The 61,024-nt window shown below is 47.5% G+C and overlaps 2 long non-coding RNA genes across 2 annotated transcripts; both read left to right on the top strand.

The window, feature by feature from the left end:
* Positions 1 to 3,691: 3,691 nt before the first annotated feature.
* LOC135322835 (uncharacterized) lies at positions 3,692 to 28,994 on the top strand. Its single transcript, XR_010383737.1, has 3 exons — positions 3,692 to 4,043; positions 17,809 to 18,066; positions 27,801 to 28,994. It is a non-coding gene; the product is annotated as an uncharacterized LOC135322835 (long non-coding RNA).
* A 21,633-nt stretch (positions 28,995 to 50,627) lies between these two features.
* On the top strand, positions 50,628 to 58,066 carry LOC135322894 (uncharacterized). The gene is made up of 3 exons (XR_010383908.1): positions 50,628 to 52,404; positions 55,267 to 55,312; positions 56,300 to 58,066. It is a non-coding gene; the product is annotated as an uncharacterized LOC135322894 (long non-coding RNA).
* Positions 58,067 to 61,024: the final 2,958 nt, after the last annotated feature.

Here is a 61,024-nt window from a genome sequence, read left to right as displayed (position 1 = left end):
AAGATTAGATAGAATGACTGATCTACTGGATAGAATGATCGATCCTAATTAGCAAGGAGAAATCAGGTTGCTGCTACATGATGGGGGCACAGAGGACCAAGTATGGAACTCAGAGGTTTCTCTGGGGCACTTCTTGTTACTCCCCTGATCAACTGTAACATTACTGAAAACTTCAGCAACCCCCAAAAGCAGAATAATTGAGGACTCATACCATTCAGGAATGCAGTTTTGCTTCACTCTTCCCGGTAAAAAACTCAAACCAGCCAAGTTTCTAGTTGAGGATGGAGGAAATGTGACATCGGTTAGGGAAGAAGGAAGCCATAGATAAAATGATGGCTTGGACCAATCACAGAAATCAGGACTATAGTAGTTTTGCTTGTTGTGTTTATAAATTTATGTCTATATGTTAACCATTTTCTTCTCTCCCCTTCTGGTTATTATCTACGTATAAGTTATTGGAGGTTAACTTTACAATTTAGTCTTTAGGAAACAGAGTATTTACACTATCAAATTTGAGAACTATAACTTTATCGAATTTAAGAAGTCATTCATATAGCCAGCAAATGGGTACAATGACATTGGAACTATATATCTCCTCATTTTGAGGCAAGGGCCAGATCTTCTGGATTTGTACAAAAGATGACTGCATCTTGTTAGGTGGAAACAGAGTTGCTGTGTTGTGAATGGAAGTTCAAAAGTGGATAGAAAGTGTATGTGGAACCCAATTAGCCCAAGGTAAGGACTGTGACAGCTGTTGCTTTATTGTGTCTCAGCTTCCTACCCTTCTTTGCCCTGCTTTGTGATACTGGAGCTGGACCCTGTAGACGTTTCTCCTTTGCCAGCTAATGCAATGTTAATGTCTGTCAATAGAGGACACTGGAGGGATATTGCGAAGTGTTGGCACCAAAAGGCCCTTTTTTTCTGGTGTTGGATCTCCTTCAGCGTGGGAGCTTCCCAGTGGCACTCACCTCTGCAGCCACCAGGGACAAGCTTCATGGCCCCTTCCAGCTATGCTCTCCTCACCTCCCAGCCACTGTTACAGGCCAGCTTCAGCCACACCCTCAGCCATTGCTGGAGGTAGTGACATTTCCCTAAATGTGCTATTCCTGTGTTCTTTTGTATCCCTTTTTACTCATTTCCCTAGTTAACCCCCTTTTACTAATTAACACTTGCTTACAGTAAATTTTCCATGTTCAAATTACTGATTGCTCTTTGTCTCCTGAATAGACCCTGAGTCAAATACTCTCTACCCCATCATCTGATCTCCTTTGCTGTCTCCATGTCAGTCCTTGGAAGATTTGGGCTCCGTCTCCTGGCCTCTTATCATCTTGTTTTTTCTCCTCACCTCTGTCTTTTTCAGATCCCTCTTGGGAACATCCAGTTGATGTGTAAGGACAAGGATGTGGTATCCTCCAAGGGTGGCTTGTAAAAAGGTGGAATTTCACAAAGCTGGTAGTATAGAAAGATCCTGGACCTGGAAGCAGGGTGCCTGGATTCTAGATCCAGCTCAGCCTCTGAACCATGTATTTTAAAGGTAGAAAATGGAGCAGAAGTTGTGATAAATAACCAATCATACAAGCCTCTCTAATCAGCTGTCAAACTTTTTCTCCCAGCCTCAGCCCCCATTATTTTATGTGTTCCTCGTGAGAACCCCTTTTCACATGGTTTGGCTGGATAGGTCTTCTTCTTCTTCCAATTATTACAGTGGTCCTCAGTTGGGGCAATTTTGCTTCTTAGAGGACACCTGGTTGCAACAATGGGTGTGTGTTTGTGCTACTGGCATTTAGTGGACAGAGGCCAGGGATGCTGATAAACATCCTATAATGCACAGGACAGCTCCCCACAGCAAGGAATTATCTGGCCTAAAATGTCCATAGTGCTGAGGTTGAGAAGTCTTCAAAGAATAGATATGGAAATGGAGGTCCACAGAGGGGAAAAGTCTTGCCTATGGTCACACAGAAAGTGTGGGTGGCTGAATTTAAATGATGGTCCAGATCCCCTAACTCCCAGCTGGGGTCTTTTCAACCCACCCCATCACCCATTCTTCTTCTTGATGGAGGGATAGAAAAGGAGATTGGAAGCCAGTGAGTCCTGCCTCCAGGGATACCACACCTGCAGAAGGCTGGCATTCTCCTCTTCTCTCCTCTGCCAAACCCTGGGCATTTCCCAATGCCACCATCTGCTTTCTCAACTCCTGCTCTGAGCTGCCAGGAAAGCTGTACTCCACGAAGACTGGCAACATGGCCAGGGAGTAAGTGCCAATGATGCTGGTCGCCCATCCTTCTCCTGGCCTTCCTGTAGTCTGCTCCACTCCCTTACCTCCAAGGACTGTTTAAGTCCTCCACTTTCCTAAGTCCTTTCCCATCCCCAACCATCAATTCCTTCACACCCAACAGGTAACTGACTTTCTTGAATCCAGCCCTCTCTCTTACAGCTAACCCTACTCTTAGCCAGCTCAGAAACAGAATTTTTGTGCTCCTGGTAGAAAGCCAATCTCTTCCTGTCCTCTGGATCCATTCCTTTCTGCCTTTGCATGGGGGTTGTCCTTACTGAATATTCTCTGCCTCTCACTTGCCCATTTGTCAACTCTCCCAACTCTACTACCTAAAGCTTTCTTGCATAAAGGCTGCTCAGGTCTCCCCCATAGTTAGTTTGAACGTAAGTTATTTTCTTGAACTCCTCTGGCCCTTTGAGCTACTTTGATTTCTTCCCCTCTCATCCATATACTGTTCCAGCCGCCTGAATTAGCCACTCCCCATGCCTGCTCCAGCTGCAAAACTCCTACTCATGTTTCAACCAGCTCAAATGTCAGCTTTTTAAGATGTGATAGCAGATGCTGCGGATTCCTCCCTTATCCCCCCTCAACTTTCTGAGTTCTCCTGCGGTGACAGAAAGTTTCAGGCCTGCTGACAGCTTCCCATCTCAAGTGCCTGCATTTCTTTTCTTCTTTCCTCAGAAGGTCCCCAGCAGGACTGAGCCCAGTGGCCCATCACTGTAACCCACTCAGGAATCCATGCTTGGCTGGCTTTCCTCCTCGCCCTGCTCAGTCTCTTCGTGTCCTCATCCCTGAGCTCACCTTCCAGATGAACTGCCAGCACCAGAACCCTTGTCTCAGGGTCTGCTTTTGGGGCTCCACTCCAAGACTCACACCTGCCCCACTTGCCCCACGATGGAGTTCCCTGCTCCCTCTTTCTACTTCTTGGGGTCTCTTATCACACTTTTTGAGGTAGGGCTTGTGTCTCTTGTGCCAGACTGTGAGCCCCTCAAGGATAAAGCTAAGCCCTTCATCACCCCTGTGCCCCCCTTGCCTGGCCCATCACTGGCCAAGAAGTGTTGCTGAGTGAGGGAGTGAGGCAGTGAGCAGACAAATGATGAAACAGATCTCCAGGGGCACCGACACTGGGTGACAGACTCCGTGAAGTGAATTATCCCATCAATGTGGCCCTGTCAGTCCCAGCCTCTCCTCTCCCATCAGAGGTCCTATCCCTGCCCCTAGACCCCACCGGGTCCTGAGGCCCCTCACTCTGTCATTGACACCCATTCTGTCCTTTTTGATGCAGTCAGCTCCCAGGATGCCACCTGTCAGGAAAAGCCCCAAGACAAGGAAGGAAGTCTCTTGGCAGGAGATTCCGATTTCAGTTAAATAAAGGTTACAGAAAACCGGTGAGATGCTATTACAATGTGACATAATTCAATGTCACATCCAGCAGATGTCGCTTTGGAGGGATGGACTTGTCCCAGCTGGACTCTGGGACTCATTCAGAAGCACTCAGAACAACCACCTGCTTCTTCTGATGTGAGAAGCCCCAGGAAATGATAATTTCTCCAAATCAACTTATTCAGCCCAAGTACACGGGGCCGAGTTTCCAGCAGGAGGAAATAAAATCATTGCTCGGGGGAGTGGAGCAGCTGCTGTCAAGCCAAGAAGTCATGGAGACCACATCCAGTTTTGAAACCCCTGGGGAAATGGGACTCTCTGAGCACGTCCAGAATGCTGGGGGACTCGAACTCAGTGACCTGGTCCTGTGAAAGGACATTTACAGGTAAGAAAACTGAGGTGTGTGTGGAGGCAAAGGAGAAGCTGCCCAAGTTCACATACAGTGAGTCAGTGGCAGACCTGGGACTGAATCCAAACAGATCTGCCCCCCACCTTCCGCAACTTCTCAGAAGAGCAGATAGGGTGTTACAGACACTGGCCTGAGAATTAGGGACCCTGGGATCTGATGCTGGTTCTTCTCCTAACTTGCTGGGTGACCATAATCTGGGTTTCAGTTCATTTATCTGTAAAACAGAAGATTAATGATCCCTAGAGTTCTACAGCTTCAAAAATCACTCTGAGCTTCAGTTTCCCCATTCAATGAGTATGTAAGATTCTTCTTAGGACGTGAGGTCCAGAAGAAGCTCCTTGGCACAATTGTGTGGAAGTAATCCCAGGAACAGTGCTATCATCACTCACATGTCTGCAGCAAGGTGATGCGGAGGGCAGAGCTAGTTTCACATCTGAGCTGCTAGGAGTAAAGGGAAACCAATGTGTCATCTCCCAGCCAAGTGGCTCTGGAGCCAGAGGAGGGGTTTCAGGATGAGCTCAAGTCTGGAGTTCCTCCCATAGGGTGAGGGTGTCTATGAAGCCATTTCCCTCTTGCTGTCCCAGCAAGTGACATGGAATGTCAGATCTCAGGCTGTCTGTCCAAAGTGGCCTTGGCAGTGCTGGGCTGTGGGCAAGAGCTGAGGAAAGGAAACGGCAAAAGAGGTGATTTACAAGGGAACAGGAGGAAAGGAGAGCGAGGACAAAGAACAGGAGAAGAAACATCTGGAGGGGGTTGACTATCTCCATTCAGTGGTGCGGAATGCAAGCAGAAAGTACAGGCTGTAGGATTAGAGAGACCTGAGATCAAAGGTTGGCTCATTCACTCATCACATGGGGAACTTTAGGCTAATCATTCACCTGTTCTAAACCTGTTTCCATATCAGTAAAGTGGGGCTAAGAATGGTTTCTCTTTCTTAGAGATAATCTTGGAGAAGCACTATGCCTGGCCCAGAGTAAGTTCTCAATACACAGTAACAGAGTGACCATATAAACAGAGAAAACTGTGGTAAAGCTAAAAATTAGTGTATTCTTCAGGAAGGGGATGCAGAATCCATCCCACTAAGTGTGGATACAGGAAGGCAAGAGGGCTTGTCCATGTGGAGGAGCAGGTGGGTTGTCTAAGTTGACAGAAGCGTGAAGAGGCCCAGAAACCCAGATCACACATGCAAAGAAATCCACATCACATTTTTATTGCATCGATTATAGCAGGAATTATTCTTATCAAGCTAAAGCAGTTATATTAGTGAGGATAACAATTCATGTGCCAGTGGTGTCTAAATTGATTAAAATCATAAGAAGGCAAATTTCATGTCATTAGATCAATCAGGAAGAAATGCTAATGCCAGCCATGACCACATGACTGTCACATGTATAAACAATGGGTGTGACATTAGAGAGATGAGATGGGGCACTTACCTTAGGCACTCACCTTGGCACTCACTGGGTTTGGTATTGATATCAAACCAGGTGCAGCAGGTAAAACGCCATCCTCTAAATCCCATGGTGAGTGAGTGGAGTCCAGACTCCAACCAAGTGTCTGAAGCCAAGGCTCTGACTGCCCTTCAACGTTGGCTAGCACCACATCTTCAGACTGGAGCTTCTCAGGGTTTGCAGCCAGATCAGGGGACAGAGCAGCCAGAGACTGGGATATAGAAGGCTGGGGTGAGGGGACATTCCCTGCAGTCCTGATGGGCTGGACAGAAAGTATAACCAGGGACTACGTTTGCAAGGCCAGAAGGACCAAGCCATGGCCTTTTCAGCTCCCTGGATTGTGTAATCCTTGGAGGCTTTCCCCTCAGCATCCACCAAGAGAGGAATGCTAGAGATTTCTCTTCTTAACAGATCTCCTGGTAGTTATGATCACAAAGCTATGGGTAGAGTTGAAAAAAACTCAGGATGTATACATTTTTATAATTAATTAATTAATTTTAATTATTTTTTTCTTCCAGTATTGAAATATAATTGACATACAGCACTGTAGAAGTTTAAGATGTACAGCATAATGACTTGACGTATATACATCATGAAATGATTGTCACAATAAGCTTAAGGAACATTCATCATCCCTTATAGATACAAAATTAAAGAAGTGGAAAAAAGTTTCCTTGTGATGAGAACTCTTAGGAGTTACTCTCTTAATAACTTTCTTTTTTAAAAAAATTCTTAACGACTTTCAAATGTAACCTACAGCAGTATTACTTATATTTAGCATGTTGTACATTACATCCCTAGTACTTATTCTTCTTATAGCTGGATGTTTGTACCTTTTGACTACTTCATCCAATTTCCTCTAACCCTACCCCCTTCCTTTGGTAGCACAAATTTGATCTCTTTTTCTATATGTCTGTTTGTTCTGTTTGTTTTTGAAGTATAATTGATGTACAACACTATGCTAGCTCCTATTTACTGCACAGTGGTTTGTTATTTCTCTACATTTCAAAATGATCATAGAATACACACGTTTAAATTGGGATAAAATGCCAGCTAAATATTTGTCCTAGATTTTCTTTCTTAACTGAATTATGAGATGCCAATTGTTTAATATGAGAGATGTATCATCACATAGAGAATCTATTATCTGCAGTCTGTCAGATACATACCATGTGTTCACACACACAACACACACACACAAGTCTTTGGGTGTTTTCCTTATTCAAGAAACCTGCATGGCTATTAGGAAGTGAAAAAAGTCTCCAATTTCAAGAAAATATTTTCCCTGGAATCTGTGAATACCATACATAATAACTGCCCTAATGTTGTTCCTCCAACTTTCCTCCTTAACCTCCATCCCTATCTTGCCCTGAGGATTCTGTCCTCTGAACTGAAGGGTAAGTAGTAAGGAATATTCACTCCCTGGCCTTCAAGTTTGCTCAACTTCTTGAAGGTCTTCTCTGAGCCTGCCCTCTTCATCCCTTTCTGAAAGATGGAGATAGACCAGAAACTTTAAGGTCTGAACTCACCTGTTGAAACGATTTAATCTTATGTCAGCACCATGGACAGAGTCCTTCACTCTAGAAGGAGGCTGAGATTCGATTTTGACAAGTTTAGGAAGGAGAAACTGGGAGTTTTTGGCTAATGGTATCAGGACATGGGAACACTCAGGTTACCAAAAGGTCTGCATGTAGACAGTTCTTCATCTAGACACCAAGCCACAAGCTCACAGGTTCCCTGAATTCTCCAATTTAATGTTTCGAATCTATGCATATTTTGCCTTCTATGTTATATCCATGATTGTTTTTTTAAACAACTTTATTAGGGTGTAATTCTTGTACAGTAAACTACACCTATTTCAGATGTACAATTTGATGAATTTAATAGATGTATACATTTATGAAACCACCACCACAATCAGGATACCTAACACATGATTATTTCAATATAAAATACAAAACGGTGGCTATTTTCCATATTAGAGTAAAATTGACACAGAGGAAGGACTTCCCATGCCTATTTTATGGAGTCTTGTGCTGCTGGGCACACTGCCAAAATTCCTACAGCAAGTGTGTGTGTGTGTGTGTGTATGTGTGATGCAGTACAGTGCTCACAGGGTGAAGTTCAAGATCCCCACCTTGGAATTCATATCATCATCCACTGCATCCTCCTTTTCTTCCACCACTTCCACTGCTGTCCCACCCTCACATCTCATGCATGAGCTACACAAGCAACACACCCCACACACACATAGGATCCCATTGAGCCTCTGACTCACTCTTTGCTGCTCTTTTCTTCATGGGAGAAGGTGGGACCTTCCACCCCTGCCTTCTCTGCTCCTGTCTGTGAATATAGACACATGTTCTGCATGCTGAGATGCAACCCATGCCACTGAGCAGATCAGAGCAGAACAGAGCTGTGGCTCTGCTGTTTTCAAGGAATAAACCTAGGCTGATCCCCATTGATATATTTCACTCTTTGAGTCTTGTCCCCAGTCATGGGCTCCTCATCATTGCCTGCAGTGAGCAGACCGAGGACAGAGTCTTAGAGCTTGACTGCCCAGGTTAGCTGCAGCTGGAAAATAAAGGGCTGAGCTTCTGAGGGATTTTTTTTTTTTTCCTCACCCTACAGACTAATTGTGGTTCGGTGAGCCTTCAGTAGCACTATAGATTCTGTGTGAGCTGAACCATGCAGCCTTCATGCTAAGTCTCTTCCTGTGAAATGTCTTCCTGCTGCTCTAACATGGGGCTGGGGTCTCCAGGAGGCATTCTGGGTAAATAGAGGAAGAGTAGCTGCTCCCTGACCATAGGAGGTTAGAGCTGGAAGGTGCAGCTCCCACAATGGTCAGGAATCCAATTGACACCTATTCTGTGCCAGGGCTGCCCTGAGCTCTGAGGCTACTTGGACACTGCCCCTGCTCTGGGAGAGCTCAGTCTGGGGGCTGACGGGTGAATCACAAATGGAGGCCCAGAGAGGGGGTGTGACTCACCCCGACCCCCACAGTCAGGCAGCAGGCTGGGTTAGGATAGAACCCAGGACTCCTGACGCCTGGGCTGCCTAAGCAGGACTTACCATCCAGGAGCCAGAGCAGTGTTAGGGGGCCAAATGGATGATTTCTGGGGAAAGAACTTGTCTCATAATAACATGGAGATGAAACCAAAAGAAAGGGCTTGGCCAACCCTACCTCACACCAGGTCCAGGCATCCCTGGCTGCTGCTCTTCCGGCTCTATCCAATTCTGTCCTTCAGAAATGCCCTGCCCTAGTTAGGAACTTTTCACTTAAAAGTAACAAAGAACAGGTTAAACAATGTGGAATTTGCTGGCTCAGAGAAATTAGGCCTGCATAGGTAGGTCCAGCCAGGCTCCGTTTCTCTGACATCCTCTCTTCCAGTGTTGCCTTCATCCCCTGCCCTCACTCCCTCACTCCATGGAGCCAGAAGGAAAGTGCGAGTCCCTTCCCAGGAGCTCCCTTGGAGGAGAGGGGAGGATCCTTTCCCCAGAAACCCAGGCAAACATCTCGTCTCATTGGCCTGAGCTGGGTCATGCACCCTTCCCTGAACCAATCATGAACCAGCAGGATGGGGTAGCTGATGTCTTAGGCCAATCAGGTCCCACCTCTGGAGCAAAGGACTCATACCACATGACTAACAGTAAGACGACCAGGCAGTTCCCCAGAGGAGAGTCTGGGGAACTTGGTGAGAGGAGGTGAGATGGAAGCTGGGGAGGCAGCAAAGTCTGGGACAGATGCCACCACCTGAGATGGGCAGTAACATTCTATCAGTGGGAAGCCTTCCCTGCTGCTCCAGCCGCCCCTCACAGGTCGTGCCTTGTGTCCAAGGCTGCTGAGAGGCATGGAGTCCCATGCCCCTACAGTGGCTCATGACACCATTCACTCGTCCTGGCTGTGCCCCCAGCTGGATTCTCCATCCCTATCCCAAGCCCCTTCACCCATTAGATCGCAGCTCAGGGTTCACCTTTTGCAACTATGAAATGAGTCACTTCTGCTGGGGGCTCCCACAGCACCTGCCTCCCACAGCCACCATCTACTGCACCTTTATGGTCAGGTTTCCTATTGTCCCCTGCCCACCTCCATACACATAGAGCTTGCCAGTTCCTTGAAGGCATTGAAATAAATCTTCTAGGCCCAAGATGGAGCTGCTCCTGCCCTGGACGCCACATCAGCATAACTAAACTTAGATAACTTTTGTGTCCCCGTAAATGCTCCACTTGACCAGGAATTCAGAGTATCTAGTCAGCCAATCCCCAAACGCCAAGCCAGCTTTGGGCTCTATGCTTTTTCGTTGTTCCTTATTTATTTTCTCTTTTTCTCTTCCTTGTTCTATATTCATTTTCTGTTTTTCTCTTCCTTGTTGCTTTTTTTTTTATCTTATAAATGCTTCCTGCCTTCTGCCCCATTGTGCAGTTTTCTGGACCCTTGGGAACAGAGACTTCTTGCTTCATGAAGTGTTAAATAAAGTTTGTATCATCTAAAATGTCTTTAATCATTTTAAAACAAAGGTATGGACCTGGACAAGTCTTAATTAATCTCTTTATTCCCAGCCTCTAGGTACTGCCTGGTTCAGAGCAAGAAGTTGATAAATATTTGTTGAATTAATGAAATTAAGTCTGTGTTGAAGGCACAACTTCTGTGAAGTTTGCATTTTAACAAAGGACAAAGCCTCAAGCTTTAGGAATCAAGCTCCAAGGGTAGAATTTCAGGCACCAGTAGACTCGGGACAGAAGCTTCCTCTGTTGTTTAGCGCCTGGAGGAGGAACTGTCTGTCTCAGCAGGTGGAATTTTCCATTCGTGGCTTTCCAGTGCAAAAACAATCACATGCTCTCTTGAAAACATGTGTCATGGAAACAAATGTATTTCCCTTTGGCTTTCTTGTGGAAGGAAACTTCTTTAGTCCTGTCAAGTTTCCTGCTCTGGTTCTGGCTGACAGAATGTCCCTTCCTGATGTCCTGTGAATTGTGAAGATAAGGCCCCGAATGACCCTCCTGAGTTCTCTGACCCTTCAGCCACCCAGCCCTACGTGTCAACCCAGCTTTGCCTGACGGGGGAGACCCATTCTTCAGCTCAGACACTTCCACGTCAAGCCCATGGGCCTGTCTACTTCTCCAGAGCTGACCTGGGGTAGTCCTCACCCCTGGGCCCCCTCCCTGGTCCTCTGACCGAGCCCCGCTCATACCCCAGCTCTATGCACTGACAGTCTCTCTGCACTCAAGCACATTCCCTCCAGCCCATTCTCAGCTCTTCCCCAGAGTGGTCCTCTGCAGCACAAAGTTGACTGGGTCCCTCCTGCTGAATCCGTGGTGTCCTTGGATCATGATCCAAACTCTTTGACCCTGCACTGGCCACGCAGAGGCAGGGACACTAGCCAGGTACACACCAGGCAAACACCCGCCCCTTCTTTTGCACCCACCCTTTACTCTGCCTGGTGCCTTCCCCTCCCTGTTGGCCTTGCAAGCTCTTACTCACTCCTCAAGACCCAGCCCCAACTCTCCTTTCTCTGTGAAGCCCTCCCCACAGAGCCTATTTCTGTCTCTGCTCATGACCCCGCAATACCGATGCCCAGATCTGTCTCCCCCACTAAACCGAGAGCACTAGTAGGTCAGAAGCCAAGCCTGATTTTCCATGTCCAGCAGAAAAGGTGTCTGTATGTGTTCGTGAAAGGAATGAATGAATGAATGGACTTTCTACCGTCAAGATAACAGCAACCATTCATCTCTTATTTCTGGAGCAAATATCATGTGTCACGCACTGCACTAGGCGATTTGCCTACATTAATCCACTATGAAGTCACACCCACTTCTGAGCTGGGCACAATTAGTAGGTCCTTTTTACAGAGGAGACACATTGGGCTCAGAGTTGTCAAGGACCCAGTCCAAGGTTACAACATAAGGGAATGAAGAGGCTAGAACTTGAACTCAGGGTTGTCTGGTTCCAACTTCTTCACTTACTGAGGACCTACTATGTGCCAGGTGCTGTCTTGTGGGCTGAAGAAACAAAACAGGCCAAGTCCGTGCCCTCATGGATCTCCTGTTGTATGGTGGGGGAAAGGACAAAAATAAACGAAAACATATGTAAATAATGTCAGACTTGATAAGAGCTATAGAGAAAAGTAAAATAGGGTAGGGGCTGCATTAGTTTGCTGGGGCTAACTTAACAGAACACCACTGATGGGGTGGCTTAAACAGGAATCTGTTTTCTCACAGGCCGGAAGGCCAAAATCAAGGTGTTAGCAGGTCTGGTTTCTTTGAGACCTCGCTCCTTGGCTTGCAGGCAGTCACTTTCTTGCTGTGTTTTCACATGCTCTTTCCTCTGTGTACACACATCCCTGGTGTCTCTCTGTGTGTCCTAATCTCTTCTTCCTACAAGGACATGAGTCAGATTGGCTTAGGGCCCATCCTAACGGCCTCATTTTCAATCACCTCTTTAGAGGCGTTTTCTCTAAACACAGTCACATTCTGAGGTACTGGGGGTTAGGGCTGAACACGTGAATTAGGAGGTGAGGGGGTGATAGGCTGGGGTGGGTGATGATTTAGGAAATGTCTGAGCTGAGACCTGATTGAGAGGAAGGGACAAATCTGGTTACATCTGAGGGAAGCAGAAGCAGAGGGGACAGCAAATGCAGAGGCCCTGAGGCTGGAACAGGCATTGCCTGTTTGAGGAATGGTAGGAGATTCTGGTGGCTGCTGCTTCATGAGCTGGGGAGAGGGGAGGGGAGTGAGGTCGGAGGGGTCAATGCTCACACAACCCCTGAACATCCTCAGAACTTAGTGGTCCAATGAGACGGACTCTCCCCACCTCTCTAAGCGTCTAGTTCAATGCATGTTTTGTGCAGATGGGAAAAATGAGAAAGGTCCCGTGCAGAGTACACGGTGTGTTGGCATTGGATGTCCTGCCCTAAGATTGCCTTCAGTGCCCCTCTCTCTGGGGCGGTGGGTGGAGTGCGGGGTGAAGTGCTGCTGGGAGGGAGGATCTGAGAGTCGGGACTAGTGTAATGATCGTTACTGTTACCTCTTTGGAGAAGTGACAGTGGCTCCTGCCAAGGCCGAGTGGGAGAAGGCAAGTTCTAGTGTGGGGGGAATCAGGGCAGCTGCTCCCCAGGAGGGGAGAGTGGGTCTCCCAGGCAGTGTCACTGTCCCTCCCAGATGCTCTTCCCTTTGGCCAGTTGAAGCAGCTTCTCCCCAGTCCCAGCCTCTACACCTGAGGTGGCCTTGGTCAGTCTGAGCCTCTGCCATGCTGGGGAAGAGGTGACTGAGGCCCCTAGGGGTTGGGCCACCTGACCAGGGTACCCAACCAGTGATGAGAGATGGGATTTGAACTCACGTCCATCAGGCTCCAGAGAACAAACTAACTGACTACCATCCCCAGCCTCTGTCTCCAGGGCGCTGCCTACCACCTGCCAACCGCCACCCTTGGGTGAGTCACTTTCCCTCCCTGGATCTTGATTTTCTCATCTGGAAAATGGGAGTGACATCCCTGGCCCTTCTGCCTCCCAAGGGTGTTGTGATGCCCCCTCCCCAGGGTGGAGATGGACTTGTGATGTGACACGGATGAAAGCACCGAGGACTGAGTCACACACATGAACTTGTCAGGCCCTCAGGGAAGCCCTAAGGAGTGAGGAGTCTCCGTTCCTGTTTCCTGAGGAAGGCGATGAGACTCAGAGAGGTTCAGGAGCTCACCCAAGGCCACACAGCAGAGAAGGACAGAGCCAGGGCCCTACCCAAATCTCTAGCCTCATCTAAGCATCTCCCTCTCCTTCCATGCTCCCACCTGCTCCTGGCAGTTCCTGGATCAAGTCCTGCTCTTTTAGGCCTGACCAGCCTGCGAGCTGCACCCTCTTCCTGGAACGCTCCTCTCTCTTCCCTTCCCTCCCGGAGTCCACTCTCTACAGTGCAGACAAAAGAGCTTTAAAAACAGGAGCCTGGTGGCATCATAACCCAGCCTAAAGCTCTCCTATGACCCCTAATAGACCTTGGCGCGGTGCACGTAGTCCCACCCGACCTTGGTCCTTGTCGGTTTCCAGCCTTGTTCTAACCACACCGGTGGCCTCTGTTCCCGGGATGCTCCAAGCCCCTTCCTGCCTCAGGGCTTTTGCATAGGCAGTTCCCGCCACCAGAAAAGCTCCTCCCTTTCCTGTTTGTCTGACTCCTGACCCTTCTGGTCTCAGTTCAAATGTTCCCTCAGGGACACCCTCCTAAATCCCCTAAATTAAGCCCTCATTTTCTTCTCTCTTATGTTGTTTTATTTTCTCCTGTCACAAAAAGCATCTCAGTTTCAAATTATATTCATTTGTTTATCTATTTATGTCTCCCTCCTCAGCTAGACTGTATGATCTCTGAGGACAGGGAACATCCTGTGGTGTTCAGAACAAAATATGTGGAATGAGAGAGGGAACCAATGAACAAAGTTGATGGTCCTCAGTCTCCTGAATGAGAAGGAGATTCAGGGGTGATGTCCCCAGAAGGGTCCAACAGGCCCATTCTCTCCCAACACCCGTGTCCGTGTTTGGTGGGTGAGGAGTCAGCAAGGATGCTGTCACCATGACTACACACTCAGCAGCCAGCCTCTCCACTCGGATGCCCATCACTTCTTCCCAGAAAGTCATAACATTTTGACATCATCAGGGTTCTGAGACATGAGTGTTTCAATGCACTGCTGAAGTATCAGGCAGGCGCCCCTGCTCCCTGCATGCCTTGAAAGTCTCCCAGCCAAGGGAAGGCCATTTTGTCCTTTGCCTGTTGGGTAGTATGTGCCCTCTGGTGGGGGAGGTGGAGAGACCCTCGGAGGCCCAAGGTCATTAGGCATCCGGAGGCACCACCAATGCCAGCCCCCCACCCCTTAATAGGAGCTCATGGCAGCACTGAACATGTGATTGGCTGAACAAATGAATTCATCTCATTGGTCCAGCTAGCTGGAGGTCCCTGCTGATTGGTTCCTCTTGTGACTGGCTGCTGATACCTTCTTCCCCAGGCCTGGATTATTCTAAGGCATCCTCCTTCCTATTGCTCATTCATTTGCCCCCAGCTGTGGGAGGCAGCCTGGCCAGGCCCAGAGCCCAGGAGAAGGCCAGGGGCATTACTGCCTCCAGGGCCCCAGAGCACTGTGGTGGGAGGTCAAGTCCTGGCCTCCAGTTCCTCCAATCTTCCTTTCTCTTCCTGTTTTCTATAAGAGAGCCCTGGAGCAGATTCCGGCCTTTCTGAATTTTCCACTGTCTGTCTTCTGAGCCCTTTGATAGAGCCAGCACCCCCGCCCCCCCCCCCCAACACCTGTCTTTGCGGACCTCACAGCTCACCTTCTTGGGCTGGGGGGTGGGAGATACAGTCACATCAGGGAGACAGACCCTCCCTCTCCCCAGGTCCTGTGACGTGAAGGGTACATCAGGTCATCTGCAGGACCTCTGTGGTGTTTGTCCAGGCCCTTCCCTTCTCTTTTATTAACAGAATCCTCTGATGGGAAGCTGGGAGGGAGACGGGCCGTCTTCCTTTGGGGTCACAAACTGTAAGGACCATCAGGGTCTGGAGTTGCTTGTGGCCATCTTCCCCTCTGTTAGGAGAAGGGCATTGACCCTGAGGGAAGCAGAGCGAAGAGAAGGGAGGCGGAGGTAAAGCCTTTGCCTCCAGCGGTCCCTGTGAAGCGGGATCCAGGCCCTGTATGTCTCAGTTATGTGGGTCACTGAGTCCTTATACATTTTGCTTTAATTCTTTGTGCTCTGCCCCTCCCGATAAAAAGTTCTCTGCAATCAGTGAGCAGAACCCAACTCTGGAAGGGAAGCAAGGCCTGGAGGAGAGAAGCCACAGAGCTGAGACGCCGGGAACCCTGGGCCATGTCACCGGTGAGGGCGGCCAGCTGTCAGTGGGGCTGGCGGCAGAGGCCTGGCCGGCAGCCCAGACTGCTCCACTGGGCCCGAGGAACTGTGCCCTCTGTCCTGACGTGCTGGACTATGTAGCTTCTGGGGATAAGAGTTGAGGCCAGGTCATCATTACCTTCATGTTAAAGATCAGGAAACTGAGGCCTAAAGAGGGGAAGTGATTTTTCTGAGGTCACTCAGCTAGTAAGGAGCAGAGTCAGGATTTGAACCTGAATCTATGCTCTGAAATAAAATCACTAGATCACATGGTAGCTCTATTTTCAACTTTTTGAGGAGGCGCCATACTGTTTTCTAAAATGGCTGTACCAGTTGACATTCCCAGCAACAGGGCACGAGGTTTCCCTTTTCTCCACATTCACTAGGCCTTTCAACTTAACGTGTCTGCCCAGCACTGCCCACTGCAGCCCCACACCGCAGCTCGTCTGATCTTCTCTGCCTCTCCCCGTCCCCCCCAGCCTCAGTGTCTAGGTGTGGGCCTCGCCTCCCCCAGCCTGACTGGGAAGTGGGAGCGTGTGAGCTGTTCACAGCCTGGGCATCGACTCCGTGCTTAGTGCCTGGTTTTACCGCTACTGAGAACAGAGTTTACAAACAGTCACCCATGGGGCTGATTCAGCTCACAGATTTATTCCTTTTGGCCCTCCTGGTGTTTTTGTTCCTTTTTAATAAAAATTTTTATTTTAGAATAGATTTAGATTTGCAAAGAAGGTCCAGAGAGTTTCCATAAGCTCCACACCCAATTTCTCCTATTATTATTTTTAAAAACATGGCAGTTAAAAAAATGAGGCTATTCAACAACAACAACAAAAAGAGAGAGAGAGAGAGAGAGAAAAAAATCCAGCTATCTGCCTTGCCCTGAAAAACTGGAAGATCTGGCCACACTGGGCTCACACGGGGCTATAGCCGTGAAGGTACTGGTGTCCCTACACCCTCCCAGCCTGCCCCTCCCACACAGTGTGTGTGTTTGTACTTCCACCTGGCCCATTCCATTCCCTGCCTGGCTCCTGTTGGCATTTGAGACTGGGATCCTTGGTTAAAAGTACTAGCAGTTTAAGATTCTTGAATCATGGAACGGTAGAATCTTAGAGTCAGAGTCAGACACTTAGAATTATATATACTCTTAGAATTTGTTCATTCATTCAATGATTATTTTCTGAATGTTCTCCCCTTTGTGCCAGGCTCTGTGCTGGGTGCTGAGACAATTCTGCAGGTCGAGAAGAGATTCTCTTAAAGCAGGGGTGGGAGAAGGATCCCAAGAGGCAGAGCCGCATTAGAGTCCCCTTCCTGCCCAGGCTTCACCTACCTTCCTCTTAGTGCCAGCAATAGGGTTCCTGCTCAGACAGGGCGACTCACCAGGAGCCGGCAACCACCGGGAGCTGCAGAGTGCCCAGGAGCTGCCGTGGGGAAGGAGTCCCCACCTTGCCTCTTCTTGCTGGAGGGAAAGTGTGTGTGTGTGTGGGGGGGTGTATGCCCAGCAGGGAACTCTTAGCTCTCTGTAGCCACTTGAAGTTCATGCTCTTTTTCCAGTTGATTTCAGCCCCCCCCCCCCATTCTCCCAGCACAGGCAGCCAGGTTGGCTCAGGGGAAAGAAACAAGGTAGGACCAATGCTCAAACGGCAGTGATAATGTGAATAACCAAGGCCACCATTTGCTGAATAATGACTACATACCAGACCCTGACCCACCTGTTCATGGGATCCTCAAAAGAGCCCAGCGAGATTGTCACTCCCCATTTTAGAGATGGGGAAACTTAAGCTCTGAGAGGCTGAATAACTTGCTCAAGTGCTGGAGCTGGAACTCATACCTTTGTCAGTTTGACCACAGAGCCCGTCTTTTCTCCTCTGTGCCGCGGTCTGGCCTTCTACCTGTTCTGTAAATTGAGGCTAATTATAGAGGTTAACTCTCTGTCTTCTTGTGAGACAAAAATAAGATGATATCTGGAAAGAACTTATCATGGTGCCTGGCACACAGTAGGTGCTCAGTAAACAGTCGCTGTTGGTATTAGGGTTGTGGCTGATCCCAGAGAGGAGGCTGGCTTGGGTTCCTCATTCTGGCCCTGCCACCCTGATGGGTGATGTCTGCACTGAGGCCGATGTGTGTATATGGGGGTGGGGGAAGGACGCTGCTGTATATTTATCCCTCACCCCCATATACACACCCCCTGCACCCGCTGCTGGAGGGAGGGAAAGAGTCAGAGAGGAACATCAGTCCAGTGCAGACGGATGAGCCTCTAATACCTCTGAATGAGCTGTGAATTATGTATTAGCTCCCTCGAATATACCATGCGCTGCCCCCCCCCCCAACCCATGCTCGAAATTTCCATATCCAGCCAGGGGAGGACTGACTGGGATGATTCCAAGCAAGCTTCTTCTCCCAGCATGTCTGAGAGGGGTTATTGGGACTGCTTCACAGATGGAGAAACCAGGAGGCTCCGGAGCGGACCTGCCCTCTCCTGGTCTGGGAGAGGCTGCATGTGGAGCTCCCCCGCCCCAACCCAGGTGTGGGTCTCAGAGGAAGGTGCACCAAAAGGGGGCTGCCTGGAGAGGGAGACAGCTCTGGACTCGGCACTGGGCATTCCAGGCTCTACTCTTACTTCTGAGCCCCGAGTGACCTCCCGGGACTCTGTTTCCCCATCGGACAACTGTGGAATTGGACCAGATGGTCTCTAAGGTGAGTGCTGCTTCAGACTGAATAATAAATAGAGAAGAATGAACTTCGGGCTGGAAAAGGGGATTAAATCTTGTTGAGGGAGACTCAGAGTCCAGACAGGGGAGGATTATGAGAACAGGACTGGCTCCCTGAGGATGAGATCCTGGCTCCGATAGAAGATGCAGAGGAGATGGTGGGGAAAAACCTACAAGGATGACGGCACTCACGGGACACGGGGCGGCACAGCACTGGGGGCACAAGACTCCTTTGTGTGTCCGGCTCCCCCAAAAGGCCTGAGACATAGGGGCAATGACTCCATTGCACAATTGGAGGCTGAGACCTGAGGGGGAGGTGGCTCCTGGGGCGTGGTGGGGGTGGGGGCAGGGATGCAGGGCCAGGACTTGAACCTGAGCCTCTGCCCAGTTCCTCGTCCTCCCCATATGCAGGGCAGGGGCTCAGAGGATGCGCAGGGCCTGTCTTGGGGCCTGGAGAACTTGGACTGGTGTGTTGATCTGTTTCCACACAGAACCGCCGTGAGATGTGCTAGTTTGCACAGGGAGGCAGTGAGCGCTCTGTGGAGGAGGCAGTGAGCGCTCTGTGGAACAGGCAGGATCAAGACAGCTGCAGCCACAGTGCTCCTGCCTGTTGGGGCTCAGAACTCCTGGGGCTCGGAACTCCTGGGGCTCTTTGAAGATGGCAATTTGCACATCATCCTCAGGCTTCTCAGCATCCCTAGTCTTCACAACAACTCCTGCGGGTGCACGGTGCATGGTGTACGGTGCTGCCTCCCTTTACACAGGAGCAAGCTGAGGCTCCCAGAGGTAAAGAGATGTACCCAGGCTCCCGCACCCTGCAAATAAAGGGGCCACTGGCCTCAAAGCCCCCAGTCAGCACCCCTGAGGTCTCATTTTGAGAAGGCAGCAAGATTGATGCACGTGTCTGCAGCCAGACTTCGCTGTTTCCAGCTCTCTGACCCGAGTGGCTGGGTCAGCAAATGTTTTATTACTTAAATCACAACCAACAAGTATTACCTCTTTGGCTGGACATTGAGGAATTGTCTCAGCCACCAGTGCAAGGTGAAAGAGGATTTGCTGGAGAAGAGGAGAAAAGATCCACGTGACAGTGGCTGGGGTGGACAGGGATGCAGAGAAAGACCCGAGGCCAAAGAGGCCGGCCAGGGGCTTTGGGTAATGGGCTTCCAGTCCAGTGATCCCATCGCCAACTCCCATGAATCTCTCCAGGCCTGAATCCCTCCTGGGTAAAATGGCTCTGGCCATGCACAACTTTTGGGTGGCTCATTCCTGGAATTTTCAGTGACTCTGCTGGACCCTCTCACCTCCTCTGTCCTCCCAGCCTTTGTTCGGCTGATGGCTCTGCCAGGAGCCTCATCCCCTCCAGTGGCCTGAGTATCCCTGCTCATCCTCCTGACCCCAGGTGACACCACTTCCTCCATGAAGTCTCCTGTCCATCCCGCTCTGCCCACTGCCGGTGCCCCCATTCCTGAGCATTGAATCTGTCCTGCTCAGAACTGTGTCTCCAGTGCCTAGGACAGGGCCTGGCACATAGAAGGTGCTTAATATATGAATGACATTTATTTATGTACTGAGTACCAGCTGTATGCCAGACTTTAATTGGGATCCTGGGAAGGGGTGGGAACAGGACCCCTGCTCCTGGAGAACTTCCCTTCCAGAGTTGGGGAGGAGGGTCGGAAACAAGTAGAGACATTAATGTGATGAGTGACAGAGGGACCCAGAGTGGGAAGTATGTGCTTGGGTGGCTTGTCAGGCCCAGCCTCTCTGAGGAGGTGACATGTGAGCTGCAATCGGATGGACAGACCTGGGACAGCAGGGTGGGGGGTGGTGTACAAATGGCGACGAGGGTGACCAGCCATCCTGGTTTGTGGGGTTCTGAGGGGTTTCCTGGGATACAGGACTTTCAGTGCTGAGACTGGGACAGTTCCAGGTGGAAGGGGATGAGCTGGTCACCTGAATGGAGATACTGGTCCTGCCCTCAGGGATCTTGGGGTTGGGTGAAGCTGACAGGCCCAGAAGCAGCCACTGTGAACATGCTGGGGAGGGTTCAGATGAGGTGCCTGGAGCCAAGTGCATTACATACGTGAATGCACTGAAGCCTCACAACAACCCTGTGAGGAAGGTACCACCCCCTCGCCATTTAGTAGATGCAAAAACTGAGGCCCAACACGGTTAAGTAGCTTACCTGGGTCACACACGGAAAGGGTGGAGTCCAGGAGCACACCGAGCCAGGCTGACTCCTGGCGCCTACCCTGTCACCACCCCACCCTGCTGCTGCCGTAACAGCGACAATGACAACACGTGCTGAGCTCCTCCTACATGCAGGCACGGGGCTCTGTATTTTTGCCCCCAAAACAGGTAAGAAGCTGAGGTCCAGAGTGATCAAGGGCCATGCTCCGGGTCACCCAGGGCACAAGTGATGGAGACAGGACTCTAACTCAGGTCCCTCTGAATCTGGCCCCTGTGCTGTCGGTGACATCAGCCCTTGACCCCAGTGACAATGCCTGACCCCAGGGCTCAGTACCCCAGGTCATGGGTTGGGAGGGAAACTGGAGAACTGGTGTGTTTCCTTTCACGGGGAATCTGCATTTCAGAAGGGGTTCTCTGCTAGTGCAGTGCCTCCCCCGTGGCTCACCGCGATCATGGTGGGAACCCAGGCGTCTGGCAGGTGGTAGCTCTGACCCGCCAGGAACCCCCCTCCTCCCAGAGATGCTGAGTGTGGCCCCTGAGCTGACGGCAACACTCTTCCCGATTTGGGCACAGACAGAGATGGAGTACCCTGTGCTGGGCCCCCAGAGATTGAGCGGGGGCTCTCCCCAGCAGATGCTCTAAAGGATAGCACAAGGCTCGATTCCCAGGTGAGAGCAGAGGCCGCAGACAAACATAGGGACACTGGGGGTGTGTCTGGGGGAGCGCAGAAGATGGAAAGCCCAGGGGGTGATCAGGCAAGGCAGTGTTTGCAGCCTTGGCCTGTGCCCCAGGGCAGGGGCTGGTGGGTAGCTTACGAGTGGTCAGTAAATAGCTGCACAGCCTGAAAAATAATTTCCTTCTACAGTGAAAGTAATAGGACAGAAGTGGCAGTGTTGGGAGGTGGCAGGGGGCACATGTGGCTTTAATGGCCATGGATGTTGGAATGACAAGCCATTGGTGGACTGTAAGCCGGGGAGTGACTCATTCTGACAGTCCTTTAGGAAGATGTGGCTTTAATCTGGACAATAGGCTGGAGGGGTGAGCACCTCAAATAGCCACCCTCGTCCCCGACCCCTGGTGTGACTCGGCTCAGGGCAGTCGGGGACGAGGGGGCTGGGTGAGGCTCAGGGCCGGGCAGATGGAGTCTGAAGGGTCTGTTGAACCTGGATGTGCAGAGCTGGGTCCATAGGAGAGGTCAGGGTGCCAGGGAGGGCAGGCTGCTGGCTCCTGGTAGACCAGGGAAATCACTGGAGTTGGGAAGCTGAACACACAGGTCTCAGCCTTCACTTTCAAAGTGAGTCCACACATTTGACTCCTGTGGGCTGGGAGATTTGTGCAAAGCTGTGACCTTGGATGGACTTCCCAGGGAAGGCTCACCTTGCCTTTCCTGTTATATCTCCCCTTGCTGGTCCTGTCAAATCCCATGTCTCTCTGTGCCCCAGAGATGCTCTGGGCTTCCCCACTTCCTGGCTGCTGCTTCTGCCTAGAACGCCTCTCCCTCGCCTATGACCCACGTCCTATTCCCTCTGTCTGACAGAACCCTTAGCCTCTTTCAAACTCCAGCTCACATGTGACTTCCACTGACCCCGACTCTTGCCCAGATCCCCTAAAATCGAAATTGCTTTCCCCCCCTCTGCTGGGGATGGTGAGAAGAAAGACTACGGAGGGAGAGCCAGGCAGGGGAGGTTTGCATCCAGCTTCCCACTGCTCAGCTGTGTGATCTTGGGCAAGTCTATTCCCCTCTCTGAGCCTATTTCCTCTTCTGTGGGATGAGGGAGGTGACAACCACGGACCAGACTGTCGCCTGACTCTCAATGAGGTGCCCGATAAATGCTGCCTTGATCATCCCCCTAAAGATGCTCTTTTGTTCACTACTTTTATTCCCAAACTCTCTGATTATAAACTCAACTCCTACAAGTGAACTCTTTCTTGTTCTGCTTTTTTCACTGGTTCAGTGCTTGTTAATGAAGTGTCTCCCCTGCCCAGGGCCGGTCCTGGAGAAACGCCTGCATCCTTCACGATGGTGTGACCTGATTCTAACTGGGGTTCTGTGAAGCCCAGTCTGAACTCAGCGTTGTAGCCAAAGAAACAGTCCAGTCATTTAAAAGGAATTCCTATTTTACTTCCACTTCCTGAAGAAAACCAAAAGGCTGCAATTCGTACCCCCTGAAACACCTTCTCAAGGCCCCATTCCTCACCTTCGGGGAACTGCAGGGCCTCTCACAAGTCGAAGCTTCCTGATCTTCCCAGCCCACAGCCGGCAGAGCTGTTCTGTGTCCTCTCTCCTTCCCTCCCCCGTTGCATCGTGTGGAACCCTCACCTCAGTCTTGGTTTCTTCTTTGTTTTTCTCCCCATTGCTGATTCTCCTGGCTCTGCCGCGTAAGCGGGAGCACAAAACCATCTCGCAAAGATAACGTTCTCGTTTAGAGAGCAGGGGAAGGGGAGAAGCTGGATGGGCAAAGATAATTCTCCTGTATGTGTGTGCATGCGTGTGTGTACGCGCGGGTGTGTATAAATGGTTGCAAATACACACACAATAATAAATCCCGCTCCTGCCACAGCAGGTTATCAGTAAGTGCCTGGGAGAGTCCCTGCAGCCCTGAGATGCTGTGATTCCATGACTTTTAAGATGTCAGATCTCAGCGGGTGGGGATGAGTTAGAAGCCATCACTCCACCAGTGCCTCTCAGATACTACCAACTCCACAGCCACGGCAGAGGCCAGACCCCAGACAGCACAGACAGCAGCCTCAGGCATGCCGATGCCTGCTGCTTCTCAGGGGGAGAGGAGGACCCAGCTCACTGACGCTCTTACCCTGACAGCCCCGCTCTCCGCCCCCCAGCTTCAGGGCGCCATCTTGTGTCCTGTATCTCCCCTGGGACCTCTGAGGGCTGCAGCCAAATCTGTGCCATAGATGTGTATGTGAGTGTGTGAGTGTGTGTATGTGTGTGAGTGTGTGTGTGAGTTGGGGAGAATGGGTACCTCAGCTCAGTCTGTAGAGTGCAGGGCCAGAGCCTTTGCCTCTGGGTAGAGCCACTTGCCTCCCTTCTCTTGAGAGCCCCTCCTTCATTCATTCAACAAACGCTCATTGTCCCCACCCTGGTCCTGCCCTGGGGTGGACACTGGGGCCCTAGAGGGGATTTCACCCTCAGAGGCTCTGGTCTGGATGGGAGGCAGGTGAAGACCCAGGACCGTCCACCAAGCACAATGATAAGGGCTCCAGTGAGGGGTGAACTTGGGGTGGGAACCCAGAGGAGGACTTCAGGTTGAGTCTGGGGATGGGAGAAGGTTGATGGGGTGGGACTAGGGGAGGTTCCATGCTGCAGTCACAGGGCTCAGCCCAGATCTCATCTCCTCCATTTGTTCATCCATTCAGTCATCCATTCTGTATTTCTTATGCATAAGCTATGATGCTGGAGAGACAGGTGGTTGCCCTCGTGGAGTCTGCAGCCAGTGGAGGAGAGACACCCTGAATGAGTCACTGCCCACATCATTAATTCATCACACCCGGGGCAGGTGCCAGGAGGAAAGGGCTTTGATGCTCTGAAAGAGACATGATAATAAGGACTTGATGTGCTCAGGGAAGGTGAGGAAGAGCCAGGGGGGCCAGGAGGGTGATCTAGGCAGGGAGAAAGGCACGTGTAGAGGCCCTGTGGTGGGTGAGAGCCTGGTGCATTCTGGGAGACTGAGAGGAGGCCCTAAATGCTCGAAGGCAGAGGGAACAGAGTGGGGAAGCCAGTGACTAAAGGAAGCTGGGGAAGCAGGAGAGACCAGGCTGAGGGAATCTGCGGGAGCCTGCCTACCCTGGTCTCACAGCTGTCACTCCTTCACCATCCTCATGCCTCAAGGGACGCTCTCCCTGTGCCATGCCTGTGCTGGGCCCTAAGGTCCTGAGGGTGGAGACAGGAGTGGCTGAGACCTCCCTCGGCTGTCCCCAGCTCTTGCTCACCCCTAGCTCCTGCTCTGGGCACTTATCTTGACACTCTGATGACTGCTGAATGGGCCCTGGTCTGACAGTTAGAGGGTGGGGGCGCCTAGGCTGACTGTGTGACCTGGGACAGGTGCGTGCCTTCACCTGCAAATGGGAAGGATGATCCTACCCCCTCGCAGGCTAACTGTGAGGAGTAGATGAGACAGTGTGGGGTGATCAAGCCATTAGGGAGAGTGAGACTCATAGACCCCCACACCAAGGCCTTGGACAAAGGTCCTGAGACAGGACCACCAGGCCTGGAGCCACAAGGTGGCATCGACCAGAGAAAGGGCCTGGGCTCAACGGAGCTGTACAGGTGAGAGGGGCCTACTGGCTGGCTTACAGAGCTGACAGACCCCACCAGATCTCTCCCAGCTCCCTGAAGGTCGTGACTAGAAACCGAAGCCATGAGCACCAGTTAGGAGCAGGTGATTCAGGAAGGGCCACAGCAGAACTATTCACCCTGTGCCGTAGTGGCCCGTGGACCTTGCCTGCGTTTACACTTTCTCACTCAGCTGTAGTTTATGCCACAAATGAAGGCTTTTTTAAAGAACCGTATCTTTCCAGCCATCGTGAATTTCCTAGATTCATCTCCCTTAGCGGATCATTCACCAGAATGAATGTCTTAACTCGGCTGCGGTAACAAATGGGGGCTTAAACAGCAGAAATTTATTTCTCATGGCTCTGGAGGCTGGAGATCCGGGATCAGGGTGCCGACGTGGTTGGGCTCTTGTGAGGCTTGCAGAAACCTGCCTTCTGGCTGTGTCCTCACAGGATGTGGGGGGAGAGACAGTTTGTGAGTAAGTGGTCTAGGGTCTCTTCTTACAGGGGCACTAACCCCATCACAGGGGCGCCACCCTCATGACCTTGTCTAACCTTCATCACCTCCGAGAGGCCCCACATCTTCATGCCATCCCACTGGGGTTAGCCTGTCAACATGTGCATTGTGGGCAGGACATAACTCCGTCCATAGTCACGAACAAGGGTTGTTCTCACTTCAAAGAAAATAAAGGGGAAAAGGTAATGTGTAGTGGGGAGGAAACTGCTTTTAGCATAACGTGGCTTAAAAGAAGGAGCCATGTGTCCCTGCGTAGTTTTTACTGAGTCCCTCACACATGGGGACAGCTTGTTGTTCATAGAGACAGACTGCAAGAGAGCCAGTGTGTTTTTGCTCTTGTCATCAATCAGGTAGAAGATAACGTTGTTTCCCTGGAAATTTTCACGTGAACAGAGAATCCTGTTCCACATAGAGCTGGACCGGCTCTGTCAAAGCTAGATGGAGAGGGAGAGAGGGTGTGCCAGGGGCAGGAGAGGGACAGCCACGACCTGCCATGGTCATTCTGGAAAAACACCTGGAGCAGATGGTCCCTGTGGGAACAGCGCCCCTCCTGTGGGTCCGGGGCTTCACCATCTAAAAGGCCCCTGCAGAGCCCCCAGCTCAGGGAGACACCGGCTGCCTTGGATGGAGGGTGACTTCTGTGTGGTCCCGGTGCCAGCCTGTGACGAGGGAGGATCATCTCACTGGGTCTTCACCTCGACTTCGAGGGCAGCGCTATCATTATCCTCATTTTGCAGATGAGGAAACTGAGGCTCAGAGAAGGGGAGGGTCTTACCCAGGGTCTCACAGCCAGGAGGCAGGGGAGCCGACACAAGTCCCAGAAGCGTGAGGGTGGAGCCATGTCCTTGGCTGGGGTATCTTGGGGGCTAGGTGGGAGTGGAGGGAGCCTGTCTGTCAGGAACCATCCACCTGCCAGGCTCTGGGCTGAGCCTGCTGCATATTTCAGGGTCTGTTACTCTGCCCTGCAGTCCTGGGGGTGTTATTATCCCCATTTCCCTGCCCAGAGCAGCGAGGCCACTGGCCCAGGGTCCCAGAGAAGTGCGTGTGGAGCAGGGCGCAGTCCCGTCTGCTCACTCTGCACCCAAGAGCTCGTCCCTGCGGGACAGTGGTCCCTGGGATGCAGCGCCCACCTGGAACCCTGCGCCTCCTCCCTCCTGTGACCAGCTCAGCCCTGGGCACCTCCTCTGGGGCTGCTGCCCAGCCCTCCTCCTCTGCCTCACAGCCGCCTGCTGACCCCGCCATGTCACTCACTGCCTGGTCTGAGAGGGACCCTGCTTCCGGGAGAGGGAGAGGGGCTGCACATCCCTTCCAGGCAGCCCGAGCCTTTAACAGGGGCCTCCCGGGGAGGGCACACCCAGCGGGAGTGTCCAAACACCGTCTCTCAAGAGTGAGACCTGGGCTTTCAAGTCGTCAGAGGCGTGATGCCCTGAGGGGACACAGCTGGTGGAGAACAAGTCCTTTATTCTCTGTGGCTGCCTCGAATTGGCCCAGCTCAGCCCTTGACTTGCTGTGTGGCTGGCTGGCTGTCAGCTTCTACTTCTGCTCCCAATTCCAATGTGTGTGTGTTTTTTCTCTACACCAAGCAATTTACCAACACCAGCCAGGTGCCCTACAGTTCAACTCAATTCTGACACTGTCTACCTAGAGATAGCACCAGATCCCACAGAGTAAAGGCTCTGTCCCACAGGGCTGCACCCCTCCCCAACCACACACCCACACCTCCAACGTCTTGGCAAGTCCAGGTTGTTACCGGTGCCCCTTCTAACCTATTGGCTCAACATCAGAGGTTCTCACGACACCGTCCTCAGGTTCAATTAACTTGCTAAAGCTGCTCACAGAACTCAGAAACCTGTTTACTCGCTAGATCACTAGTTTATTATTAAAGGATACAGCACAGGAACAGCCAGATGGAAGGAATGCTTAGGGCAAGGTATGTGGGAAGGGGCACAGAGCTTCCATGCCCTCTCCAAGCGTGCCACCCTCCCAGCACCCCGACCTGTTCACCAACTTGGAAACTCTCCCAACCCTGTCCTTCTGGGTTTTTTTGGAGGTCTCATTATGTAGGCAGGATTGATTAAATTGATTAAATCATTGACAATTGCTGATTGATTCAATCTCCAGCCTTTCTCCCTCTAGGGAGGTTGGGTGGGGTGGACTCTAACCCTCCAACCACATGTTTGTTTCTGTGGGGCAACCAGTCCCCATCCTTGGGTGGGGTCCAAAACTTGCCTCATTAACATAATAAAAGACCCCCTTATCACTCTGATTACTTATGAAATTCCAAGGATTTTTAGGAGCTCTTTGCCAGAAACAGGTATTTCTCATTAAAAATTACAATCTCACACGGCCACTGCCATCCTAATGCTGTGTAAGCCCCCCGAAGGGTAGACTTACAGCAGTGGGCACTTGCTTTTCTGTTCATGGGTCTGTGGACCGGCTGGGCAGCCTGTCCCAGGTTGTGAGTTGGATACGCTTGGCTCCAGGTCTTGGGCTGGGTTTGTTCTGCTCCATGTGTCTCTCATCCTGTCGTTCTGACGTGATTTCTCATGTGCTATGACTCCTACTCATCTTGTGTGAAATTTATAGGACTTAAACTACGTTAAGCGACATTAAGTAGTTCAAAATGGAGTCGCAGTGGCCAGTGTGAACTTCCGTATTAGTGGTTTTGGAATGTCTGCTGTAGGATTGCGAGTGTCTCAGAGTGATAACTAAGAATATTACTTTAGATAAAGTCTGAGGGGCCGTGTACGTCACTCAAACAGACGGAGCAGCTGACAGAGTCAAGACCCCTTCTCCCAGGGTAACCATTGCTCCTTCAAAGAGAGACCACCAAGCAGAGTGACTTGAAGGCTCTCCGCTGGAGGACCCAACTCCGTGCTGCTGAGAGCTTTTCAAATGGATGCTGCCGGAGGCCCTGTTGGAGCAGAAGGCAGCTCCCACTCACACCTGTCGGGAAACCCCCGGCTATTTTGGCTGAGACACCTCCATCCCGGATGTCTCCTGGGAGTGGCTTGTGACCCTGCTTTGACTAACCTGTGTTGTGTGCTAATTGTGTGCGATGAATGAAGGCTTCGTGAATTGCATATTGGCTCCCGTTTTGTGTATCTCCAGTCCCATGATTCCCACCTGCCCTTACTGCTGGGCCCTGTGACAAACCCCTGTGGATCAGTGACTCCTGAAGACGTGTCCTGCTCATCAAAAATGGCACAAGCGCAAGAGGCTGAGCAGAAACACGGGACCCTCCTTAAGGACTTGGCTCAGAATGGCCACCTGTCACATCCACTGACATTCTCTTGGCCCAAACAAGTCACATGGCCAGTTCTGCTTCAGTAGGGTAGAAAAATTCACTCTGCTTCAAGGGAGAGGGCCCTGAATATTTGCTGAAAAGAATCCAAATGGCTACAGAGACGTTGGGCAAGTGACTCCTCATCCCTAGACCGGGCAGTCTCTCATGTCTGATTATGGGGTTGGGGTATTTCCATGGGCTTTCCCATCCCCAACTTTCTATGAAAGGAAAATCAAAATGGAGTCAGTACTGCTAAGAGAGCTCTCTTAATGGAGCCGGGAGGCCACCGAGGGAGTGAGACTTTACGGCCCAGTTCAGATGGAATCCAACCTTTTGACCACTTACTGTCTTATCGTCGGCATCCGGCACATCTGCCCAAAGTTCCGGAAACTCAAGATACTTATCGGACCCTTACCCTAAAATAACTCATGACAGCCTATCCTTGAAGGACAGATAGTTCCTTTCCTGTTTCAAGGTCAATCATAATTCTTGCCAGACAACTTAACCTTGTGGCTTTGCCTTTATAAACCCCTGACTCCTTCTCTTCCCTGGAAACAGTCTTTTGGTTTTACCTGAATCTGTGTCTCCCGAATTGCAGTTCCTAAGACCCCTAAATAAACTTTTTCATATTTGAGGCCTTCTGTGTTTTCTTGGTTGACACCCTGCAATAACAGGTTGTTTTTCCATTTCCTCAACCCAGGGCTCCCCAGGCTCCCCAGGAGTCGTAGGACCTAACAGTAAGCTGGGGTTGGGTGGGGGTCTAAGAGCCAGGCTCCTGTTCCTTTAATCTCTTGGACCCCTCGTACAGCTGACACCACATCCCACCAACTCCCTGTTCACACTCTTATCCTGAGCCTTGTGCTCCGAGCCTTCCAGCTCTGCTCAGTCCTACCTGCTCCTGCTCCCCGCAACCTGCACCCCCTTCTACTCACAGCCAGGTTCACTCCTTGAACCGTGCCTGGTACAGCCTTCTCAGCCCCAAATTCCTTTCGTCTTTGATTGTGACTCTTTTGATTGTGACTCTGCCCTCTCCCTCACCCCCTAGAAAAATACCAGCCTTATCTGACCTAGGTCCCAGGATCGCCCCATCCCAAGCCCCAAGACCAGCTGTCTTCATTTTAGGCTCCGCACAAAAGGAGATTAAAACTCAGCCCTTGGAGTCTCCGAATCTGGCGGGGTGGGGGTTGTGGTAGGGAGAGGAGGGTTACTTCCCCCTCCCCCTGCTAGAAGCCAAGGCACCTGCATGTGGATCCTTCATTCCCTGTGAACAGAAGCCCGGGTCCCAGGCAGACGTGTTCAGGCTTTGGCTGCATTTGAATTGCTCTTCCACAGTCAGTTCCTCCCTTCCTTTGCGGGGGCTCCTGGCTCTCTCTCTAATGCCTCCTTTTGTGTTGCTGCAAATTGTTTTCGCTTCCAGCAAAGTAGGTCTCGGGCTTTGCATAACGTCCAAACTCTTGGGCCCTGGAGGAAGACGTTCCACCTGCTTTCCCTCCCTCTCGGCCAGGCACCAAGTCCTCACTGTCTGAGCCACAAAGGAAGGTGGCATGACACCTTGGAGGTGACACAAAGGTCTCTCCCTATGGTCTTAAATGTCATTGCCCATGAGGTCCGTGAACCAGCGCAGCGGTGTCCTCCCCCCACGTTCACAGGTGAACTGTATGTGCTCCACATTCACCTGGGAAGGAGCCATGTGATCCTCATGGTAATGACACTGATGGTAACTCGTGATCACAGAGCCCTTCTTGTGGGCTGGATGCTGAGCCAGGTTCTTTCCAAGCACCATCTCTCAGTTCTCCCCGGAACTCTAGATGGGGGGTGCTATGATGGTCCCCATTCCTCAGATGGAGACACTGAGTCTTAGAGAAGAAACTTTGCCAAGTTCATGCAACTAGTTTAGCAGTGGGGCAGATAGTTATCTCCAGGGCTGTCTGAATACGAATGCTTCTACATCACACCATGTGAGCAGTGCTGAACCAGCCCCCCAGTATCCCCACGTGCCTTCACGCCAATGCATACCCCAACATGTACCAGGAAAATACTCATTGCTTTGCTGATGGGCAGCGTTTCTGTGTGCATCCATGAACAGCCTCTTCGTGCACAGGGAGGTGACTGCCCCGTGAGCACCGGTGGTGCCGTCCGTGAACACAGCGGATGCTGCTGCCTGTGTTCCGGATCCAGCCCATCGCTGGGCTCAGTGATGACCCCACTTTCAGGTCAACCAGTCAACAGCTTCCAGGAGTACCGAACTCCAAGCCCTGAGGGCTGAGCAGTGCTCCACTGACTAATGGACCTGCCCTCCAACTGCTCTCCCACGTAGTGCTGACCCTGGAGGGATCCACGAACCTCTGCTCCTTCCTCCCTTCCTTCCTTCCCCTGATCTCATTTGCCCATTTATAAACCCCCTCACGTCCCCCGCCCGGCTGGGGAAGCCCACCTTCCTCAGCGCCAGAAGAAGATAATTAACTGCCATTGTTCTGGCTTAATCAGCTCCAGCGTGGGGAAGGCGGCAGTGATGGAAGTAGCCCGGGTTTTGGGGATGTGAATTATGTGCTCCCAGCGCTTCATCACCTCGGTTACTGTCTTATCTTTATTCATTCTGGCAAATTAAATTAGCACTGTCTTTCCAATCTTGTTCTTCAGGGGGAATTAAACAATAGTGGCAAAGAGAGAACTGGCCATGATGGGGGCTTTTGAACACTTTTAACCACCCTATGTCTTAAAGGCCCACTTGCCCTGGAAAATACCAGGTAACTATCTCTACTTGGAATGGAATTTGGGGCATTTTTGGGGGGGTCAGACATTGGCTTTTCCTTATATCAGACATGGATGTGGGTCAGCAATCCCAGGTCCAGTATGGTATTCTGTGCCTCAGTTATTCCATCAGTAAAATGGGCCCAATCCTAGTGTTGGTAGGAGAGGCACAGGCCCAGGTTCTGGAATTCTGAGTGATGGTTGGCATCAACCTTGGCAGCGGGCTTTGTGATTTCACCCCAGCAGCATGAAGATGTAGAGAGGGGATAGCAAGCCAGTTGGTGTTTTTTCCCAAAGATTCTAACCCAGGACGACCTCTGAGGCAACTCCTAGCCCTGTGATCAGAGGACCTTCCACACCAGGGGTTGCCAAACCTGACCTGCACATTTCCCTGTGAATGTGTTAAAAATACAGATTCCTGGACCTTGGCACATAACTCTCTAAGACCACAGCCTGGGATCTGCATTTCCCCAGTGCTTTCAGGATACTCTCTGATCCAGGTGGTCTATAAATTAGAGTTTGGGACTCACGGCTCTAACCCTGATGTTCCTAACTTTCTGAGGGTCCCCGACATAACTGAAGCTCATCAGTATCCAGTTATCCTCCCCTTCCTGGGTGCGTGGAAGTCTTCCCAGCTTCCCTTGCAGTGAGGTGCACCATGTGACTAGTTGTAGCCAAGGAACAGAGAGTGGAAGTGATGTGTGTCATATCCGGGCTGCAGCAGTAAGAAGCCCCTGGAAGATGTTCTAGCTCTTTCTTCTTGGTTGAAGATCCTGGAAGCAGCATGTTGAGATGGTAAGGTTATAAGCTCAAAGCAGCCTAGATCACAGCCCAAACACCTCGGGACGGTAGCCCTGGAGAGTCACCTGCTCCACAGTGGAGTTTGTGAGAGATAAAGAGATAGAGATAAACTCCCAGCCAGAGAATTTTGGGGCTGTTTGTTACTAAGCATGATTCTGGCCTGTCCTGACTAATACAGACCCCTTTGAGAATCTGATAAAAACTAGACATCTTCTTTCTAAGAAAATGTACATTTGTATATAATTTTAAAATTTAAGCTAGCTTCTGGGGGTCTTTTTGTCTTTCTCAGATCTAGGACTCATTGGCTCAAGTCTGCCAATTTCACACTCAGTGACCTGATTTGTGACAATGGTGGCATTCCCCTCCCATCACTGTTCCCTTCCCTCACTTTCCTTCAGTGGTGGCCTCTGGGAGCTCTCAGTTCTTCTCTCTTACTCCTGCAGAGCAATCCAGCTCTGTGCTCCTACCCAACCTGTGTAGATCCAAACCTAGCCAGGTGGTCAGGAGAGTGAAGTTTATCAGCATCCACCCTCCTTAGAAGGTGTATGCTCACTGCTCCCAACTCATCTCTGTCTCTCGCTTTTAAATACTTCCTATACTCCAAGGCCTGGCTCAAATGCCATCAAAGTCTACCTTCACCTAACTAGAATGACCTCTCCCTTCCCAGGACCCCCTCACTCTTGTTGGCTATGCCTCCCTTTCTGCCTTTATCTCTATTTCCCAATGAGAGAAAGCCAGTGCTTATTGAGCAGCTATTTATGCCAGATTTTGTGTCAGGTGCTTCCCCAGCACCCACCTCAGACTTTCTTGTTAGGCCCTTATCCCCATTTCACAGAGGTGGACATTGAGGCTTTGAGAGGTCAGGTGAAATCACAGTCACGCAGCCAGCGAGGGGCATATGTGCTGGGCTGCCTGCCTCCCAGGTGGGTGGCCCCTGGGTCGTCTTGCCCACTGTAGGCGCCTGGCAGAGGTTTGCTGCTGGGGGGTTGTGCCCATGTCCAGTCCTTGTGGTCCAGAAACCAGCAGGGAGAACCAAGTGGCCCTGAGCCCTGGGCTTGGGGAGCAAATGCTGAGTCTAGTTCAAGGTGAAGAGGGAAGCAGAAAGCCCTGCTCAATGCAGATGATCCCATGACACAATTTGTTGTAAGGGCTCAGGGCCGGAGGAGAGCACGTCTAGGTGGCTGGACCTGGGAGGGTTAAGGTCTCCACTCCTGCTGACATTTCAGGCCCCTGGGAACCAAGTCAGGAGGCGGTGGAGGAAAGGGGAGTGCGGGCCAGGGAGGAGAGGGGGTGAGCTCCGAGCATCTGATGCTCTGGGTGCTGCTAGTTCCTGCCTCCCTCCAGCTCCCTCCCCTCCAGCTTTCTCCCCCAGCCTCTCCCCATCGCGCTCTCTCTTTCTGTTTATTATCCTCTTCTCCATCTCTCCTCGGTCTCACTATGGCCTTTCCTGTCTCTCTGATCCGGTTCTCTATCCCTCTGCTTGCATCTATTGTGACTCGCCTCTGTCTCTCTGTATGGTTGTCTGTCTGTCCACCTGTACCTGACTGTGTGTCTCTAGTCTCTCTCAGCCTCTGTCTCTTTCTAAGTTTCACATCCTCTCACAATTGTGCTCTCTCTTCACCGGCAACTGTGTCTTTGTGTACACGTTTGTGTGTTTCTGTACCTTTCAACCTGTTTCTATTTCTATCTTTATCTTCCTCTGGGTATTTCTTATTCTTTGTTTTTCCTTCCTTGCCTGAATCTGCTTTTCCCTCTTTCTCTTCCCCCTTCTCCTTCCTCTTTATATCTATTCCCTCATTGCCACACATCCCATGTCTCACATGGTGTACGTTTGTCTCTTTGCTCTCATGTGAGAGAGTGTGTGTGTGTTTATGTGTGTGTGAGCCTGGTGTCTGTGTTTCATAAAGGCTGCTCGATATCTCTGTAGCGATTTTTCAGTTAATCCATTGATTTCTCTCTCTCTGACTTGCTCACTCCTCCCAGCTATATTTTGTTGCTGATACCAACATGGGGATCTGGGTCTCAGACCTGAGGGTTTCAAGTTCCAAGGGAGGAGAAATCAGTTTTTGGCAGGCAGGAAGCTCTCAGCTGATTCTCAGGGAAGGAATGTGTTGCAGATCCGACGGGGGCCCTGAGTCCCCTTGTCCAGATGTAGTGGGGAAAGCACTGGACTCAGAGAATCAAAGCACAAGTCCTGCCTCTCCCACTTCCTGTGTGACCCTGGGCAAGTTGCTCAGCCTCTCTGACCCTCGGTTTCCTTATTAGTAAAATGGGGCTGTTGTAGAACCAATGCACAGCGTAGGGAGCACAACAAATAAAGGATAACTCAAGACTCAAAGGCTGCCCTGGGATGACCTCAGGCCCACAGGTGGACACTGGACAGAGAAGCTGCTGGTGGTTACAAAGGAGCCGCAGAGGCTTCCTAGGGGCGGTGCCGAGATGGGCTGCCAGGTATTGGGTGCTGTGAGGGGAGGGCAGCCCGAGGTTGATGCTGGTGTCTCCCTGGCCTGGCTCTGGGCATCTCCCTCCCATACCCTCCAGTATTCCCAGTCACCTCCCCAGGGAAGGCTACCTCCAGGGGCTTCATGCAGATAGAGAGCCAGGGACCAGGCCTCAGGGCTGACAGAGTGACCAAGCCCCTTGGATCCAACCTGTCGTCAGAAGGAAATAGGGCCTGGTGCTGGGAAGCGGGCTGGGGTCGCCAAACTGCCCCCCCAACCCCGCCCCAGCATGTGGGGCTGGGACAGGCGGCACCACCTTTCAGATGGACGGGCTCACTCCCTTCCCAGGTGTTGACTGAGCCCTGATATGTGCTGGGCTGGCAGCGCAGCAGGGGAGCTTGGTCCAGAGGGGAGACGGAGGAGATTCAACACCCATGGGACATGTGGGCGACCGCACACGGTGATGGAGGAGCACAGACTGCGATGAAGAGCCCTGCGTCTGACCCCACCTGGAGGTCAAGGCGGGCTTCTCTGAGGCGGTGGCGTTGGGGCCGAGAATGGGAAGGATGAGAAGGAGCCGAGGTCTGCTTGGGTGGGGATGGTGATTTTGCTCTAGCCATTTATTGCTGCGCAACCAACCACCACAAAACTTGGAGGCTTAAAGCAACCGTTTTATTTTGCTCACATTTGGTGAGTCAGGCATTTGGGAAGGGCTCAGCGGGACCGCCTGGGGTGACCTCAGGGTGGGGGACAATGCTTCTGAGATGGCCTCTTCCTGCCTTCACTTCAGTTCTGGCCTCCTGGTGCTCCAGGCTCTTTCTCCGTCTTGGCGGCATCTCCTCCTCCAGAAGCCCTCCGTGTGCCCTGGGCTTCCTCACAGGATGGCAGCTTCCTGAGAGATGGAGTTCTTTCATGGAGGCTCAGGGCTCCGAGAGACCAAGGCAAAGACTGTCAGACCCTTAAAGGCTTGGCTCAGAGCTGGCACAATGTCACCTCCACCAAATTCAAGTGGTCAAAGCAAGGCCAGGCCAGCCCACACTGGAGGGGAGGGGGCAAAGTGTCCACTTCTTGGTCAAAGGGTATTTGAAGCAGAGACCCTAGTGTGTGTGTAAACTGAGCATTTGAATAGATGTGATGAGTGCTATAAAGGAGGAAAGACCAGGGAACTGTCCTGGAAGTTGTGATGGGGAAACAGGAAGAATTCTTACCCAGAGTTCAGGAGTAAAGTAAGAACTCAGAGCAGACTCATGGGGAAGATAGAGCTCAGTGGTAGAGCGCATGCTTGCTTAGCAGGCACAAGGTCCTGGGTTCAATCCCCGGTACCTCCACTTAAAAAAAAAAAAAAAAGAAATCAGAGCAGACTCAAGCTGGGTCTTGCCGTTGGGGTGGGATATGGAGATGTGGAGATAAACACAAGGGCACGCTCAGCCCCAGGGACAGTCTGAGCAAAGGGCTGGCAGTGGGGCATCTCCGTCAGGGATCCTTGGAGGACAAGCTTGGTTTGCCTGGCGCACAGGTCACCAGTGGTGAAGGGAAGTGGTAGAAACTGCGGCAGCAGCGCAGGCGGTGGCTGGTGGGGCCAAGAGGCAGAGCCTTGAGTGCCAGGTTACAACCTTGCAGGGCGGGCCCCTGAAGGTCTTGAATCAGAGGAAGTGAGCAGTGAGCCAGATGGATGGGGACAGGCAGGGTGGGGGGACACTTCAGGCAGAGGACGGGGGAGGAAAGGACAGAGATGAGAGGGAGCCTGCACCAGGGTGAAGGGGTGAAAGTGGAGGGGGGACAGGGAATAATAATGCCAACAGCTGCCACAGACTGAGAATTTCTACCAGAGCTGGGGGGTGGGGGTGCAGTGGGAGGTGGAGTGAGGCTGGGGCAGAAAGGAGGTCAGGGAGGAGGGGGACCCGAGGCCAAGACAGGGATTCACAGTTTATTTTCCTTCTTTGTCTCTTTCTCACTCCATCTCTGTCTGTGCAGATTTCTCTTTCTTCTCTGTTACTTTCCCTTTTCCATCGTTCTGCCTCTGTCTCTGTCTCTTGTGCACACATGTGCACGCATGCACACACACAGACACACATACGCCCGTGCACACCACCTTCCTTGCTGGCTTCTGGCCTCTCTCCCGGCTCCTTCCCACTGCCTGGGCACCTGGCCCTTCTCTGGGCAGTGGCTCAGTGGCTGGCGGGGCTCCAGGTATCTGTCTGGCTCTGGTCCAGGTGCAGAAGCAAAGCAGAAACCCCTGACTGTGGGGAGAAGGGGGCAGAGAGCCAGGACCCGGCAAGAGGGTCCTGGCCTGAACCTGGGGGGAAGGCTTGGTTTTTCCAAGCTGAGGCGTGCTGAATGTTTCACTCTTAAATGTTTCCTTGTCCCTTTTCACCAGCTGGTAACTCCTCCCTTGCCAGGTCATGAAAAGACATTCCATCAAGAGCAAGGAGGTGATCAGTGTGTCAGCCCCCGCTGGCTGTGATCACATTCAGTCCTCGCATGGCCTATGAGGTCGGATCATTATTCCCATTCACAGCCAAAGGAACGAAGGCTCAGAGGTGGGACGTGAATTGTTTGAAGCCACAAGTTCATTACACTAGAAAGTGACCGAGACTGAACTCAGCCCCACCTTTTCTTATCCCATGACAGCTCTGAAATCAGCTCTGTGTGTTTTGATTTTTTTTTAAGATAGTAATGACCTGCAGAGCAGGTTGGGGAGGTCTGGGTTGGAGCGAGGGTGGGGATGGCCGGGCACAGGGAAGGAAGCGGTTTCCTGCTGCGGTCACTTCTCGAAGGCGGTGGTGACTAGCATCTGGGTTGATGACCTTCCTGAGGATGAGAGGCAAGATAAAGAGCTGACATCTGCCTTCCCTGGGCTCAGCCAGAGCTGCCTCCAGCCTTCTGGAAAGGGATCGATCTCCAGAACTTTCTCTTACCCAGAAAGCTCTGGCCTCTCCCTTTACTAAGAGCAGGAGGTCTCTGAGTCTCTCAGTGACTTTCCTTCTCTGGGGTCATGGAGTCTCCACGCTGCTCCTGGTCCAGCCCTACTTGATGCAGAACCCACTTTCCCACCCATGGGTGAGCCTAGCAGCCACCAGACTCCCCAGTGCCAGGTGCTTTCTGCTCCCTGCCCTGCAGGATGGGGGCTCCATGAAGCCGGGCTGAGTGTGGTTCACTCTCCCTAGGGATGTCCTGGGAGGCTCTGGGGACTGTGGGGAAGGGGCTGATGGGGGGCAGTCCTCGTCCTCCTGTGGAATCAACATCTATTCACTCCCACCTTCCCCCAAGCCTTCCTCTGGGGTCTTGTTGGGCTAATCCATGAAAAGTCCAGGAAATTGGGGCTAACAGGCCTGTCATGTGGGCCATTATGAGGATTCGAGAGCCTGAATGTCTAGTCCAGTTCTGCTTGACTATTACCAGCCACGTGACCTTCAATAAATTACCTACCTTCTTTCTGCCTCGGTTTCCTCATCTGTAAAATGTGCCTAATAATTTCTTTCTCATAGGCTTGTTGTGAGCAGTAAATAAATTCCTGCAGATGAATTGCTTAAAGCAGTGCCCAGTCCTTAGGTGGTCAGTGTGCACTAAGCAGAGTTGTTATTTGGTACTGTTTTTTCAATCTTTGAATTCTTTTTATTGTGGTAAAATACACATAACATAAAATGGACCATCTTAATCATTTTTAAGTGTATAGTTCAGTGATATTAATTCATTTTTTTAATGTTGTGCAACCACCACCACCCTCATAACTCTTTATCTTGTATTACTGAAAACCTATGCCCATTAAACATCTCCCTTTCCTCCCTCCCCACAGCGGCTGGTGACCCCCCCCGTTCCACTTTCTGTCTCTATGATTTTGACTACTCTAAGTACCTCATCTAAGTGGAATCAAACAGTATTTGTCTTTCTGTGACTGGCTTATGTCTCTCGGCATAATGTCCTCAAGGCTCATCCATGTTGTAGCATGTGTCAGAATTTCCTCCCTTTTTAAGGCTAACTGGTATATCCTATCGTATGTACAGACCACATTTTGCTCATCTGTTCATCTGCCGGTGGCCAGTTGGGCTGCTTCCGCGGTTCAGCTGTCGCGAGTAAGGCTGTGGTGGGCGTGCAGAGAGCTCTTCCAGACCCGCTTCCGATTCTTCTCTGGCACCACTTTATGAAGCACAGGGTGCAGGACGACAGCTACGGGAAGGTGCAGTTAGAGCTTCTGGTTTTCATCTCGAACACGTCTGAGATTCGGGTGTGGCGCAGGAGAGGACATCACCATCTGGAGGGAGAGACTCAGCTCTCTGCATCCGACTGAGCCGCACTGAAATACTTCCATTGCATCTGGGGAGTGGGAATGAGGATGGTACCACATGGTGCCCCCAGGGATGAGGGAGTGGAGGGGACAGGCAGCTGGTCAGAGAGGTCCTGTCCAGTCCCCACACCTTCCTCCCACTGAGTGGACCAGCCTGCAGCAGATCCCAGAACCCGCATCACTGGAAAGAACACTGGGGTCCAGCAGGTCCTCATTTTCCAGATGAGACATCCAATGTGAGTGCTTTTCCCACACCACCAAGCAATTAACTCAATGCTGACACTACCTACCTGGAAATAGTGTCAGATCCCACAGGTCGAGGGGTCAGTCCTGTGAGACTGACTCCCTGCCCCTCTCACTTCAGATGCAAGTCCGGGTTGTCGTCTGTGCTCCTGACCAAACACCTATAGATGGGAGAGTCCCAAGACCCCTCCCCAGGTTTGATTAATTTGCTAGAACGGCTCACAGGATCCAGACAAACATTTTACTTCCTAGATTACTGATTCATTATAAAAGGATGTAACTCGGGAACATCCAGATGGAAGAGACGCCTAGGGCGAGGCGTGTGGGAAGAGGCTTCATTACATAGGAACAATTGATTAAATTGTTGGCCATTGGCGATTGAACTGAATTTCTAACCTCTCTCCCCTCCCTGGAGTTTGGGGGGAATGGACGAGGGGAGGGACTGAAAGTTCTAACTCTTCAATCATTGGGTTTGTTCCCCTGGCAACGAGTCCCCATCCTGAGGTCAATCTAGGTGCTTTCCAAAGTCACCTCATTCATACAACAAAAGACACCTTTACTGCTCTCAATGCTTAGGAAATTCCAAGGGTTTTAGGAACTGCGCCAGCAACAGTGGGTGAAGACCAAATACATATTTCTTTTGAATCACAATATCGCAGGCCCCAAAGAGGTCACACAGCAAATCGTTGTACAGGCTGGGCTGAGGCCTGTGAAAGGAAAATCAAAATGCAGTCAGTATTGCTAAGAGAAATCTCTAAAATGGAGCCGGGAGGCCACTGAGGACCGGTGACTTATGCACGTCTCAGCCTGGATGGAATCTGGCCTTTTGAACACTTTATGGTCCTAATGAAGACAGAAGACCTCCAGAACATCTGCAGGAAACTCAGGATAATTATGGGGCCCTTACCCTGAATCAACCGTGCCAGCCATCACTGAAAGACAGGTATTTCTTTTCTTGTGTCAGAGTACAGCCTTGTGGCATTTTCCTTAATAAGCCCTTAACTCTTTGTCTTCCCCAGAACACTCTTTCAGATTTAACTGAATCTCTGTTTTCCAAATTACAGTTCTTAAGAGCCCAGATAAACTCTTTTCTTATTTGCGGCCTTCTGCATTTTTTTGGTTGACAGGCTTCAGGTTTCCTGACTCCCTGTCCAGTGCTCTTTGTCTTCAGCCAGGGAGAGAGGAAGCTGGGGGTGGGGTGGGGGGGGCAGGACCGACCCCCCACGGCTCCTCAGAGGTGGTGAAGGAGCTTCCTTCTGAGCTGACTCTTGGCCTTTCTCACTACTCTGAGTGGGTGGGTCACCCCTGAGTGACAGTTCCCAAACCCCCCTCCCCAGGTTCCAGGAGGCCCAGAAAGGGCCTGGCTAGCCTCAGATAGCACAGCACAGAAGCAGCAGTGCAGGGACTTCAGTCAAGAGCTCTTGTCTCTGAGCTCAGATCCCTAAGCTGATCCTTTACTTTAAAATCTCACCTAGAGCTTTGGAACCAAAACAGATTTTATTACAGCTTTTGTGTCTTGCACAAATCACGCCCACACATCCACAGTCTGGGAATTCTTCTCAGACCTCTCTTTGTCTCCAGGGCCTCAAGGCTCCTTCAGGGTCTGTGGCCTCCCCTCCCACGGCCGAGCTGCCCGCGCTGGCCATGGTGTGGCACAAAGTGCCTGCGCTGTTTTATTCTGGAATAAAAAGACGGCCTGGGTGGCCCAGTGGGAGATTAAAACGGAGATTTACTATGAGATGATTACCCATAAAACCACAGGTTAAATCAACATTAGACAAGGAGGAGAGGGGGGAGCAGGAGTTGTGGGTGATGTTAGCCCAGTGGGTCCAGAGTCTCACAGGTGAGCAGGATTGCTGTCGCTTCCAGGCTTCTGCTGAGAGGGGGACCTGGGCTCAATTCTGGCCCCTCTTGCTATGTAACTCCAGGCACATTCCTTCCACCCTCTGGACCTCAGATTCCCTGTTTATCTATGCAGAGACTGGACCAAGGGCTTCTCGCTGGTACAAATGAAAAGAGCATGGTTTTTGGCACCAGATAGGCTGGGGCTTAGAGTCCAGCATTGCTGTGTCCTGGAGTGGCCTTAGGCAGGTCGCTTCTCCCAGGCTCAGTTTTCTCCCCATGGGGATTGGGGTGATAAAGGTGATGACGGCGATGATGATGACAGCAGTGATAACTAACATTTATCGAGGGCTCACTACACTCCAAGAAACACCATTTGCTCGAAGCCTTTCCCATGTATGGAACTGCTGAATCCTTACAACAGCCCTGTCCGTTCTGTCTTTATGCCCCTCTTGCAGAGGGGGTGGGTTTCTCAGCGAGGTTTGGTGGCACCTCAGAGAGCAGAGAGCAGATGCCTGGCGAGTTGATTCCACCCTGCATTGGGGCCTCAAAAACTCTTCACCAAACTTCAGTGGCTCCAGTCACACCCTCTCCAATGATGTCTGTATCACAGCACTGAGGGGGAGTGGTTCTTTCAAATTTGTTTATTCCTGAGCACTCTGCCTCGACTCCATAGATGGGCATTTCTGTTTAATTTGGAGTTCTCTTCTTAGTAGTTAATCCCATTACTAGCCAATGATTCTTTATGTTAGCTTTTCCTGATAAAATTACATGATCCTATTTTCTGTCTAGATCCCGACTGATACATTACTGGGACTGGAACAGGCCCCAGGATATAGACCAGAAAAGATGGTATTTTATTAAACAACCATTTAAAAATATAAAACCTATTTTTAGCTCATGGGCCATATAAAGATGGGCCGTGGGCCAGACTTGGCACACAGGGCATAGCTTGCCAATCAATATACTGGAGTGACTGTGCCCTGGAGAAAAGGAATGATGCAGACCTTTTACAGATTTTCAGATACTGACTATGAATTGATGCTAAATCCCGGAGACAACATGCCACTGTGGTCTACTAGTCAGTGCGGGGATCTACAATGGCCAGGTGATAGATGGGGTCTTACTTCAAGTTCATCTCACAATGGGCCAAGTCTGTTATTTCCCTAGTTTCTGAAAATGTCATTGGAATGGACATATATTGCAACTGGTAGGATTCCCACTTTGGCTCTGTGGCCCAGGAAGGGTTAAGAAGAAATCCTGGAACGTTCCCTCCCTAGAAAGTTAGTAAGCCCTAAGTGATAATGTTCCCTGTAGGGGGCAGGGTGGTGGTGGTGCAGACTGCAAAGATTAACGCCATCATCAAAAACACCCCAGAAACCTTCATTCAAAAAGATACATGCACTCCAATGGTCATAGCAGTGTTATTTACAATTGCCAAGATATGGAAACTACCTAAGTGTCCATCAAAAGATAAATGGGTAAAGAAGATGTAGTATGTGTATACAATGGAATACTACTCAGCCATAAAAAAACAAAATTTTGCCATTTGCAGCAACATGGATGGACTTGGAGGGCATTATGCTAAGTGAAATGAGTCAGACAGAGAGAGACAAATATTGTGTAATGTCATTAAATGCAGAATAAAAAATGCAACAAACTAGTGAATATAACAAAAAGAAGTAGACTCACAGATACAGAGAACAAATTAGTGCTTACCAGTAGAGGGGGGAGGGACAATATAGGAGTGGAGGAGTGGGAGGAGTGATTATCTGGTTCAGAAGTTAGATGGATCTTGGAGAATGACTGTGCATTGTTATAAATGTAGTCAGGTTGTTACTCCAACTGCAGCTGTTTTCCCAGATGTATTATTTTTGCTGGAGCAGACTGACATGGCCTCTGGCAATTGCAATACAATGATAGACTTGGCTGATGCCTTTTTCTCTATCCCAGTTTTGGAAGGACAACCAGAAGCAGTTTTCTTTGACCTGGCAGGGCCAACAGTATACTGTCAGAATCTTGCGTAAGGGTATGGCAAATCTGCTCTGGCTCATAATGCAGTCTTGGCTGTCTTGACATTTCACAAAGCATCACACGGATCCACTTCCACCCAACAGCAAGATCATCTATAAAGTTGCCAGTTTTGAGTGGGAACCTAGGAAGAGAAGTCTCTGCAGTAACTCCAGGCTATAGTGCAAACCACTCTGTCCCTTTGGCTTTATGATACAACAGATCCCATAATACTGAAGTATCTGTGGCAAAAAGGGATTCTATTTAGAGTCTCTGGGCAGTGCCAATTGAAGAATCACATGCATCTTCAGTGCACGCATCTTCAGCTGAAGAGCTGGAGTTCTGTGCTCTAGGATAAGCCCAGAAGCAAACAAGCTGCAGGACCTTGGACAGATCACCCATGCTGTCTTATCTCAGTTTTCCTGTCTGCATAACGGGGATCCCAGTCCCCACGACACCTACTTCTTAGGACACATGAGAACATAAAGGTGACGGTGGCTGCAGATGGCCTCTGGTAGCAAGGGAGGCACCAGTGTCACTCTGACCCAAGGTCCAGTGCTGGCTTTGTTGCTGTTGATGTGACCGGACATGGTCTCATCCCCTCGGAGCCTCAGGCTCCTCATCCTTAAGATAGAGCTGCAAGATAATAATCCCTACCACACCCTGGTCATGGTGAGGTTTAATGAGACAGCAGGTACAAGAGCACGGGTAATATAAACCCACCACACCTGTTTCTGATTGCCTGCTGAGGATGAGCACGTGACTTCGTGGAAGAAACCCAGCAGAGCAGGCTTTTAACTAATATCGTTTGCTTGGAGATGATTCTGAAAGAATCTTGAGGAAAACACCCAAAAGATGTAAGGAAGAAAGTAGTGATTACGCATAATCCCACTGCTCAGAGGTGATCACTGTATTATGGCATATTGCAAGTTTCCCTTTATGTCTCACTATAAATCAAATTAAATTTCTGTCTGTTACCCCAGTGGATGAAAATGGCTCTGAAGGTTTTCACCAAATGTGGAGGCTTCATTTGGATGGTCTGACTTAAAAACAGTAAGGTCACCTCCAAATTCACTGGGGACACCTCAAAGAAGGAGGGCCTGCCTCAGGCACCCAGATGCGGACACTTCACACACGCTCCCTCCTCTGCTTTTCTCCCCATCCTGCCTTCCCCGCTCCGCCCACGTCTCTGCCACCCACCCCCCAATTAAGTCACAGGGGCAGGTGCGCTGATTCGTGATTAGCTGCTTCTCTCCTGGCAACCCCACGCAGATGAGCCGCAGCAGCAGGGAGTTATTTACATAGTCACAGCTGGTTATCCTTCCGCGCAGTGCCCAGGCGGCCAGCTGCTGCCCGTGTGCGTGCCTGTGGGCGCATGCGCAGACACGTGTACGTGTTCGTACCCGTTTGTGTATTTAACTAGTTTCATCCTGCACGTACAAATTTAAACCCTTTTTTCCTTACACTTTTTTCATAAGTGTTTGCATTACTCAAATGTGGGCAGGAAATGAGTTTGGCATCCAAGGGGACTGGCCACAGGTAGGACGGTCTGGAAACTCTAATTGACCCTGAGCACGTGTCATCCACACTGGGTGCCCGGCCCTATCGCAGACACTCTACGTAGGTGCTACTGTCCTCATTCCTATTCTGCACGTGAGCGAACTGAGGCCCTTTAGCTTCCCTAAAGTCACACAGCCAGAGATTAGCAGAGCTGGGATTTGAACCTAGGCTGTCTGGCTACAGCCACTTCCTATATTTTGCACATCTACTGCATACCAGGAACTTGTTAATAAACACCATCTTTTATTCATCATAGACTTACTGTGAAATTGTGAAGTAAACAGCGTGAAAAACATAAAAAATCCTAACATATCCAGAACCAGGTTTCTTTACTAGTCAGGAGGGAATAGGGGACAATTAAGACATAGGTACCCTGTGAAGCAGATGCTATTGTTACCAACCCCATCCTACAGAGGAGGAGCCTGAGGCTTAAAGAGATTAAAGACTTTGCCTGAGTCTTTTCAACAAATGATGCTGGAATACACAGACATCCATGTGCAAAAAAGTAAACCTCCATCTAAATGTCACACTTTATAGAAAATTAACTCAAGATGGAGCATGGATCTAAATGTAAAATAAATCACGTAACTTTAAAAAAAATTGAAGCATAGTCAGTTACAATGTGTCAGTTTTTGGTGTACAGCATAATGTCCCAGTCATGCATATAAACATATATTTGTTTTCATATTCTTTTTCATTAAAGGTTATTACAAGATATTGAATATAGTTCCTGATGCTATACAGAAGCAATTTGTTTTTTAATCTATTTTTATATATAGTGGTTAACATTTGCAAATCTCAAACACCCAAATTTATCCCTTCCATAACCATAAGATTGTTTCCTATGTGAATCTGTTTCTGTTTTGTAGGTAAGTTTATTTGTGTCCTCTTTTTTCTTTCTTTCTTTTTTTCTTTTGGATTTCACATATGAGTGATATTTTTCTTTCTCTTTTTGGCTTACTTCACTTAGAATGACGACCTTCAGGTCCACCCTTGTTACTGCAAATAGCATTATTTTATTCTTTTTTATGGCTGAGTAATATTCCCTTGTATAAATATACCACAACTTCTTTATCCAGTCATCTGTTGATGGACATTTAGGCTGCTTCCATGTCCTGGCTATTGTAAATAGTGCTGCTATGAACATTGGGGTGTATGTGTCTTTTCAAATTGCTGGATCATATGGCATGCAACTTTTAAAAGAAAACATAGGAGAAAATCTTCATGCCTTGGGTTTAGGCAGAGTGTTTTTACACATGGCACCATATCATGATCTATAAAATAAAAAGGTGATAAATGAGTTTATCAAAATGAAAAAATTGCTATACAAGAAGCATTCTTAAAAGAATGAAAAGACAGGCCACAGACTGGAAGAAAATATCTCAAGTCACATAGCCAACAAAAGATCTGTATCTAGAATACACGAAAAACTCACAAAACTCAACAGTAGAAAACACAGTTAGTAGGGGGAGGGTATAGCTTAAGTGGTAGAGTGCGTGCTTAGCATGCACGGGGCCCTGGGTTCAATCCCCAGTACTCCTTCTAAACATAAATAAATAAATAAGCCTAACTACCTCCTCTCCTAAAAAAAATAATAAAAATAAATAAAATTGTAAAAATAGGTGCCCCTTCACCACTTTAAAAAAGGATTTAAAAAAAAGAAAACACAATTAGAAAATGGACAAAAGACTTGAACAGACACCAAAGAGGATATATAGGTGGATTAAAAGCACATGAAAAGCTGTTCTGTCCCATTAGCCATAAGGGAAATGCAAATTAAAGCCACAGTGAGATACCACTGCCTACCTATTAGAATGATTAAAATAAAAATACTGACAATTGTAAGTGTTGACAAAGATGTGGAACAACTGGAAAGGATGTATGAACAACTCACACATTCGCTGACAGAAATGCAAAACAGTATGGTGGAAAACACTTTGGTAGTTTCTTAAACATTAACTGTGTACTCATCATAAGATCCAGCAATTCCACTCTTGATGAATCCTTCTACTCCCCAGGAATGTTCACAGCAGCTCCGTTCATAATCATCAGAGAGAACAACTCAGATGTCGTTCAGTTCAAATGTTTGTTTGACTGGATAAACAAATGTTGGTCCATCCACACAATGGAATACTACTCAGCTGTAAAATGGAATGCATTATTTATCCATGCAACAACTTGGATGACTCTCAAAGGCATTATACTGAGTGAAACAATCCAGTTTCAAACATTACTGTATGGTTTCTTTTATATGACGTTCTTGAGAAGACAAAATTATAGTGATGGAGAACAGATCAGTTGTTGCTAGAGGCTAGGGTTGGGGAGAGGGTGTGACTATGAGGCAATAGCGTGAGGGATGTTATTGAGGTTGTGAAATTGTTTTGTATCCTGACGGTAGGGGTGGTTACGTAAATTTACACATGTGCTAAAATTCATCAAATTGGATGCCAAAAAGGAAATTTTACTGTATAATATAAATACTGTATAAAATAAATACTTCGTCTGAGAGCACTCAGCAAATGGCACCACTGTGACTTGAGTGTGGGTCCAGCTGGCTCCAAGCCCAAGCATGTAGCCACTGCACCAAATGGCCCCTCCAGCCCAAGCCACAAGGGGTCAAGTTCTTTCCTGGCTCCAGAACTGTCCAGTCCTGGGGCAGCAGCTGTAAGCTAGAGCAGAGGCCAGGGGAGTGACTGTCAGAGGGTTGAAGATCAAGGCAGATCTGCGGTGTTTTCCTAGTAATCAGGGTCCTGCTTTTAGCATGAAGCCTATGCCATTTCAGCAATGTCCTGTTGGAGGCAGGATTGAAACTCTCAAATTGGGGCTCCTTCCTTCCCTTTTGTCTCTAAATCAGGGCCACCCACCAATTTGGGGGAGACCCTGGGCGGGAGGGCAGAGTATGGTGTCTCCCTCATAGGATGCACCTTGGCAGTGTTGATCAGATGAATGAATGGAGTTCAAAGCAAGTAAATCCTAAGTTACAGATTTCTAAGTTCTGTTTGCAAAGACTCTGCAAGCCCTGGGGACGCAGTCAGAGGAAGGAAATGCTCACCACAGCAAGGGGTTGACTGAGCCAAGGTGAGCCTGTTGGGAAAGTGTTAAACTCCTTCACTTTTGCTCGAGGGGTGCAGGAAAGGAGGCAGCCTGTCCCCCAAGCAGGGATGGAGGTGGGAACAGGATATCAGAGGCAGTGGACGCAGAGGACAGTAAGCTCAGTCTCACTCCATCCTGCCACCTGCTGGCTTTGGGTTGTTGAGTAAGTTGCTTCATATCCCTGAGCCCCAGTTTCTCTATCTGTAAAATGGGAGACCATCCCAGGACTGTTGGGAGTACTGGGTAAGAGAACATACAGGAATGAGCCTGGCATGCAGGAGCTTCTCAATAACTCTTGAGTTCCCCACCCCTCCAGCAAAGGAGAAACAGGAGGTTTGTTCTGTTCAGTTCAAAAGATGTGTTATCGTCCAGTGTGAGCAGGAGTTGGATCATGCAGCTTTGTGCAGGCTCAAAGCAAGGAAGACGTTGCCTCTTGGGCTCAGTTTCGAGATGGGGAAGTTGAGGTAGCATCGTGACTTGCCCAATGGCACAGGGGAAAGGGGACAGAGGGTAGGCAGTAGGAAGAGTGTCTAGGCCTCCTGGCCTCTTATCCAGGGCCTGTCCTCTCTTGAGAGGCAGGAAAGGTGGAAGGGAGGAAAACAACCCAGGTTCCCCTCGCCCTTTCTGGGCCTCGGCTTCCCCTTGGGTGCGGTGTTGGGTAGACCAGGGTTTCCCAAAGGCCTGGCTGCTCTGAACAGTTTGGGAGTCTGAAGGTAGGTGATCCACCCACTGCCCTCAGTTGGCCCTCAAGACCAGACCAGGGTCAAGTGAGGCAGGTGACAGAAAGGGAGGGGAGGGGCAGGAAGAAGGGTTGTGCCAGAGCCACAGACCCTGTGTAGGATTGGGGGCAGTCCTTTGTAACCGAGCAGGACCCTACTCTCATCGGTGACCATCCAGTATCTGTAACAGTGTTTGTTAACTGCTTAACTGTAATAGTTTAGAGGGCTTTTCTCATGCTTTTGCTGGATAAAAGGGAGGCTTGGGTGGTCTACCCAACCGCCTGTAGTGGTGCTGCTTGCAGGGATCATGCTCAGTGCCCTGCTTTTACCCCCAGCGCCCTGCTCCTGACCCCAGCGCCCTGCTCCTGTCCCCAGTGCCCTCCTCTTGACCCCTTGTGGTTTCCTTGTATCCTGTTGTTGGAGCTGCAGGCCTCAGCCTGCTTGAAAGGCTTAAAGCATTTATCAACCTGACTTTAAACTGTGCAAGTATTGCTCTAGAGCTCTTTTCCATGGAGCCCCTTTCTATGCATCCTTTGTTCCAGGTACAAGAATATTAAGAGAGTCCCAAAGCTGGAGGTGAACTTCATACCCAGCAGAGGGAAGGGGACCACTGCATCTGCAAAAACAAGGACAACTTTGTGACAGTTTGCTACCCTGTTACCCTGTTACTCCATGGAAACTAGCTCTGCCCCTTCAGCTCCTGCACTTTTACTATAAAATCCTCTGCCTTCTCTCCCCAGCAGGCTCACAATTAGAGGTATTAGCCCACTGTGACCTCCTTTGCCTGGCAAAAAAAAATAAAGCTGCCTTTTCTACTTCGCCCAAAACTCTGTCCTTGAGTCTCAGTTTGGTGAGTGGGGTATGGAGGCCGTGCTTCAGCAACACCTTTACCCGACGTTCTGGCACAGGGTGAGTGAGGACACCACAGGGGCACAGGGTTTCCTGCTGGCTCTCCTGGCCCCACCTCTGGCCTGGCCTGGACCCAAGCTGGGCCTTGTTTAGACCTCGCACCTCCCCGGACCCATCCCACCATCAAGCTACACACGTGTTCACAGCTCCCCCACCGCTCCCTCGGGTGCACTCTTTGAAACTCACCCCTCTTCCTCCAAACTAACACTCCCCTCCAATTGCGTCTCAAGCCCTAAAGCCACCTCTTCAGCAGTCCCCTCCCTCCTGGAGCTGCAATCACCTTCTAGCACTGACCCTGCAGTGACAATTGAGAAAGGGAATGCCGACTTTGGGGCTGACCTCAGGCACTGGTCCCGGGACTGTCACAGTTCTGATGGGTGATGATGATGGTGACTAGGTCGATGATCATTCATTCATTCAACAAATATTTACTGAACACCTGCTATGTGCCAGGGATCTTTGCAGATGCCAGTGGTGGATCAAAATCACAACAAAGTCCTAGCTGATTGAGCTTAGACGTGTGTGTGTGTGTGTGTGTGTGTGTGTGTGTATTACAGACAACAAACAATAAGCACAATGAATAAATAAATTATACAGTATGTTTGAAGATGGTAAGAGCAGAAAGGGGGGTTGGAAGAACTGGGGGACTGCAGTTTTAAGTGGGGTGGTCAGGGTGGGCTCATTGAAGAGACGTGGGAGGGAAGACTCTCAGGAGAAGATGGAATGTTTCTGGCCATGAACTGATTGTTCACTGCCACGTGCTGCTCCCTGGTCAGTGGACCCATGAGGAAGGACTGGTGTTTGCCCATTCACCCCCAGATTATTGGCACCAAGCACAGGGCCGGGCACACAGTAGGAGCAGTCAATCCCTCCTGGTTGTGGAGATGCAGGGATGGTCAGAGAGACCAGTGAGGGAATAAACACATACAAAGCTCGTTCATCATCCCCTCCCTAGGGACGAGTGGAAGGTGTCCGTGGGCGGGAGAGAAACGGTTCAGCATCCAGAAAGTCGTTTGATTTAATTTTACGATTGTTCAGGTCTTTTTTCTTTCTTGACAGTTATGGATTGGGAGATAATCTGAAAATCAATCTTTCTCTCTCCCTCGAAGTTCACCCAGGCTCCCTGCTTGGCTCCACTGACAGTGTTCATGGAAGTTGATGGATCATTCATACCATTTTGTTGGATGTTTTTCAGGATAGTGGAGCAGGGGTCCTTTTCCCCTCCTGGCTTGGAGAGCCCAGTGGGAGCTCAGAGAAGCCCTTGCATCATGTATGGAGAGCAACAGAGCCTGGAGAAGCCCCCGGTGTGAAGACGTGGGAGGCGTTGTGCCTGTCCTCATGGTCACATTGATGTCACCCCAGGACAGTGATTGGTCCTCCAGGGTCTCTGCCCCTTTCAGACCATTCTCTCTATTTCCGGGCACTGGTGATGGCGGTACTGGGGATGGAACCCAGGACCTTGCACATGCTAAGCAGGGGCTCGACCACTGAGCTACACCCTCCCCCACTCAATTCCCTGCTTTTTCAAGAGAAATCAGAGATCTTGTGTTTTTCTATGAAATTTCCAGATTTTTATTATACTGGTGGGTGTCAAACAAATTCCATCTGGAAGCAGGATTCTGCCTGAGGCCATCAATTTGCCATATCGAGGCCAGTGGAAAGAGTTTGGGATTTCTATTTAAAGGGCCAAGACTTGGAGGCAAACACTCAAACTCAAATCCTGTACATGGACTTCCCCCTCGGAGCCTCAGTTTCCCCACATGTGATTATTGGGGAGGGAAAATGTTTCTTCTCCCTTTCTAGGTTCTTCTAGCTGGTCTAGAAATTATGACATGAGATAGATTAACAGGAGAAAATCAAATTTTAATTTTGTACGTACGGGAGTTTACAGAAGTGTGAGACTCAAAGAAAGTGACCAAAGCAGGCAGCTTTTACACCTTTTAAACAAAGAAACAGTACATTTGTGGAGAGCTGACAAGACAAAGAAACTTGGGCTTGGGTACTAATTAGTGAAGGATCTAAGCAGAGTGTGTTTACACAGCCTTCTCGGCTCCGAATTCCCTATCTCTGGTGATAAGGATGTCTGTCTACCTTTTGGTGCAGGGAGGGTACCTTTCACATGGGAGATTTACTTTCTGTCTTTAGGAGACAAAGAGGTGGTCAGGGTCTTGTGCTGGCTGTTCCTTGAGTAGCTCTAATTCAAACTAATAAATATGCCACTTTGGCATATTTTGGGATGGCCGTCCCTTAGTCCCAACAGTTGCCTCCTCTAAAACCTCCCTGGAAGTTTTACATGTTAAAAGCTGAGCTGGGGGCTGTGGAGAGAAGAATCAGGTTAGTAGCTGAGTGGTATATCGTTCCGTACCTCACTGAACCAGTTTCCCAGACCTGAGAATAGTTCAGTTTAGTTAGACTCGTTTCAGGACATAGTGGTCAAGGTGGGCTCCCAAAGTTAGATGTATGCTTTATTGCATACGCAATCAGGTACTTAATAAGACCCATTTCTATGGAAACAAAAGAAGAACAATGGTTCATTATCAGAGCAAGTTATAAGCCAGTATTTGAGTTCAGAGGGTAATCAGTCAACAAAATTTCTAAATGTAAGACTTGAAGCATCTTTTGATGGGAGTGAGGGCAAGCTGTGGTCATCTATTAGATTCTGTTAGTTCATAGTTTGAATGTCTCCAGTGATGTTTTCTTTTCTTTTCTGAGTGGCCATAAGGTAACAGGCACAAAGATTATCTATACATGAGCAGTTGTGGTGATTTCTCTGAAGTTTATATTAAGTTGTCTGACTTTAGTTTACATGGTTTCAGAAAAAGAGCAGTTTCAGTTCTCAGTGATTTTGAGTTAGACATGTGGGAGGAAAATTGGAAGCTTTAGAGAGCTGCAGCCAGATATTGGAGGAACCTAGAAGAAGTTAGGGCCAGTTCCGTTTACAAATAGATAACAAACCTCAAAGACAATTAACAGAATCAGAATCTGATATCCACCAAGGTGTATTATTGAAACATAATTTTTCTGTCTAAAATTACCCCCATGTTTACCAAAGATAACCACATTAAAACTAATTGGTTTGCAAAATGAGTCCAGTTTTAATGAACGTAGCTTGATTATTTCCATAAGTACAGCAAGAACAGTGATTGACAGAATAGGCTCTTTTAAGTCTGCTTTGCTTGAACTTTCGGCAAGGAGTCTTAGATTGAAGTTTCAAATGCCACTTGAGGCCAGGAAGGCAAGTCAAATACTTGCCATTAGACTTGTCTGCAAAACTTATAGTTTTGGGTGAATTTCTCTTTTCTTAAGATTCCTCAAATATCCTGATGTTTTTGTATCTGCCAGGAAGTGATCTTCCTTACTCACCTGGCTGCTGGGAACCCTATAAGCAAGGTACCAATCTGTTTTTCCAAGGCATTTTATTGGCTCCATAAAGTCAATCTTAATTTCTTAAAGCTGTCTGATCATATCTGGGTTTATACCTATTTCTCTCAATATGACATTCCACTCAAAGTCTTGGTAATATAACCAATATTTCTGATTGTCTCCTATTATTTGGAGAACAGATTCTTATTGAATTTATGCAAATAGCTATATTACCAAGAAAATAAGAATACTCATTGAGAATTTCTGAATTCTGGAGGGATCCAATAGGGAGAAGAAGATATATGTTTCAATTCTGCTTATAAAAGCACAATTCGCCAAATTGCTCTAAGTCATATTTAGCTTAAGAAGAAAGGTTTCCTTACATCTGGAAAATAACAGGTTAAAGAATTAGTAATATTTTAAATAAAAAGTCATAAAAATTTTGATCATCTTTATCAGTTTATTCAATCCCATGTAATTAATTATTGTTCTGCTTAATCTTTTGTTAGAAGTTTTCTGAAGCCATAAGTTTCTTCATTAGGGTTCTGTAAATTCTTACCCAGTTCAGTAGCATGATTTGAAAGTTATTAGAAGCTTGTATTCTAGATTACTTGTTAGATTCTTTTCCATGAATTTTTCCAAAGATGAAACACATTTGCAGGAAGCTTTAGTAAAAGCATCTGAGTAAAACAGTACTGCCTGTAAATGATAAAAGACTTTAAAACATACATTATTAAAGATATGATGAAAGTTCATTATAATAGAATTGACATGGAAATTTGGTTATTTCTGTAACATAAAACATTTAAAGATAATAAATGGGATTATAACTGATAACATACTAGGACGTATCAGGATTTTAGGAATTTTATATAATGTTTATAACACTTATATATATCTCTATGTACACAACATAAAGAAGACTTCATATCACATCTTACATGACAACGCTTCCCATGTCATCTAACATGACAAATAAACCTCATTAGTTTGCTCTCTCCCTTTTTATAAGGAGAGAGAACAAATGTTTTGAAATGTTCCAGGGACCCTCTGGAACATTTCAAAGTTACTTTGAGGTTAAAAAAAAACTCATTTAGAATTTGATTTTGAGAAGTTTGAAAAACATATCAAAAGATTTGGACTCTTGACTAAATAGGATTATAGATCAATATGAAATAATACTCAATTATCTTTCTGACCAAAGTGATGATAAAAGACAGATACAAATGGTTACACAGTTGTGAACAAGACTTAGCTCTTTTAATATGAGGAAGACTCAGTTTTCCTAGGTAATTAAAGGTCTGATAAAAACAAACACCGAAAATGATTTTGACAAAACACAAAATCTGGATTTTCTAGGCATAATACTTAAACGGTAAAAAAGCTTTCATAATCTGTTATTGAAAGTCCAATAAAAACCCATCCTTTTAACAGAGAGAAAACACAATTCTAATTTTGTACCAGCTTACTTTTGATATTAAAACTCATTAATTCCAATCTTAGCCAATCCTGACCATGTATAAAATTCCTTCCCCACAAACCTTCTATAACTTTCTATGTCCATTGAAGTGTGTTTTTTTTTTTTTTTAATTTGTTCTGGAACAATCTTTTACTTTAGGACAAAGTTATATTTATTTTCCTCAATAAAAATGTATTTCCATTCTGCATACCTTTTTTTACTGAAAACATACATCCTGTTTTTCATACTTAGTCATTTCTTTCATCCTTATAGTTTTAGTAGCTTTACTTACATGTATTAATTAGATTTCTTAATCTTACAGATGTTAGTGAAAACTAAGAAGTAAGCAACTGTGAACTGTTACGCCAGCATCTTTTTAGATGGGCAAATTCATGAATACATTTTATAATTTCCAGAAACATACATTTCCTCATAGCACATTTCTTTCAGTGTGGCTCAAAGCATGTTTATTTATAAACCCAAACATCTATATTCTCTGTAATGAGGCATCAAAAGTAGGTAAACTTAGATTTGTTTAGCAATTACTGTTTCAGTATTTTATCTTATTTGGAAATGAGCTGAACATTCAGTGAATTTCTATCATTTAATTTAACAAAGCTCTAAAGTTTTAAGGTACCAAAAAGATTTCGGAAGATACATTTATACATTTTACAAGATACAATATACAAGATACATTTTATTGTATGTATATACAATAAAACTTAATTATTGTTACAAATTCCAACTAAAAACTCTTACCCCTTTTACATTATTTAAATGATTTGCTTTCAACACTTACATTTAGACTACTCATGAAAACATCATGAGATATTAGACAAAGTCAACCATCATTCAAAACTATTTTTCCTGCTGACAAATTTTGTAACACAGATAACAGATGCTTACTAGACTTTTAATAAACCTAGGTAAAATAAAAATATTATATTTAATGTCTGTATTAATTATACCAACAAACTTACACTGGTTTTTTATTTACCAAAGATTTTTTTTCTCAGATTACGTGAACTTGAAAGCATTTGGGCTAGTTTCTATATTTTTGAGAGTTTAGAAATACTGAATATATATAAGTCAGTTAAGTAGAGCTCTTACACAAATTAATTTTGACAATACCACCTGGAGGTAGAAGAATACTGTATCTATCACATACAGACATACATCAAACAGAAAATCTTACAGCTTCTGTTTTTAAAACAATATAAAACTCACTAGCTTATAAATAACAGTTGGAATAAATTAAGTTTACTTGCTCAGATGGCTAAAGTCTTTTATTATTTGTGGAGGAGACTTTCAAGATTTGTATTTGTCTCTGGAAGTAATCTTGAGGAGGCTGTGGTCTAGAGTTTGAACAAGAGAGACTTTTGGCAGGTTTTATTTTAAAAAGTTTTCTTTTTTCTTTTTCTTCCCTTTAGTCTCAGGCGACTGTGAGCTGTGTTTACATTTCAAAGACATGATAAGGTATATAACTTCAAGGGACAGAGAAAGAATGCAAGCTTTTTCTTTTTTTCTAAGAGTTTTGGGGTATATTTATCTATTATTAGAATCCTAGGGTCATTATTATTAAAAAATTTCCTTTTTTTTTCTTAAGTGCAGGACAATTGTACTTTCACTGTCCTGATTTTTCATAGTATCTGCAGGTGTCTGAAGGCAAATAAGAAAAGGTCTGAGTAGATTTTGAGTTATTTTCAGAGTTATATTTTTGCTTTTCTAAAGAGTCAAATTGTAAATTAAGAATTACTGATTTAAACTTTTTTTGTTTGCATTTCTTCAAGCTACCTTCAAAGAATTGGGTAGCCATTTCCACTATAGTGCTTAGAAGTTGGTTTGCCCACTCTATCACATTATTCTGAGTTTGTCTTATTATATTAAGGAGAGATTTTCCATCTAAGATGGAAATAAAAAGATTTCTTAGTTCTATGGCCCAGGGGACATGATTTTTTTTTTGTGTGGGGTACTAGGAAATAGACACAAAAGACATTGCATAGGAAGGCCTGAAGCCGGCAAAGCCTGATTATGCAGGTCAGCAGAACAAGCCTTAATGTCTGTCCTGGATGCTCCTGTTAAATTTATTTCCTGGAGTTTAGCATTTCCATGAGTAACCTGTGTACTCTAGGCCTAGAGATTAGGCTGAAGTACTCTTTGTAAATCTTGCAGGGAAAGGGAAGTTAAAACAAGCAGCTGCTGTTTAAAGGATTTTCTGGGGAAGGTGGAGTTTGGGGAGTTAAGGGAATTTGTTGAGGAGATGGGGCTGGATTTTAAGAGAGGGAATTTATGTTGCATGTGAACTTTAATTTTGTTCTAAATTTAATTTCTGTTCTTTCATCTTGTTAGGGAGTCCCTAAGGCTAGCCTTTATTTTTTGTTTGTTTGGTTTTTTGGTCATTATACTTTATAATTTGGTCTTTCCACAGGTATCAATTGTCTTTTTTTTCTTTTTTAAATTTAGGTTTTCAGTGTAAAGGATCCATCATCTGGCCATCGACAAGGAGGATCTTATTAGCAACTCAGACTGATAAGCCTTTTTAGCTTAAGCAAGGATGCAAGAGCAGTCCCATAAGAAAGTGCAGCCCTCTCAAGATTCAGAAAATTCACTCTCAGAGATAGTCTAAGAAGGCAAAGGCCCTCATTGCACAGATGGTAAGGATGGTGTAGTGAAAATGGTGTCTCCTGTCTCTCCTGGAAACATGATATGTCTTCAGCTACAAACCCACTCATCTGTGACACTGCGCAGGTTCTACTGGAATGAGATTTTTCCAGCACTAACAAAGTCACACAAGTTGAGATGACAAAGGCTTCTTATGGACTGGGAGCCCTTATGACAACTCCCCTGACACCTGGCACAGCTGGACAGAGAGTGCTGCTTGTGCCTTCAGGTCTTGAAATCTCAGTCTATTTAGATGGCAGAGACCAGAAAGAATATCCCCACTGGTCACAAAGCAAATCTCAGGACACAGAACAAGAAGAAAAGAAAAACCTCATTCAGTTTTTACATAGGGGTAGTTTTAGATAAACAGCAGAGTTTGGCTAAACAGACCCCAGTTTGATGAGAACTCTGGACTCACCAGTCTGTAAGTAGCTTATAGGGTCTATGTCACCTTCTGCCATAGGACTTATGACAAACAACACAACAGAGATAAAGAAGACTTGTCGCCATTTCTGGGAGGAGAAAGATCAATAAAAATCAAGGGCACTCATTACCAAGTTTTTGTGAGTTGCTATGTTGCAAGGAACTAGTACCTCAAGTATTTTCTCCTGATAATCTAAATTGAGAAAAAGAAAAGGACTCTCATCACTCTCACTTGCAACAGATCCTGCAGGCAGGAGGTTGGCCTGGTAGCAATTCTTACCTTCTGCCGACATTTGTCAGAGGTCCCAGCATCTCTTAGCTGCTGCAAGTTCAGAGTGAGCATCGTCCAGCCAGGAAAGTTTATCCTATTGACTACGTCAACTGTTGAGGAGGAAAAAAAAAATTTCCTCTCCTTTTCTAGGCCCTTCTAGCTGGTCTAGTAATTAAATCGACATATAGATTAACAGGAGAAAATCAAATTTTAATTATGTAATAAGAGAGTTTATAGAAATGTGAAACTCGAAGAAATGACCATAGCAGACAGCTTTTATATCTTTTAGACAAAGAAACAATAAATTTGTGAAGAACTGACAAGCCAAAGAAACTTGGGCTTGGGTACTAATTAGTGAAGGATCTAAGCGGAGTGTGTTTACACAGCCTTCTTGGCTCGATAAGGGTGTTTCTCTACTTCCTGGTGCAGGGAGGGTACCTTTCATGTGGGAGATTTACTTTCTGCCTTCAGGGGACAAAGAAGAGGCAAGAGCGTTCATCTTGCACTGGTGGTTCCTCAAGTCTTTAATTCAAACTCATGAATATGCCACATTGGCATATTTTGGGGTAGCCTGCCCTGAACCCCAACCTGACACTTGCCTCATGAGGCTGCTCTGAGCAGTGGAGGAGATCATGGCTTGCATGTGACAAGCCCTGGACCCACTCCATGTGCAAGCCTCCTTCGTTATCCAAGGTGGATCAGCTCCAGGACCCCCTGTGGATATCAAAATCTGAGACTCTCAGGTCCCTTATATAATAATGGTGTCATATTTGCATGGAACCTATACACATCCTCCTGTATTCTGTATCATCTCTAGGTTACTTATAACACCTAGCGCAACGTAAATGCTATGTAAGAAGTTGCTGGTGTGCAGCAAATTCAAGTTTTGCTTTTTGGAACATTCTGGAAAACATTTTTTTCTGAATGTTTTTGACCTGCATTGAATCCATGGATGTGGAAACCAGGGATCTGGAGGGCTGATTTTACTGGGGTTTTTGTTCATTCACCTGTTGAGGAACACTGGCTTGTTTTCAGTTTGGGGCAATGGTAAATGATGCTGCTTTAAACATTCATATACAGGTTTTTGTGTGAAGCTAAGTTTTATTTTTTCTAGTGTAAGTACATAGCAATAGTATGCCTGGGTCCTATGGTAAGTGCATGTTCAACTTCATAAGAAACTGCAGTGCTGTTTTTCCAAAGGGATTGCATCATTTTGCATTCTGACCAGCAGCTCTGCATCCCCGTCAGCATCTGGTATTGCCAATTTAAAATAAATTAATAGCCATTCTAGTAGATGTGTAGTGGTGCCTTATTACGGTTTTATCTTAAATTTCCCTAATGACTAGTGATGTGGAACATCTTTTCATGTGCTCATATTCCATTTATATACCTTCTTTCGTAAAGAATCTTTTGGTCTTCAAATCTTTTGTCTGTGTTTTCAATGAATTGTTCATTTTTTGCATTTTTAAAATTAAAGTATAGTCAGTTACAATGTGTCAGTTTCTGGTGTACAGCATAATGTCCTAGTCATGTATATAGATATATATATATATAGATAGATAGATAGATAGATAGATAGATAGATAATATATTCATTTCATTTTCATATTCTTTTCCATTAAAGGTTATTAGAAGATATTGAATATAGTCCCCTGTGCTATACATATTTTTTGTATTGTGTTTTGAGAGTTCTTTATATACTGAATACAAGTTCTTTGCTGGGTATGTGAATGTGCAATATTTTCCTCTAATCTGCAGCTTGCCTTTTCTTTCTATTACCAGTGTCTTTCACAGACTAAATTTTTAAGATTTTGATGAAGTCCAATTCATCAATTTTTTCTTTGATGGATTATGCTTCTGATGTTAGATCTAAGAGCGCTTTCTAGCTCAAGTTCACAAGAATTTTCTTCTGTTTTCTTCTAAAGTTTATAGGTTTACATTTTACATTTGAGTCCCCGATCCACTTAGAATTAATTTTTTGTGTTAAGTGTAAAGTATGTTTTGAGGTTCAGTTTTTTTGCGCATAGATTCCACCATCATTTGTTAAAAAGATGATCCCTTAGCTATTGAATTGCCTTCGTGCCTTTGCTCCTTTGACAAAAGTCACTATATATAAAACAGATAAAGAACAAGTTTATACTATCTAGCACAGGAAACTGTATTTAGTATCTTGCAGTAACCTATAATGAAAAAGAATATGAAAACAAATATGTATTTATATGTATAACTGAACTATTATGCTGTACACCAGAAACTGATACAACATTGTAAACTGGCTATACTTCAATCAAAAAAAAAATCAATTGACCATATTCTTGTGAGTCTATTTTTGGGCTCTCTGTTCTATTCCACTCATCTGTATGTTTGTCCTCTTACTAATCACACTGTCTTAATCACTATGACTTTATAGTAAGTCTTCTTTTGTTTTGTTTTCTATTTATTAATTTATTATTTATTTTGCTAGGTATTTTTTATGTTTTGTATATATATATTTATTAAAGTGTAGTCAGTTTACATTGTTGTGTCAATTTCTGTATAAACAACAAGTTTATACTGTATACCACGGGGAACTATATCCAATATCTTGTAGTAAACTTATGGTGAAAAAGAATATGAAAATGAATACAGTAAGTCTTAAAATTAGGAAGGTTGAGTCCTTAAGAATTTTGTTCTTATTTTACCAAATTGTTTTGACTAATCCAATTCCTTTGTCTTTTCATGTAAGTTTTGGAATTGGCTTCTCTATATCTGACAAAATAATTTGTTACAATTCTGATTGTTGTTGTGTTAAATCTATAGAATAATTTGGAGAGAGCTGGCATGTTAATAGTTGTGAGTCTTCCAATCCATGAATATGATATAGCTCTTCATTTCTTTGGGTTGTCTTTGATTTGTTTCATCAGTTTTTTTTTCTTTTGGTAGTTGTCAGCATATAGATACTGTACATATTTTTTTACGTTTATACCTAACTATTTCTAATTTTTTAGAGCTATTGTAAATGGTACTGTTTTTAAATGTTTGATTTCTAGTTGTATATTGTAGTACATAGAGATTTTTATTAACTTTGTATCTTACAGCCTTGCTAGAACTTCTTTGTTCTAGAAAAATTTCCTTTTTAATAGATTCTTTGGAATTTTCTACACAGTTGTGTCACTTGAGAATAGGGATAGTTTCCTTCCTTCCTTCCTTTCTTTTACTTTTTTTTTTTTAATATTTTTTAATTGAGTTATAGTAGGGATAGTTTTATTTCTTTTCCAGCTTTATTGAGGTTTAATTGACAAACAAAAAATTGTGTATTTTAAAGTGCACTGCTTGAAGTTTTGATATATGTCTATGTTGTGAAAGAATTCAGTCTGAATATCTTTTTTCTCCCTTATTACACTGATTAGGACTTTTAATACAATGATGAATAAGAGCAGTGAGAGTGGACGGGGTTGCCTTGTTCCCTGTCTTAGCAGAAATGCTTTTAGTGTTTCACCATCGAATATGATGTTAGCTGCAAATTTTCTGTAGATGCCCTTTACCAGGTTAGGGAAGTTCCTTTTTATTCCCAGTTTGTTGAGAGATTTTTTAAAAATCATAAGCATATATTAAATTTTGTCAAGTGTCAAAACATTTTCTGCATCCATTGATATGATTTTATATATGTGTGTATGTATATATATTTATTTTCTTTTAGTTTGTTGATATGGTGGATAACATTGATTCTCAAATTTCAATCAGTCTTCATTCCTGGAATAAACAAAAGTGGCCATGATGTATTATTCTTATTACATATTCTTGTATTTGATTTGCTAATATTTTATTGAAGATTTTGGCATCTGTGTTCACAA

This window comes from Camelus dromedarius, chromosome 14, assembly GCF_036321535.1.
Source record: "Camelus dromedarius isolate mCamDro1 chromosome 14, mCamDro1.pat, whole genome shotgun sequence".
NCBI classification, from domain to species: Eukaryota; Metazoa; Chordata; class Mammalia; order Artiodactyla; family Camelidae; genus Camelus; species Camelus dromedarius.
Note: the sequence above shows the minus strand (reverse complement) of the source record. Positions and strands in the feature narration are given on the sequence as shown.